Source organism: Arachis hypogaea, chromosome 1 (genome assembly GCF_003086295.3).
Source record: "Arachis hypogaea cultivar Tifrunner chromosome 1, arahy.Tifrunner.gnm2.J5K5, whole genome shotgun sequence".
Taxonomy (NCBI): Eukaryota; Viridiplantae; Streptophyta; class Magnoliopsida; order Fabales; family Fabaceae; genus Arachis; species Arachis hypogaea.
Window position 1 is genome coordinate 68715020 of NC_092036.1, and position 72089 is coordinate 68787108.

Here is a 72089-nt window from a genome sequence, read left to right on the forward strand (position 1 = left end):
TACTTCCCAGGTGAATGGAGAATCCGCTTTTGTGTGCCTCCTTTAAAATATCTTGCCTCAAAGTGCCAACATCCGGCACAATGATCCTACCCTTGAATCTCCATAACCCATCTTTTTCTCCTGACACTCTCCATTGTTTTCCTTGCTCAATAGCCGGTAACACCTTCCATAACGCTTCATCATTTTGATGAGCCTTTAGGAGATCGGACTTAAAATCACTTGAGATCTCTAATCGGCTCAAACACAAGGTTCCGGATACTTCTCGAGCACCAATTTTCAGACTCTCAAATCCCTTGAGCAACTTCTCCTCTTGAAGCATCATCCAAGCCGCATATAATGACTTCCGACTCAACGCATCTGCCACTATGTTCGCCTTTCCCGGATGGTAATGCAACTCAAAGTCGTAGTCCTTCAACAATTCCATATACCTTCTCTGCCTCATATTAAGCTCTTTCTGATCAAAGAGATATTTCAAACTCTTGTGATCGGAGAAGACTTGGAATTTAACCCCATAGAGATAATGCCTCCACACCTTCAAGGCAAACACAACTGCAGCGAGTTTCAAATCGTGCGTAGGGTAACTAACTTCATGAGGTCTCATCTATCGTGAGGCATACGCCACCACATTATGATGCTGCATCAGCACGCACCCTAGACCCTTCAATGAGGCATCACAATACACCTCAAATGGCTCATTCGGCTCAGGTAACACTAACACAGGAGCAGTGGTCAACTTTTTCTTCAATGTCTGAAAGCTCTTCTCGCACTCAGGAGTCCAAACAAACGGAGTGTCTTTGCGGGTTAACTTTGTCATTGGCAAAGCTATCTGTGAAAAGCCCTTGATAAACCTTCGGTAACAGCCAGCTAAACCCAGAAAACTCCTTATCTCTGTTACGGTGGTTGGTTGCTTCCAATCCATCACAGCCTCCACCTTAGTTGGATCTACGGCTATTCCCTTCTTACTCACCACATGGCCCAAAAACTTCACCTCACTCTTCCAAAACTCACACTTAGACAGTTTTGCATAGAGTTTCTTCTCCTTTAGAATCTGCAACACGGTCCTCAAGTGTTCCGCATGCTCTTCTTCAGTCTTGGAATAAATCAGTATGTCATCAATGAAGACAACAACGAATTTATCCAGAAACGGACGGAAAACTCTATTCATGTAATCCATGAATACCGCAGGAGCGTTCGTCAACCCAAAGGACATTACAGTGTACTCGTAATGACCATAACGAGTCCTAAAAGCGGTCTTAGGGATATCCTCACCCCTCACCCTTATCTGGTGATAACCGGATCGTAAATCGATCTTGGAGAAAACTCCAGCTCCTTGTAACTGATCCATGAGATCATCAATTCTCGGCAATGGGTACTTATTCTTTATTGTAACCTTGTTCAGCTGCCTGTAATCCACACAGAGCTGCATACTCCCATCTTTCTTCTTTACCAGTAACACTGGAGCACCCCATGGAGAGACACTTGGTCGTATAAAATTCTTTCCCAATGAATCCTCTAACTGAGACTTTAGCTCGTTCATCTCTAACGGTGACATCCTATAAGGAGCACTTGAGATTGGTCCCGCCCCGGGCACCAATTCAATAGCAAACTCAACCTCTCGGTTAGGTGGAAACTCATCAATATCATCGCGAAACACTTCCGGAAACTCACACACAACCAGAATCTGTTCCAACCTTTGATCATCACCCGAAACACCCGCGGTTAACAACATGATACCCTGACATTCGGTTCCAGAACAGTTCACCATCATCAAATTCAAGTAATAATTATTTACCACGACTGGCCCTTCTGTATAATTTAAAATTTTAAAAAGAAAAAATTTAATTTTTTAAAATTTTAAATTTTTCCAAAAATATTTTTAATTATTTTATTCATCGGATAATGCTACACCCAAACAGTTGACTTTTTTTGATGCACTTGTTCGCAAATTAAGAATAAACTAGTTTAAAAAATTTAAAATTTTCAATTTTTTAATTTTTTGGATATTTTTTGAATATTTTATTTTTCTACTTTAAGAAAAAAAATTATATTTTTTAGTTTAAAAATTAAAAGAATAAGAAATTTACAAATCTGTTGTATACTAGATTTTGCTGGACTTTATTTAATTTTTCTAATTTAAATAAAAAAATTAATCTTATAATTTAAAAATTTAAAAATAAAAGATTTATTTTTTTTAAATTTATAATTTTTCTAACAATATTTTTATTATTTTATTCACCGGATAATGCTACACCCATACAATTAACTTTTTTATGCACTTGTTCGTAAATTAAGAATAAATTAATTTAAAAAATTTAAAGCTTTCCTATTTTTTATTTTTTTGATATTTTTTGAATATCTTTTTCTACTATAAGAATAAAAATTATTTTTTTATTTTCAAAATTAAAAAAATTAGAAATTTACAGATTTGTTGTATACTAGATATTACTGGACTTTATTTTATTTTACAAATTTAAATTAAAAACTTTAATCTTATAATTTAAAAATTTAAAAATAAAAAATTTAGTTTTTTAAAATTTTCAATTTTTCTAAAAATATTTTTAATTATTTTATTCAATGGATAATGTTACAACCAAACAGTTGACTTTTTTTTATGCACATATTCGCAAATTAAGAATAAATTAGTTTAAAATTTTTAAAATTTTCATTTTTTTATTTTTTTGATATTTTTTGAATATTTTATTTTTCTACTATAAGAAAAAAAATTATTTTTTTTAGTTTAAAGATTAAAAAATAAGAAATTTACAGATCTATTGTATACTAGATAATGCTGGACTTTATATTATTTTACTAATTTAAATAAAAAAATTTCATCTAATAATTTAAAAATTTAGAAAGATAAATTTTAGTTTTTTAAAATTTATAATTTTTCTAAAAATATTTTTATTATTTTATTCACCGGATAATGCTACACCCATAAAGTTAACTTTTTTATGCACTTATTCGTAAATTAAGAATAAATTAATTTAAAAAATTTAAAACTTTCCTATTTTTTATTTTTTGGATATTTTTTTAATATTTTATTTTTCTTCTATAAGGAAAAAAATTCTTTTTTAGTTTAAAAATTAAAAAAAATAAATTTGTAGATCTGTTGTTTACTAGATATTGCTGGGCTTTATTTTATTTTTCCAATTTAAATAAAAAAATTAACCTTATAATTTAAAAATATGAAAATAAAAAATTTACTTTTTCAAAATTTTAAATTTTTCTAAAAATATTTTTTTATTTTTTATATTCACCGGATAATGCTACACCCAAACAGTTGACTTTTTTTTGATGGACTTGTTCGCAAATTAAGAATAAATTAGTTTAAACAAAATTTAAATTTTTAAATATTTTTTATTTTTTTGATTTTTTGAATATTTTATTTCTCTACCATAAGAAAAAATTATTTTTTTAGTTTAAAAATTAAAAAAAAATAAGAAATTTACAGATCTGTGTATACTAGATATTGCTGGACTTTATTTTATTTTTCTAATTTAAAAAAAAAATTAATCTTATAATTTAAAATTTCAAAAATAAAAAATTTATTTTTTTAAAATTTTAAATTTTTCTAAAAATATTTTTAATTATTTTGTTCATCGTATAATGCTAAACCCAAATAGTTGACTTTTTTTGATGCACTTGTTCGCAAAATAAGAATAAATTAGTTCAAAAAATTTAAAATTTAAAATTTTTCTATTTTTTGATATTTTTTGAATATTTTATTTTTCTACTTTAATAAAAAAATTATATTTTTTAGTTTAAAAATTAAAAGAATAAGAAATTTACAAATCTGTTGTATACTAGATTTTGCTGGACTTTATTTTATTTTTCTAATTTAAATAAAAAATTTAATCTTATAATTTAAAAATTTAAAAATAAAAGATTTAGTTTTTTAAAATTTATAATTTGTCTAAAAATATTTTTATTATTTTATTCACGGGATAATGCTACACCCAAAGAGTTAACTTTTTTAATGCACTTGTTCGTAAATTAAGAATAAATTAATTTAAAAAATTTAAAACTTTCCTATTTTTTATGTTTTCATATTTTTTTAATATTTTATTTTTCTACTATAAGAAAAAAATTATTTTCTTATTTTCAAAATTAAAAAAATTAGAAATTTACAGATCTATTCTATACTAGATATTACTGGACTTTATTTTATTTTACGAATTTAAATCAAAAATTTCATATTATAATTTAAATATTTAAAAATAAAAAATTTAGTTTTTTTAAATTTTAAATTTTTCTAAAAATATTTTTAATTATTTTATTCACCGGATAATGCTACAACCAAACAGTTGACTTTTTTTATGCACATATTCGCAAATTAAGAATAAATTAGTTTAAAATTTTTAAAATTTTCAATTTTTTATTTTTTTGATATTTTTTGATTATTTTATTTTTCTACTATAAGAAAAAAATTATTTTTTAGTTTAAAAATTTAAAAAATAAGAAATTTACAGATCTGTTGTATACTAGATATTGCTGGACTTTATTTTATTTTATTAATTTAAATAAAAAAATTTCATCTTATATTTTAAAATTTTAAAAAGAAAAATTTAGACTTTTAAAATTTTAAATTTTTCTAAAAATATTTTTAACTATTTTATTCATCGGATAATGCTACACCCAAATAGTTGACTTTTTTTGATGCACTTGTTAGCAAATTAAGAATAAATTTGTTCAAAAAATTTAAAATTTAAAAATTTTCTATTTTTTGCATATTTGCTGAATATCTTGTTTTTCTACTTTAAGAAAAAAAATTATATTTTTTAGTTTAAAAATTAAAAGATTAAGAAATTTACAAATCTGTTGTATACTACATTTTTCTGGACTTTATTTTATTTTTCTAATTTAAATAAATAAAATTTAACTTTTAATTTAAGAATTTAAAAAGAAAAAATTTAGTTTTTAAAAGCTTTAAATTTTTCTAAAAATATTTTTAATTATTTTATTCACCGGATAATGCTACACCCAAATAGTTGACTTTTTTTATGCACGTATTCACAAATTAAGAGTAAATTAGTTTAAAAAATTTAAAAATTTTCAATTGCTGTCATTTTTTAGAAATTTTCTGAATATTTTATTTTTCTACTATAAAAAATTATATTTTTTAGATTAAAAATTACAAAAATAAGAAATTTACAGATCTGTTGTATACTAGATATTGCTGAACTTTATTTTATTTTACTAATTTAAATAAAAAAATTTCATCTTATTTAAAAATTTAAAAAGAAAAAATTAAGTTTTTTAAAATTTTAAATTTTTCTAAAAATATTTTTAATTATTTTATTCCTCGGATAATGCTACACCCAAACAGTTGACTTTTTTTGATGCACTTGTTCGCAAATTAAGAGTAAATTAGTTTAAAAAATTTAAAAATTTTCAATTGTTGTCATTTTTTTGAAATTTTTTGAATATTTTATTTTTCTACTATAAGAAAAAAAAATATATTTTTTAATTTAAAAATTAAAAAAATAAGAAATTTACATAAAAAAATTTTCAATTGTTGTCATTTTTTTGAAATTTTTTGAATATTTTATTTTTTAATTATTTTTCTACTATAAGAAAAAAAATTATATTTTGAATATCTGTTGTATACTAGATATTACTGGACTTTATTTTATTTTACTAATTTAAATAAAAAAAATTCATTTTATAATTTAAAAATTTAAAAAGAAAAAATTAAGTTTTTTAAAATTTTAAATTTTTCTAAAAATATTTTTAATTATTTTATTCACCGGATAATGCTACACCCAAACAGTTGACTTTTTTTGACGCACTTGTTCGCAAATTAAGAGTAAATTAGTTTAAAAAATTTAAAAATTTTCGAATTTTTTATTATTTGGATATTTTTTGAATATTTTATTTTTCTACCATAAGAAAAAAATTATATTTTTAGTTTAAAAATAAAAAAATAAGAAATTTACAGAACTGTAGTATACTAGATATTGCTGGACTTTATTTTATTTTACTAATTCAAATAAAGAATTTCATCTTTTAATTAAAAAATTTAAAAAGAAAAAATTTAGTTTTTAAAAATTTTAAATTTTTGCAAAAATATTTTTTTTATTTTTTTATTCACCGGATAATGCTACACCCAAACAGTTAACTTTTTTATGCACATATTCACAAATTAGTTTAAAAATTTTAAAATTTTTCAATTCTTTTATTTTTTTAGATATTTTTTGATTTTTTTTCTACTTTAAGAAAAAGATTATATTTTTAGTTTAAAAATTAAAAAAATAAGAAATTTACAGATCTGTTGTATACTAGATTTTGCTAGACTTTATTTTATTTTTTAATTTAAATAAAAAATATAATCTTATAATTTGAAAATTTAAAAATAAAAAATTTAGCTTTTTAAAATTATAAATTTTTCTTACCATATTTTTTTTATTTTTTTATTCAACGGATAATGCTACACCCGGACAGTTGACTTTTTTTTGCTGCACTTGTTCACAAATTAAGAATAAATTAATTTAAAAAATTGAAAAATTTTATATTTTTATTTTATGGATATTGTTGAAATTTTTTATTTTTCTACTATTAGAAAAAAATATTTTTTTAGTTTAAAATTAAAAAAAAATAAATTTACAGATCTGTTGTATACTAGATATTGTTGGACTTTATTTTATTTTACTTATTTAAATAAAAAATTTCATCTTATAATTTAAAAAAAAATAGTTTTTTAAAACTTTAAATTTTTCTAAAAATATTTTTAATTATTTTATTCACCGGATAATGCTACACCCAAATAGTTGACTTTTTTTTATGCACATTGATAAACCCCATTTGTACGGTTTATCTTGTATTGATTTTAGGGGATTTTATGACCTTTTACCCACATTTATTCAATGAAATAGCATAGTTTTGTGATTGTCTCCTAATTTGTGCTTAGATGTGAAAACATGCTTTCTAGACCTTAAATTATCTAAATTCAATTCACCTTTGATTCCACTAGATGCCTTGATATGTTTGTTAGTGATTTCAGATTGAAAAGGCTAGGAATGGATCAAAGGAGTGAAGAGGAAAGCATGCAAAGTGAAGAAATCATGAAAAGTCAAAGAAGTTGAACTTGCCCATGGACGCGCGCGCACACCTGGCGCTCGCGCGCACCTGCGAATCACCCCATGGACGCGTACGCGTGCTGTGCACGTACGCGTCGGTGCCGTTTTATGATTTTTTAATGAAAATGTGGCCAACGAATTCTGAAGGGTTGTGGGGCCCAATTGCAACCAACTTTGGCGCCAAAGATGCTATTTAAAGCCAAGGATTGAATAGAAAAAGGGATTCCATTCATTACACACACACTAGGATTAGTTTAGAGGTAGTTTCTAGGGAGAGAAGCTCTCTCTTCTCTTTAGAATTAGGATTAGGATTAGGTTTAGTTCTTAGATCTAGGTTTTAATTTTTGCCTTCTTCTACTTCTATCTCTCAATTCTTTGTTGCTACATTCATCTTCTTCTACTCTTTTGTTGTAATTTCCTTTATGTTGTTCTTATATTTTGTTGTAGATCTAGTATTGTTCCTTCTACATTCTTCCAATTCAATAAGAGGTAATTCATAATAATTGTTCTTCTTTGCTTTTCTATTGTTGATCTCTTGCCTTTGTAGTTAGATCTCTCTTTAATTCTTGCAATTTATGTTGTTTACTTTTATTGCCTTTTATGTGTTTGTTGAAATGCCTCTTCTAGATATAGTATAGATTCTGTTCCTCTTGGCTTAGGTAGAGTAATTAGTGACACTTGAGTTATCTAATTCCTTTGTTGATTGATAATTGGAGAGATTGCTAATTGGTTTGGAGTGCACTAAAGCTAGTCTTTCCTTGGGAGTTGGCTAGGACTTGTGGCTCAAGTCAATTCATCCACTTGACTTTCCTTTATTTAGTAAGGGTTAACTAAGTGGTAGCAATGAACAATTCTCATCACAATTGAGAAGGATAACTAGGATAGGACCTCTAATTTTCATACCTTGCTAAGAGCCTTTTATAGTTGTTAGTTTATTTTCATTGCCATTTACTTTTCATGCTTTTTATCCAAAACCCCAAAACACATTTCTAACCAATAACAAGACACTTTATTGTAATTCCTAGGGAGAATGACCCGAGGTTTAAATACTTCGGTTTATAGATTTTAGGGGTTTGTACTTGTGACAAACAAATTTTTGTATGAGAGGATTAGTGATTGGTTTAGAGACTATACTTCAACGAGATTTCATTAGTGAAATTCTAAACCGTCAAAAATCTAATCATCAAAATGGCGCCGTTGCCGGGGATTGCAATGGTGTTATGTTATTGGTTATTGTATATATGTGAATATTGTGAATATGTTTGCTTTTTGCTTCTTTGTTAATTTTTAGTTTGTTCTCTTTAATTATTCCTATTTTTTGTTTTTTTGCCCTCTCTTGCGATCATGAATTCTCATTTTGGCTATGAGTGTGATTACAATTATGTTGTAGGTGATGAGAACTTCAATGAGAATGTGTATCAAGGATGGGACAATCAAAGGTGGGAGGAGCCATATGCATATGATCAATCTTCATGGCAACAACCTCCACCAATGCACTATGAAGAAGAGCCATTCTATGATGCATACCAATCCAATGGCTATGGTGACTCACCTTGTGACTTCCAAGAACCACCACCATATGCCTATGAACCATATCCTCAACATAACTCTCAACCATACTCACAAGCCCCTTCTTACCAACCACCTTCATATGACCCTAATCCATATCCATCCTACCAACAACCATATGAGCCATATGAACCACACATAGAGCCACCACCACTCCAACATCAACATTTTCAAGAGCCACCTCCTCCACATTATTACCAAGATGAACCACCTCCAATATATGAAAATTTTCAACCACAAGATGAATACCACTTTCCACCACAACCTCCCATGGAAGAATACTCATGTCCTTCAATCCAAGAGCCCTATGGTCCTACTCATGATATCCAAGAGGAACAAGAGTCAAGGGATCATCTCAAAGAAGCATTGGATCGATTTCAAGCAACCATGGAGTGTGTTGTGCAACAAGTGGAAAGAATGGAAAATATTGAACCACCATAACTCTACCAAGAAGAACCACCTTCCTATTATGAACCCTTCCCCCAAAATGATGAATCCTTCCATCCATCCCAATCTCTAATGGATGAAACCCTTGGTGTTCTTGTTCAAGGGAAAGAAGAGATGAAAAGGGATGTGCAAAATTTCATGGCCGCCTTGGATGCGATAACAAATCAATTAGCCTCCCAATGCTTGAACACTCAAGGAACTCCCATGGCTACATGTGGAGAATCAAATGAAGAACATCGCATGAAGGAGAGATTGGAAATTCTGGTGGGAAATGAGGGAAGTTGCTTTGTATTGGAACAATTGGAGGAAGCTTTAATTGTTGAAGACAAGGAAGAAGCGGTAGAAGACTTAGGAGATGCGGAGCCTCCATGGGAACATAGAGTTGAAGAAAACCCCTCCAAGATGATTGAAATTGATGCTAGGGAGGAAAGTGCACACCTTCCAAGGCATATTCCATATGAAGACTTGGAAGGGATAGAGAAAGAATTGAGTTCCCTTGGTGATGAAGATCAAGCATCAAGTCTTAGTGGTGAAGAACCCTTTGAGCATGAAGAACCTTCTCCGGTTGGATTTGAAAGTGTTGAGGAGGTAAATTTTTCTCACCCTCCCTATTATGATTTGAGTAAAGGAAAAGGTTTAGATAAAATTTTTGAACAAAGGATTGAGATTAAGAGATCTTGTGAAGAGGTGGAAATCCCTAGATATAGAAGAACGAGGGTTGGTTATGCTTTGTCAAGATCTTTGGAAGCATCTTTGCCTAGGTTGCCATATACACCTTCATTTGAGTGGGTGAAATTCATTTCTATTAGCTTTATTATCCCACTTGAATATGGTTTGCTTGAAACGGATGGTCAACTTAGGGAAGTTTGTGGGATGAAGCGTAAGCGGAAAAGGTTTTGTGGTGGGCGTTGCAAATCAAGGCTCATTATGGTTGATGCATCAAACATGAGATATAAAGGTTGGAGTAGTGCTCAAATAGATGGGTCTAGGAGGATTGTTGGCCACTTCATAGAGAATTCACCTTACTCACCACCCGGTTGGACTAATAATGATGATCAACTTCAAGACGGGTGTGAAAACAAAGTGTGGGATCCCGGATTACAAGAAGAGGATCAACTTTGGGAGCCCCAAGCTTGTGAAGAACTCCATCAACACTTGGCTCAATCCATGAGAAATCTTGGGGCACAATGGAGAACCAAGCATTGGTGGATGTTCCAAGATGAATTCAAGCACAAGCCACCTTGAGAGGAGCTCCCCATAAGTCCAACTTAAGGACAATAAACAAAAGTGCTAGGTGGGAGACACCCCACCATGGTAAAATCCTTTCATTTTCTCTTTTGTACATAGTGGTAGAATTAGTTTAATTTCTTGTTTTGATTGTTTTAATGAGTCTAATTGGTAGTTTAGTATGTTAAATAAGGTTTTATGGTATTTTGGTAGCTGTTTGGAGGTTTGGAATGCTTGGATTGGTGCAAAATCATAAAAATTTTGAAAAACAGAGCACCATCCACGCGCTCGCACATTGCGTGCTTACGCGTGCATCAAGCATTTTGGATCATCCACGCGAGCGCGCCATACACGCGTACGCGTGGATTGAGAAGTTCCACCTTCCATACCTTGACCCGAGAGTTAGGCCTGCACCGTGCGGAAATTGGGCCTGGGGCACAAATCTATTTGCGCGCTCGCGCACATGACGCGTATGTGCCACTTTCGAAATAAGCCATCGACGCGCTCGCGCACATGACGCGTACGCGTGGATTTCCTTCCTTCCATCCATTTCTTTTCTTCTCCTCTTTCCATTTCTTTCCTTCCCCTTTCTTCTTCCCTTCTTCAACCCCTCATCCAACACTTCTAAACACCATTGATAACCATTTATTTTAGTTAGTTATTAGTTAGTTAATTAATTAGTTAGTTAGTTGCTTAGTTAGTTTTCATTCTATTTTCTCTCTTTCATTGTAAGTGTTGGATTGATATTCTTGTTTACCATTAATCGCTGCTAAGTATTAAAAAGGGATGTTTTCTTAACATCATTATGTTTACAATCTTTGTTGGATTCTATGATTGAGGTTATATTTTGCTACTTGGTTTTGAGTTTTTCATGCTTACCTTTTTAGAATACCAAGTGATGAGAATTGCCTTCGAGCTTATAACTCTTTTGAATTGCATGTTGTAGCTAGCCATCATGTGATTTGAATCCTTTTCCTTGATTAGGCAACTTCTTGATGGATGTTATGCATTTACCTTAATGCATGGTATTTCATGATCATATGCATCCATAGGCTTTAACTTGAATGCTTTCATGCTTCTTTAATGCTTGTTTTACCTTACACGTTCACTTAAAGCATCTCAAGCATACTAGAATGAGTAAAGTGCATGCTTCTTTTGTGACATAGCTTTTATGCTAATGTGTGTTCTAAAAGGCGCCTAATTTAGAATTCACACACCTATTTGTCATCAATGTCACACTAATTCACTCACTCATTTCTGGTGATCTACCTCATTCCAACATTGTATGCTTCCTTGCTTTTGTTTCCTCATCTTATAGTGTTATATTTTTGTTTTTCATAAATGATGCACCACAAGCAATAACGGAAGCAAGACTAAGAACACGTAGCAATCCGGAGAGTCGCCGTACCCCCTTGCTCATCTTTGAGTGCACCGAGGACGGTGCAAACTTTTAAGTGTGGGGAGGTGTCCGACCGGTCGGCGATTTTGGGTGACAAATTTCTAATTCTAACACTTGTGCATTTCACTCTAGGATTTTAGGATTTTTACTTGCATTTTCTTATTCTTGCATATATATACACAATAAGCTTAGTCGAAATAATGAAATATTTCAAGATTTCTATCTATAGGGCACCAATTGATTTGAGTTAAAACTTTTCATAGAACTTGCTTGAATTAAATATATTGTGGATCATGTTTTTGAGCTAAGAACACAAGCAAGTGAGATTTGAGCCTAATGGTGTGGTTACATCTTATAACCACTTATTTTTCCTTCTTGTGTGCATTATTCTCTTCCTATGACTGTAATCTTTGATTTGTTTGATTCTTTATGTCCATTATTTTGTGTATTCATGCATTTATATGATTGAGCCCATCATTTTATTAGCTCACTTATCCAAATAACCAACCTTTTATCTTCCTTTGTTAGCCAAATTTGAGCCTACGATTAACCCACTTATTCTTAATTTAGCACATTACAAGCCTTAAAGCGAAAAACAATAAAAGTCCTTACTTGGATCTTTGATTAGTTTAGGCTAGTGTGTGTGAGTACCATTCAAGTGTGGGAACCTTGGGACATTGGGAGAATAAAAAGGTAGTTTTGTATTTTTATTGAATTTATTGGGAATTGGGTAATACTCATGTATTGATCAAATGTAAAACCTTATGCATTGATGCTCTTGTATATAGAAAAAAATGAGAAAAAAAAAGAAAAAGAAAAGAAAAATAATAGTGAAAAGAAAAGAAAAAAATAGAAAAAAGAAAGAAAAAGAAGAAAAATAATAAGAAGGGGACAAAATGCCCCAAAGCGAAGCTCAATAAAGTCAATGCATAAGTGTTGTGAAATGAAAAGGGATGCATGAGTATGTGAAAAAGTGAGGAATGGGTAGTTAGGTTAGAACTTAATTGTATAGGATGTCATAGGCTAGGTGGAAAGTCTAAGCTTATCAAAGATTCAAATTTTAAGCTCACTTGACTAAATATGCATCCTACCTTGACCCTAGCCCCATTACAACCTATGAAAAGACCTCATGATATATGTATGCATGCATGAAATATTTGTTGATTGTTAGAAGAAAAACAAATCTTAGAAAGCATGATTAGGAGAGAATTGAGAGAATCAACCCTAAACACTTGAGCGAATAGAGTGCAAACACGTCCGGTGAGGGTTCGATTTCTCAATTACATGCTTCCACCTACAATCATCATTCTTCATGCAAGTTTGTAAAAACATTTAATAACTCAATTCAATTGTGGAGTAGACTTGTTAGTCCTTAGCCCTTGAGCATATATGCTTCTTGGGAATTGATTTATTTTGACCAAGCAATTGCATTCATGTAGATAGTTGCATATAGGTAGATTGCATTTAGTTAGTTTCCATTGAATAAATGCCATGCCCTTTACTTGATTCTTGGTTTAAGCATGAGGACATGCTTGGTTTAAGTGTGGGGAGGTTGATAAACCCCATTTGTACGGTTTATCTTGTATTGATTTTAGGGAATTTTATGACCTTTTACCCACATTTATTCAATGAAATAGCATAGTTTTGTGATTGTCTCCTAATTTGTGCTTAGATGTGAAAACATGCTTTCTAGACCTTAAATTAGCTAAATTCAATTCACCTTTGATTCCACTAGATGCCTTGATATGTTTGTTAGTGATTTCAGATTGAAAAGGCTAGGAATGGATCAAAGGAGTGAAGAGGAAAGCATGCAAAGTGAAGAAATCATGAAAAGTCAAAGAAGTTGAACTTGCCCATGGACGCGCGCGTGCACCTGGCGCTCGCGCGCACCTGCGAATCACCCCATGGACGCGTACGCGTGCTGTGCGCGTACGCGTCGGTGCTATTTTATGATTTTTTAATGAAAACGTGGCCAACGAATTCTGAAGGTTGTGGGGCCCAATTGCAACCAACTTTGGCGCCAAAGATGCTATTTAAAGCCAAGGATTGAAGAGAAAAAGGGATTCCATTCATTACACACACACTAGGATTAGTTTAGAGGTAGTTTCTAGAGAGAGAAGCTCTCTCTTCTCTCTAGAATTAGGATTAGGATTAGGTTTAGTTCTTAGATCTAGGTTTTAATTTTTGCCTTCTTCTACTTCTATCTCTCAATTCTTTGTTGCTACATTCATCTTCTTCTACTCTTTTGTTGTAATTTCCTTTATGTTGTTCTTATATTTTGTTGTAGATCTAGTATTGTTCCTTCTACATTCTTCCAATTCAATAAGAGGTAATTCATAATAATTGTTCTTCTTTGCTTTTCTATTGTTGATCTCTTGCCTTTGTAGTTAGATCTCTCTTTAATTCTTGCAATTTATGTTGTTTACTTTTATTGCCTTTTATGTGTTTGTTGAAATGCCTCTTCTAGATATAGTATAGATTTTGTTCCTCTTGGCCTAGGTAGAGTAATTAGTGACACTTGAGTTATCTAATTCCTTTGTTGATTGATAATTGGAGAGATTGCTAATTGGTTTGGAGTGCACTAAAGCTAGTCTTTCCTTGGGAGTTGGCTGACTTGTGGCTCAAGTCAATTCATCCACTTGACTTTCCTTTATTTAGTAAGGGTTAACTAAGTGGTAGCAATGAACAATTCTCATCACAATTGAGAAGGATAACTAGGATAGGACCTCTAATTTTCATACCTTGCCAAGAGCCTTTTATAGTTGTTAGTTTATTTTCATTGCCATTTACTTTTCATGCTTCTTATCCAAAACCCCAAAACACATTTCTAACCAATAACAAGACACTTTATTGTAATTCTTAGGGAGAACGACCCAAGGTTTAAATACTTCGGTTTATAGATTTTAGGGGTTTGTACTTGTGACAAACAAATTTTTGTATGAGAGGATTAGTTATTGGTTTAGAGACTATACTTCAACGAGATTTCATTAGTGAAATTCTAAACCGTCAAAAATCTAATCATCACACATATTCACAAATTAAGAGTAAATTAGTTTAAAAAATTTAAAAATTTTCCATTGTTGTCATTTTTTGGAAATTTTTTGAATATTTATTTTTCTACTATAAAAAAAATTTATATTTTTTAGATTAAAAATTAAAAAAATAAGAAATTTATAGATCTGTTGTATACTAGATATTGTTGGACTTTATTTTATTTTACTAATTTAAATAAAAGAATTTCATCTTATAATTTAAAAATTTAAAAAGAAAAAATTTATTTTTAAAAATTTTAAATTTTTCTAAAAATATTTTTAATTATTTTATTCATCGGATAATGCTACACCCAAACAGTTGACTTTTTTTGATGCACTTGTTTGCAAATTAAGAATAAATTAGTTTAAAAAATTTAAAATTTTCAATTTTTTTATTTTTTGGATATTTTTTAAATATTTTATTTTTCTACGATAAGAAAAAATTTATTTTTTTAGTTTAAAAATAAAAAAATAAGAAATTTACATATCTGTTGTATACTAGATATTGCTAGACTTTATTTTATTTTTCTAATTTAAATAAAAAAATTTAATCTTATAATTTAAAAATTTAAAAATAAAAAATTTAGTGTTTTAAAATTTTAAATTTTTATAAAAATATTTTTAATTATTTTATTCACCGAATAATGCAACACCCAAACAGTTGACTTTTTTTATGCACTTGTTTGCAAATTAAGAATAGATTAGTTTAAAAAAATTAAAATTTTTCAATTTTTTTATTTTTTCGATTTTTTTAATATTTTATTTCTCTACCATAAGAAAAAAAATATTTTTTAGTTTAAAAATTAAAAAAAATGAGAAATTTACAGATCTGTTGTATACTAGATATTGCTGGACTTTATTTTATTTTACGAATTTAAAGAAAAAAATTTCATCTTATAATTTAAAATTTTAAAAATAAAAAATTTAGTTTTTTAAAATTTTAAATTTTTATAAAAATATTTTTAATTATTTTATTCATCGGATAATGCTACACCCAAACAGTTGACTTTTTTTATGCACTTGTTCGCAAATTAAGAATAAATTAGTTTAAAAAAATTAAAATTTTTCAATTTTTTTATTTTTTCGATTTTTTGAATATTTTATTTCTCTACCATAAGAAAAAAAATATTTTTTTAGTTTAAAAATTAAAAAAAAAATGAGAAATTTACAGATCTGTTGTATACTAGATATTGTTGGACTTTATTTTATTTTACGAATTTAAAGAAAAAAATTTCATCTTATAATTTAAAATTCTAAAAATAAAAAATTTAGTTTTTTAAAATTTTAAATTTTTCTAAAAATATTTTTAATTATTTTATTCACCGGAAAATGCTACAACCAAACAGTTGACTTTTTTTATGCACATATTCGCAAATTAAGAATAAATTAGTTTAAAAATTTTAAAATTTAAAATTTTTCTATTTTTTGGATATTTTTTTAATATTTTATCTTTCTACTTTAAGAAAAAAATTATATTTTTTAGTTTAAAAATTAAAGAATAAGAAATTTACAAATCTGTTGTATACTAGATTTTGCTGAACTTTATTTAATTTTTCTAATTTAAATAACAAAAATTTAATCTTATAATTTAAAAATTTAAAAATAAAAGATTAGTTTTTTAAAATTTATAATTTTTCCAAAAATATTTTTATTATTTTATTCACCGGATAATGCTACACCCATACAGTTAACTTTTTTATGCACTTGTTCGTAAATTAAGAATAAATTAAATTAAAAAATTTAAAACTTTCCTATTTTTTATTTTTTGGATATTTTTTAATATTTTATTTTTCTTCTATAGGAAAAAAATTCCTTTTTTAGTTTAAAAATTAAAAAAAATAAATTTGCAGATCTGTTGTTTACTAGATATTGCTGGGCTTTATTTTATTTTTCCAATTTAAATAAAAAAATTAAACTTATAATTTAAAAATATGAAAATAAAAAATTTAGTTTTTCAAAATTTTAAATTTTTCTAAAAATATTTTTTATTTTTTTATTCACCGGATAATGCTACACACAAACAGTTGACTTTTTTTTGATGGACTTGTTCGCAAATTAAGAATAAACTAGTTTAAAAAAATTTAAATTTTTAAATTTTTTTTATTTTTTCGATTTTTTGAATATTTTATTTCTCTACCTTAAGAAAAAAAATATTTTTTTAGTTTAAAAATTAAAAAAAATAAGAAATTTACAGATCTGTTATATACTAGATATTGCTGGACTTTATTTTATTTTACTAATTTAAATAAAAAAATTTAATCTTATAATTTAAAATTTTAAAAATAAAAAAATAGTTTTTTAAAATTTTAAATTTTTTCAAAAATATTTTTTATTTTTTTATTGACCGGATAATGCTACACCCAAACAATTGACATTTTTTGATGCAGTTGTTCGCAAATTAAGAGTAAATTAATTTGAAATTTTAAAATTTTTCAATTTTTTTATTTCTTGATATTTTTTTAATATTTTATTTTTCTACTATAAGAAAAAAATTATTTTTTATTTTCAAAATTAAAAAAAATTAGAAATTTATAGATCTATTGTATACTAGATATTACTGGACTTTATTTTATTTTACGAATTTAAATAAAAAAATTTCATATTATAATTTAAAAATTTAAAAATAAAAAATTTAGTTTTTTTAAATTTTAAATTTTTCTAAAAATATTTTTAATTATTTTATTCACCGGATAATGCTACAACCAAACAGTTGACTTTTTTTATGCACATATTCGCAAATTAAGAATAAATTAGTTTAAAAAATTTAAAATTTAAAATTTTCTATTTTTTGGATATTTTTTAATATTTTATTTTTCTACTTTAAGAAAAAAGTTATATTTTTTAGTTTAAAAATTAAAAGAATAAGAAATTTACAGATCTGTTGTATAATAGATATTGTTGGACTTTATTTTATTTTACTAATTTAAATAAAAAAATTTAATCTTATAATTTAAAATTTTAAAAATAAAAAATATAGTTTTTTAAAATTTTAAATTTTTTCAAAAATATTTTTTATTTTTTTATTGACCGGATAATGCTACACCCAAACAATTGACATTTTTTGATGCAGTTGTTCGCAAATTAAGAGTAAATTAATTTGAAAATTTGAAAATTTTTCAATTTTTTTATTTCTTGATATTTTTTTAATATTTTATTTTTCTACTATAAGAAAAAAATTATTTTAAAAGTAGAAAATTTAGTTTTTTAAAATTTTAAATTTTTCTAAAAATATTTTTAATTATTTTATTCACCGGATAATGCTACAACCAAACAGTTGACTTTTTTTATGCACATATTCGCAAATTAAGAATAAATTAGTTTAAAAAATTTAAAATTTAAAATTTTCTATTTTTTGGATATTTTTTAATATTTTATTTTTCTACTTTAAGAAAAAAGTTATATTTTTTAGTTTAAAAATTAAAAGAATAAGAAATTTACAGATCTGTTGTATAATAGATATTGTTGGACTTTATTTTATTTTACTAATTTAAATAAAAAAATTTAATCTTATAATTTAAATTTTAAAAATAAAAAATATAGTTTTTTAAAATTTTAATTTTTTTCAAAAATATTTTTTATTTTTTTATTGACCGGATAATGCTACACCCAAACAATTGACATTTTTTGATGCAGTTGTTCGCAAATTAAGAGTAAATTAATTTGAAAATTTGAAAATTTTTCAATTTTTTTATTTCTTGATATTTTTTTAATATTTTATTTTTCTACTATAAGAAAAAAATTATTTTTTATTTTCAAAATTAAAAAAAATTAGAAATTTATAGATCTATTGTATACTAGATATTACTGGACTTTATTTTATTTTACGAATTTAAATAAAAAAATTTCATATTATAATTTAAAAATTTAAAAATAAAAAATTTAGTTTTTTTAAATTTTAAATTTTTCTAAAAATATTTTTAATTATTTTATTCACCGGATAATGTTACAACCAAACAGTTGACTTTTTTATGCACATATTTGCAAATAAGAATATGAAATTTGCATATCTGTTGTTTCCTAGATATTGCTAGGCTTTATTTTATTTTTCTAATTTAAATAAAAATAATTAACCTTATAATATAAAATTCTGAAAATAAAAAATTTAGTTATTTTAAATTTTAAATTTTTCTAAAAATATTTTTTTATTTTTTTATTCACCGGATAATGTTACACCCAAACAATTGACTTTTTTTGATGGACTTGTTCGCAAATTAAGAATAAATTAGTTTAAAAAATTTAAAATTTTTCAATTTCTTTATTTTTTGGATTTTTGGAATATTTTATTTTTCTATTATAAGGAAAAAAATTATTTTTTTTGTTTAAAAACTAAAAAAGTAAGAAATTTACAGATCTGTTGTATACTAGATATTGCTGGACATTATTTTATTTTACTAATTTAAATAAAAGAATTTCATCTTATAATTTAAAAATTTAAAAATAAAAAATTAAGTTTTTAAAAATTTTAAATTTTTCTAATAATATTTTTAATTATTTTAATCATCGGATAATGCTACACCCAAACAATTGACTTTTTTTATGTACTTGTTCGCAAATTAAGAATAAATTAGTTTAAAAAATTTAAATTTTTCAATTTTTTTATTTTTTGTATATTTTTGAATATTTTATTTTTCTACTTTAAGAAAAAAATTATATTTTTTAGTTTAAAAATTAAAAGAATAAGAAATTTACATATCTGTTATATACTAGATTTTGCTGGAGTTTGTTTTATTTTTCTAATTTAAATAAAAAAAATTAATCTTATAATTTAAAAATTAAAAAAAAATGATTTAGTTTTTTAAAATTTATAATTTTTCTAAAAATATTTTTATTATTTTATTCATCGAATAATGCTACACCCAAACAGTTAACTTTTGTTATGCACTTGTTCGTAAATTAGGAATAAATTAATTTAAAAAATTTAAAACTTTCCTATTTTTTTATTATTTGGATATTGTTTGAATATTTTATTTTCTACTATAAGTAAAAAATTCTTTTTTTAGTTTAAAAATTAAAAAAAGATGAAATTTGCAGATCTGTTGTTTACTAGATATTACTAGGCTTTATTTTATTTTTCTAATTTAAATAAAAATAATTAACCTTATAATTTAAAATTCTGAAAATAAAAAATTTAGTTATTTTAAATTTTAAATTTTTCTAAAAAATTTTTTTATTTTTTTTATTCACCGGATAATGCTACACCCAAACAATTGACTTTTTTGATGGACTTGTTCGCAAATTAAGAATAAATTAGTTTAAAAAATTTAAAATTTTTCAATTTCTTTATTTTTTGGATTTTTTGAATATTTTTTTTTCTATTATAAGGAAAAAAATTATTTTTTTGTTTAAAAATTAAAAAAATAAGAAATTTACAAATCTGTTGTATACTAGATATTGCTGGACTTTATTTTATTTATTTTACTCATTTAAATAAAAGAATTTCAACTTATAATTTAAAAATTTAAAAATAAAAAATTTATTTTTTAAAAATTTTAAATTTTTCTAAAAATATTTTTAATTATTTTATTCATCGGATAATGCTACACCCAAACAGTTGACTTTTTTTATGCACTTGTTCGCAAATTAAGAATAAATTAGTTTAAAAAATTTAAAATTTTCAATTTTTTTTATTTTTTGGATATTTTTTGAATATTTTATTTTTCTACTTTAAGAAAAAAAATTATATTTTTTAGTTTAAAAATTAAAAGAATAAGAAATTTACATATCTGTTGTATACTAGATTTTGTTAGACTTTATTTTATTTTTCTAATTTAAATAAAAAAATTTAATCTTATAATTTAAAAATTAATAAAAAGATTTAGTTTTTTAAAATTTATAATTTTTCTAAAAATATTTTTATTATTTTATTCACCGAATAATGCTACACCCAAACAGTTAACTTTTTTTATGCACTTGTTTGTAAATTAAGAATAAATTAATTTAAGAAATTTAAAGCTTTCCTATTTTTTTATTTTTTGGATATTTTTTGAATATTTTATTTTTCTACTAAAAGGAAAAAATTATTTTTTTAGTTTAAAAATTAAAAAAAAAAAGAAATTTACAGATCTGTTGTGTACTAGATATTGTTAGACTTTATTTTATTTTTCAAATTTAAATAAAAAATTTAATCTTATAATTTAAAATTTTAAAAATAAAAAATTTAGTTTTTTTAAATTTTAAATTTATTTAAAAATATTTTTTATTTTTTTATTCACCGGATAATGCTACACCCAAACAGTTGACTTTTTTTTGATGCACTTGTTCGTAAATTAAGAATAAATTAATTTAAAATGTTTAAAACTTTCCTATTCTTTTTATTTTTTCGATATTAATTGAATATTTTATTTTTATTGTATAAGAAAAAAAATTTTTAGTTTAAAAATTAAAAAAATAAGAAATTTGCAGATCTGTGGTTTTCTAGATATTGCTGGGCTTTACTTTATTTTTCTAATTTAAATAAAAAAATTTACCTTATTATTTAAAAATTTGAAAATAAAAAATTTAGTTTTTTAAAATTTTAAATTTTTCTAAAAATATTTATTTATTTTTTTCACCGGATAATGCTACACCAAAATAGTTGACTTTTTTTGATAGACTTGTTCGCAAATTAAGAATAAATTAGTTTAAAAAATTTAAAAGTTTTCAATTTTTTATTTTTTGGATTTTTTGAATATTTTATTTTTCTACTTTAAGAAAAAATTTATTTTTTTTTAGTTTTAAAATTAAAAAATAAGAAATTTGCAGATCTGTTGTTTTCTAGATATTGCTGGGCTTTATTTTATTTTTCTAATTTAAATAAAAAATTAACCTTATTATTTAAAAATTTGAAAATAAAATATTTAGTTTTTTAAAATTTTAAATTTTTCTAAAAATATTTTTTTTATTTTTTTATTCACCGGATAATGCTACACCCAAATAGTTGACTTTTTTGATGGACTTGTTTGCAAATTAAGAATAAATTAGTTTAAAAAATTTAAAAGTTTTCCATTTTTTATTTTTTGGATTTTTTGAATATTTTATTTTTCTACTATATGAAAAAAATTATTTTTTAGTTTAAAAATTAAAAAAAAATAAGAAATTTACAGATCTGTTGTATACTAGATATTACTGGACTTTATTTTATTTTTCTAATTTAGATAAAAAATTTAATCTTATAATTTAAAATTTTAAAAATAAAAAATTTAGTTTTTTAAAATATTAAATTTTTCTAAAAATATTTTTTATTTTTTTATTCAGTGGGTAATGCTACACCCAAACCGTTGACATTTTTGATGTAGTTGTTCGCAAATTAATAGTAAATTAGTTTAAAAAATTTAAAATTTTTCATTTTTTATTTTTTGATATTTTTTGAATATTTTATTTTTATACGATAAGAAATAAAATTATTTTTTTAGTTTCAAAATTAAACAAATAAGAAATTTACATATCTGTTGTATACTAGATATTGATGGACTTTATTTTATTTTTCTAATTTAAATAAAAAAATTTAATCTTATAATTTAAAATTTTAAAAATAAAAAATTTAGTTTTTTAAAATTTTATATTTTTATAAAAATATTTTTTATTTTTCATTCACCGGATAATGCTACACCCAAACGGTTGACTTTTTTTATGCAGTTGTTCGCAAATTAAGAGTAAATTAGTTTAAAAATTTTAAAATTTTTCATTTTTATTTTGATATTTTTTGAATATTTTATTTTTCTACTATTAGAAAAAAAAATATTTTTTTAGTTTCAAAATTAAAAAAATAAGAAATTTACAAATTTGTTGTATACTAGATATTGCTGGACTTTATTTTATTTTACCAATTTAAATAAAAAAATTTCATCTTATAATTTAAAAATAACAAATTTAGTTTTTAAAAATTTTAAATTTTTCTAAAATTATTTTTAATTATTTTATTCACCAGATAATGCTACACCCAAACAGTTGACATTTTTTGATGCACTTGTTCGAAAAATTAAGAGTAAATTGGTTTAAAAAATTTAAAATTTTTCAATTTTTTTATTTTTTTGATATTTTTTGAATATTTTATTTTTCTACTATAAGAAATAAATTTTTCTTTTTAGTTTAAAAATTAAAAAACTAAGAAATTCGCAGATCTTTTGTTTACTAGATATTGCTGGACTTTATTTTATTTTTCTAATTTAAATAAAAAAAATTTAACCTTATAATTCAAAAATTTGAAAATAAAAAATTTAGTTTTTTAAAATTTTAAATTTTCTAAAAATATATATTTATTTTTTTATTCACCGGATAATGCTACACCCAAACAGTTGACTTTTTTTATGGACTTGTTCACAAATTAAGAATAAATTAGTTTAAAAATTTAAAATTTTTCAATGTTTTTATTTTTTGGATTTTTTGAATATTTTAGTTTTCCACTATAAGAAAAAAATTATTTTTTTAGTTTAAAAATAAAAAAATATGAACTTTACAGATCTGTTGTATACTAGATATTGCTGGACTTTATTTTATTTTTTTAATTTAGCTAAAAAAATTTAATCTTATAATTTAAAATTTTAAATTTTTCTAAAAATATTTTTTATTTTTTTATTCACTGGATAATGCTACACCCAAAAAGTTGACTATTTGATTCAGTTGTTCGCAAATTAAGAGTAAATTAGTTTAAAAAATTTAAAATTTTCCATTTTTTATTCTTTGGATATTTTTTGAATATTTTATTTTTCTATTATAAGAAAGAAATTATTTTTTTAGTGTCAAAATTAAAAAAATAAGTAATTTACAGATCTGTTGTATATTAGATATTGCTGGACTTTATTTTATTTTACGAATTTAAATAAAAAATTTTCATCTTATAATTTAAAAATAAAAAATTTTAGTTTTTTTTTATTTTAAATTTTTCTAAAAATATTTTTATTATTTTATTCACCAAATAATGCTACACCTGTAACACCCTACTATACAGAGTCTTATGCTTAAGTCATAATTCAGAGATGGCAAGGTATTACGACCTCTAAAATAAAAATTTAGTACGTATAGTAGTATGAATGATTGATTATAACTAGGAGCCTTTGTAGAAAAAGGGGTAAACAAAAAATCGCAACTCAAAAGCGCAACACTCCGATCGATAACGTAACGAGCAAGGATAAACCAACGCGAGATTATATATATACAAAGGAGTGTCAAAAACAGGAATATCAAGACTCAAGATCCGGCTGCGAAGATAACCGGTCCGAGCATAGCAATATATACATATGATAAAAATAAGGAAAACCCCAAAGGAAACCCAAAGGGACACAAATACATAAAACCTATTCTCCAACATTCTCCCATAAGAGGAGTCATCACAGTTTGTATTATTTAATGGAGATAAAAGTATCTAAGAAAAACATATAAACCAAAACATAGCCCCGAGAACAAAGGATCTTCGCAAATCTAGAAGTCTCCAGCATGCCTCAGCGGGAAACCTCACGTCCTGCATCTGAAAACCACAAAATCCGCATGGGTGAGAACCAGAGGTCTCCAGCATGGTAACAGCTTCCACATATATAATACATAATAATAGAGGAAAGCCGAAGGCAATCCTAGAACTTCCTCCAGATAATTCAAAGCTTATAAACAGGCTAAACCATAAAGGGCATCTGACTAAAGATTCTTCAGTCTAACTAATACTTTCCTTTCCAATTCCTTCAGACCTCCCAACCACCAGCAGGAGTATAATATAGCAAACACAGTTATATCAAGCGAGAAATATACAATTAGGAACAAGTAAGGCATTTAGACAATTAGCAAGTAATATGCAGTCAAATAGGCAATCTCAAACAATTCATATAGTATGCATATGATGAATGCCTGTCCCTAGTGGCTGATGATATCATCTTGTCGGTTATAGAGCCAACCCGACAAGTCCTGGTCACTAACCATTGGACTGTCCCTCTGTTACGCATCCCCAACTCGAGTTATACTCGTTATAAACTTGATCATAATCATGATCTATATCCATCACCCTCACTGGTGAATATTTACGGGGGCGAGCTCATCCGGATCTTTCACAGTGCCCGACCACACTTACGACATAGGGTCAACAGAGTATCAAGTCTCAACCTGGAGCACGTGGTGGCTAGCCACTGCTACTACCCAGGGAAACTTGTATCTCAAATAGTGGAAGTGCAAATCACAATTATCAATAATTCAGCATAAGCATGCATGAATTCTCATCCATGGATCAACATCCATATCAGCCATCCGGCTCACGGTTCAGTCCAGAACCAGCCAATATTCATATCATACACAGCCATTCCGGCTCACGGTTAAATCCATAACCAGCCGCTTCATTAACAATTACAGCCTTTCGGCCCATGACATAACAAGCACTTCCACCACCATCCTCCGCATCTCACATAATCATGCTTGATCCTCATTGATCATTCATTTTCCCCTTGCTTCACTCGCAAGTTACCACATTCACTAGCCCTTTTCTAATAGCTAGGCATATCACAATGATTTAAGACATAAATGGTGAGATCAGAGGCTTAGAAGTATGAGATTTGGCTTTTAAAACTCAAAAATCAACTTTGGGATGAAAACAGGGCCACGCGTACGCGCACTCCACGCGCACGCGTGGATGGCCTCAAAAACTTCATCGACGCGCAAGCGTCATGCACGCTAACACGTGGATTAAAAATTTGCCAATCGACGCGTACGCGTCAACCACGCGTACGCGTGGGTGTTCTCGTGCCCCAGGCACAACACTAGCACAGTTCTGGCATAACTCTCTGGAAAATGGCTGGGCATTGGGTGCGGCACCATCGGCGCGCCCGCGCACATCACGCGCACGTGTGGATGGCATTTTTTGGAAGAATGGCGCGCACGCGCCAAGTGCGCCCACGCGCAAGGGGTCATTCTGCTAAAAATTTTCTAAGTTAAAAGCTGCATAATTCACCAATTTAAACCCCAGTCTTCCAACGGACATAACTTTCTCATTTTAAATCATTTTTCACCCGTTCTTCGAACGGCATGGACATCCCGGATCCAATTTCATTTCTAAATAGATTTGGCACAAAATAGAGATTCGTAGTCCAAGTTATGTCCCACCAAAGTATGCCCAAAAACTATGTTTTTCATAAAAACCACAAAGTGCCATTTTCAAAACAAGTCATTTCCAACTCTTTTCAAAATCAATCAAACATGCCATTTTCATCCCTTTTCTTTGAAATCAATCAAAATATATCAATTTCAACATCAAGCCTCCTCAACTCACACATTGACACTTTACCACAATTTACAAAATCACTATCTCATCATTTTAACTCGCTTCACCCAAGTGGCTCAAATTCAAACATATTGACATATCATATACTCTTCCTCATGCCAATTCTCAACAACACCAATTCCAATAAATCATCATTGTACACAATCAATATCATACTCACCATCAACATGGTTCAACCCACAATTCAACCATAACCAATCATCAAGCATATATCACAACATGCATATTTCTCATACATCATACCACCAAGGCATCAATAATCATCATCACATATATGACCACATCATATATCTCAATCATTCAACAACATCAACAATTCAATGCCTATCTTAGGGCCTCTAGCCTACGTATTTCCTACCACATTACATATTAGATACGGGAAACCGAAACCATACCTTAGCCGATTTCCCAAGCTCAACCGGAGCACTTCCAAATCACTTATCCACAAGCTCTAAAGGCTTCAACACCTCCAAGAACAGATTTTTCACCACCAATCCCTTTTTCAAGGTTTTTAAAAATCACCAATCAAGCTCCAATATTCACATATACACAACCTAAGCCACAATCATCATACCCATACACAACATCTCAATACCCAAACATCATAGAACAACAAATTACACTAGGGTTGAGAATCTTACCACACCTAAGGTCCAAGGAGACAAGATTAACCTTCTCCTTCAAGAGAGTTGGGTCCTATAACATCAAAGAGCCCAAAATCTCAACATTTTTGCTCATAAAACTCGTAAACAAGGCTGGAATTTCGAAGAGCAAAACGTGGCTTACCTCAAGATTAATTGCATGGGTTTTGTAGAGCTCTCCACGGTGAACGCGTGGCCGCAAACAGAGCGGCAATCGGAGCTCTAGATCAAAAGTTATGGTGGTTTGAAGATCAAGTGAGAGAAAGAACTTGAGAGAGTGTTCTTCCCTCCATGGCCTCCATTTTCAGCATGTGAGTGTGTTTAGTGAGGAGAGAGAATGCTGAAAACTAGGGTTTTGGTCTAGTTATATTGGGCCCAGGGCCCACTTTGGGTCCGGTTGGCCCGGTTGGCCCGGTTTGGCCCGTTCGGTCCAATCTTGGTCTGATTTCTATAAAATTGGTACCGAAATTCTCATCTCAGTCTCCTCTATCACATTTAGCCATAAAAATCACATTTTGGGCTTTCTAGAATAAATTCTCATTTATGGTTAATTAGCCGTTAATTAACCGGATTTTACATTCTACCCACCTAATTGGGAATTTTGCCCACAAAATTCAAATGCAAATACCTGAGAATAAATGCGGATAATCCGTTCGCATCTCCGACTCAAGTTCCCAAGTGTGTTCCTCAACACCGCCTCGACTCCACGTCACTTTGACTAATGAAACCTCTTTTCCGCGCAACCGTTTGATACTAGTATCATCGATTCTGACCGGAGCCACTGGAAGCGTCAAATCTTTCCTTAACTGAACCGATTCAGGTTCCAACACATGGCTAGCATCAGGAGTGTACTTCCGAAGCTGCGACACGTGAAACACGTCGTGCAGATTCGAAAGATGAGGTGGTAGAGCCATCTGATACGCCACCGGCCCAATCCTCTCCTGGATCTGAAATGGACCAATGTATCGAGGATTCAACTTCTTTGTCTTAATCGCCCTACCTACTCCTGTGGTCGGAGTAACCTTAAGGAAAACATGTTCTCCTTCCTCAAATTCTAAGGGCTTTCACCTCTGATCGGTGTAACTCTTTTGATGACTCTGCGCCGTAAGCATCCTATCACGGATTTTCTTGACTTGTTCAGTAGTCTCAGCTATCATTTCCGGCCCTAACAAGCTTTTCTCTCCAGCTTCCTACCAACATAGTGGAGATTGACATTTCCTCCCATACAAGGCCTCATACGGAGCCATTCCGATGCTCGCATGATAACTATTATTGTATGCAAACTCCACTAATGGCATATACCGATCCCAACTCACCGGTTGGTCCAAAACACAAGCTCTCAACATATCCTCTAGTGTTTGGATCGTCCTCTCAGATTGACCATCTGTTCGAGGATGGTAAGCCGTGCTCAAGCTTAACCGGGTTCCAAAAGCTTTCTAAAATGCACCCCAAAACCTTGAAGTGAAACAAGGATCTCTATCAGAGATTATAGTAGCAGGTACACCATGAAGTCTCACAATCTCCTTTATGTATAATCGTGCTAACTCCTCAAGGGTGTAAGTCATCCGAATGGGTAAAAAGTGAGCTGACTTCGTCAGTCGGTCCACAATCACCCAGATAGCATCAAAACCAGCCCTAGTCCTTGGCAATCCAAACACAAAGTCCATTGCAATACTTTCCCACTTCCATTGTGGAATCTCTAAAGGTTGCAACATCCCGGAAGGTCTTTGATGTTCAATTTTTACCTTTTGACAAGTTAAGCACTTTGAAACATATTCCGCCACATCATTCTTCATACCCGGCCACCAGAACATTGCCTTTAAATCATGGTATATCTTAGTATTTCCCGGGTGAATGGAGAATCCGCTTTTGTGTGCCTCCTTTAAAATATCTTGCCTCAAAGTGCCAATATTCGGCACAATGATCCTACCCTTGAATCTCCATAACCCATCTTTTTCTTCCGACACTCTCCATTGTTTTCCTTGCTCAATAGCCGGTAACACCTTCCATAACGCTTCATCATTTTGATGAGCCTTTAGGAGTTCGGACTTAAAATCACTTGAGATCTCTAATCGGCTCAAACACAAAGTTCCGGATACTTCTCGAGCACCAATTTTCATACTCTCGAATCCCTTGAGCAACTTCTCTTCTTGAAGCATCATCCAAGCCGCATATAATGACTTCCGACTTAACGCATCCGCTACTACGTTTGCCTTTCCCGGATGGTAATGCAACTCAAAGTCGTAGTCTTTCAACAATTCCATCCACCTTCTCTGCCTCATATTAAGCTCTTTCTGATCAAAGAGGTACTCCAAGCTCTTATGATCAGAGAAAACTTGGAACTTAATCCCATAGAGGTAATGCCTCCACACCTTCAAGGCAAACACAACCGCAGCGAGTTCCAAATCGTGCGTAGGGTAACTAACTTCATGAGGTCTCATTTGTCGTGAGGCATACACCACCACATTATGATGCTGCATCAGCACGCACCCTAGACCCTTCAATGAGGCATCACAATACACCTCAAATGGCCCGTTCGGCTCAGGTAACACTAACACAGGTGCAGTGGTCAACTTTTTCTTCAATGTCTGAAAGCTCTCCTCGCACTCAGGAGTCCAAACAAACGGAGTGTCTTTGCGGGTTAACTTTGTCATTGGCAAAGCTCTCTGTGAAAAGCCCTTGATAAACCTTCGGTAATAGCCAGCTAAACCCAGAAAACTCCTTATCTCTGTTACGGTGGTTGGTTGCTTCCAATTTATCACAGCCTCCACCTTAGTTGGATCTACGGCTATTCCCTTCTTACTCACCACATGACCCAAAAACTTCACCTCACTCTTCCAAAACTCACACTTAGACAGTTTTGCATAGAGTTTCTTCTCCTTTAGAATCTGCAACACGGTCCTCAAGTGTTCCGCATGCTCTTCTTCAGTCTTGGAATAAATCAGTATGTCATCAATGAAGACAACAACGAATTTATCCAGAAACGGACGGAAAACTCTATTCATGTAATCCATGAATACCGCAGGAGCGTTCGTCAACCCAAAAGACATTACAGTGTACTCGTAATGACCATAACGAGTCCTGAAAGCGGTCTTAGGGATATCCTCACCCCTCACCCTTATCTGGTGATATCCGGATCACAAATCGATCTTGGAGAAAACTCCAGCTCCTTGTAACTGATCCATGAGATCATCAATTCTCGGCAATGGGTACTTATTCTTTATTGTAACCTTGTTCAGCTGCCTGTAATCCACACAGAGCCGCATACTCCCATCCTTCTTCTTCACCAGTAACACTAGAGCACCCCACGGAGAGACACTTGGTCGTATAAAATTCTTTCCCAACAAATCCTCCAACTGAGACTTTAGCTCGTTCATCTCTAACGGTGACATCCTATAAGGAGCACTTAAGATTGGTCCCGCCCCGGGTACCAACTCAATAGCAAACTCAACCTCTCGGTTAGGTGGAAACTCATCAATATCATCGGGAAACACTTCCAGAAACTCACACACAACCGGAATTTGTTCCAACCTTTGATCATCACCCGAAACGCCCGCGGTTAACAGCATGATACCCTGACATTCGATTCCAGAACAGTTCACCATCATCGAATTCAAGTAATAATTATTCACCACTACCGGCCCTTCTGTATCTTCCGGCATAAAGTACACCAACTTTGTAGAACAATCAAGCAGGACATGGTTCTTAGATAACCAGTCCAATCCCAAGATAAGATCAAGACCGATCATCGGTAAGCAGACTAAATTATGAACAAAATCACGCTGCTTGAACCTAAAGGAAACTTCCGGGCATCCTAGCCTAGTTACCGTGGCTTCATGGGTAGCATTGTACACTCTTAGATCATAACCTAAAGTTACAATCTTCAATCCTAACTCATGAGCTTTCTCAAATGCAATGAATGAATGTGATGCTCCCGAATCAAATAAAGCATTTAAAGTTTGACCAGCCATTTCACAGTTACCTCGAATAAGTGTCTCAGATCCCTCAGCTCCTACAGCTGAAGTGGTGAACACCCGACCAGTCTGTTGTGCTTTCCCAGCACCTTGTTTCTGCTTCTCCGGGCAGCTTGCGACTTTATGCCCCGCTTTTCCACAATTGTAGCACAAACCCCATCCGGCCTTGCATGGTGCTCCCGGATGGTGACTTCCACACCTAGTACAAGCTTTATCATTCTGAGGCTGCTTCCCATACTTCTTCCCTTGGAAATTGTTGTTATTGTTGGGCCTCCTGAAAGAGCTCCCCCTCTTGAAAGACGGGCCCCTAGGTGCAAAGCTCTTCCCTCGGTTCTGTGGGAATGAACCTTTGTGAATCCCTTTCTCGGCGGTTGCCCTCTTCACACACTCTTCAGCAACTCTACACTTGTTCACCAATTCAGAGAAAGTCTTAATCTCCATTGGTCCCACTGAACTGAAAATATCACTCCGGAGTCCTCCTTCATACTTAACACACTTCCATTCCTCATATTCCACTGGAGTCCCTTGGCACATACGAGAGAACCTGAACAGCTCCTCAAACTTGTCAGTATACTCTGATATGGACATGGCACCCTGCTTCAGTTGCAGCAACTCAAGTTCCTTAGCCGTCCTAGCAGAAGTCGGAAAGTACTTCTTATAGAACTCCTCTTGGAAGACATTCCAAGTGATATAGTCATCACCCTGCTGCAGAAGACGCCGGATACCTTGCCACCAATGCGACGCTTCACCTGTGAGCATATAGGTAGAAAACTCGACACGCTGCCCTTCAGGTACCACTTGTGCTTGCAGTGCTCGCTCTATAGCCTGAAACCATGTATCAGCCTCAGTCGGACTAGTAGTTCCCTTGAACTTAGGCGGATTAACCTTCAAAAAGTTTGCCAGCGTCATCGGGCCCTGAACTCCACCGCCATCATTACCATGGTTGTTCATCTGTTGACCAAGAGCCTCAGCAGTGGCTTGCATAGCAGCAGCCATGTTCTCCAACGCAGTCATAAAGTTCACCGGGTCATTAGGGTTATTCTCCGACGCACGAACATTCGTACGACCTATCACACTACCTCTACCGCGTCCACGAGGCGCCATCTGGTTCCTATACATACCAAACAATCGATATTAAGTTGATCAGTCTCAATATCAGAAGTCTAGTACTTCAAAGTCCCAAATGCATGCTCATGAACGTTTATGCCAATTATATCAAGCAGATATACTAATAGCACATAACACACACACAGAGAATGCACAGAAGCATAGTCAGTCCATCCCTCAGGCTCTACAGGAATGAACTGCTCTGATACCATAATGTAACACCCTACCATACAGAGTCTTATGCTTAAGTCATAATTCAGAAATGGCAAGGTATTACGACCTCTAAAATAAAAATTTAGTACGTATAGTAGTATGAATAATTGATTATAACTAGGAGCCTTTGTAGAAAAAGGGGTAAACAAAAAATCACAACTCAAAAGCGCAACACTCCGATCGATAACGTAATGAGCAAGGATAAACCAATGCGAGATTATATATATACAAAGGAGTGTCAAAAACAGGAATATCAAGACTCAAGATCCGGCTGCGAAGATAACCGATCCGAGCATAGCAATATATACATATGATAAAAATAAGGAAAACCCCAAAGGAAACCCAAAGGGACTGATGATTGGATTTTTGACGGTTTAGAATTTCACTAATGAAATCTCGTTGTAAAGTATAGTTTCTAAACCAAACAATAATCCTTTCATACAAATATTTGTTTGTCACAAGTACAAACCCCTAAAATCTATAAACCAAAGTATTTAAACCTCGGGTCGTTCTCCCTAGGAATTACAATAAAGTGCTTTGTGATTGGTTAGAAATGTGTTTTGGGGTTTTGGATAAGAAGCGTGAAAGTAAATGGTAATGAAAGTAAACTAACAACTATAAAAGACTCTTGGCAAGGTATGAAAATTAGAAGTTCTATCCTAGTTATCCTCCTCAATTGTGATGAGAATTGTCCATTGCTACCACTTAGTCAACCCTTACTAAAGAAAGGAAAGTCAAGTGGATGAATTGACTTGAGCCACAAGTCCAAGCCAACTCCCAAGGAAAGACTAGCTTTAGTGCACTCCAAACCAATTAGCAATCTTTCCAATTACCAATCAACAAAGGAATTAGATAACTCAAGTGTCACTAATTACTCTACCTAGGCCAAGAGGAACAAAATCTACACTATATCTAGAAGAGGCATTTCAACAAACACATAAATGGCAATAAAAGTAAACAACATAAATTGCAAGAATTAAAGAGAGATCTAACTAGAAAGGCAAGAGATCAACAATAGAAAAGCAAAGAAGAAAAATTATTATGAATTAACTCTTATTGAATTGAAAGAAAATGGAAGGAACAATAGTAGATCTACAACAAAGCATAAGAACAACATAAAGGAAATTACAACAAAGGAATGGAAGGAGATGAATGTAACAACAAAGAATTGAAAGGTAGAAGTAGAAGAAAGCAAGGATTAAAACCTAGATCTAAGAACTAATCCTAGTCCTAATCCTAATTCTAGAGAGAAGTGAGAGCTTCTCTCTCTAAAACTAATCCTAATTATGCCCTATGCTAGATTGATTGATTTGCTAATGCCTTCCCCTTAATCCTTCATCCTTTTATTCCTCTCTCTTAGCAATTGGCGCCAAAAATGGGTTCAGAACCCTCTCAAATCGCCAGGCACGTGTTGCATTTAATGAAGTCATGTGCCACCATCGGCGCGTGTGCGTACGGTACGCGTGCGCGTCCCTGGTCGATTCTGCAATGTGCGCGCGAGCGCCTTGTGCGCGTGCGCGTGCATGGCCTAGATCAATTCTTTGGCTTTTTGTGCTTCTCTCCATTTGCATGCTTTCTTCCTTGCTTCTTTGATCCATGCCTAGCCTATTTCAATCCTGGAATTACTAGCAAACACATCAAGGCATCTTATGGAATCAAGGAGAAATTAGAATTCATCAAAATAAGGCTTAAAAAGCATGTTTTTACATTTAAGCGCAAATATGGAAGAGATAACAAAACCATGCTAATTCATAGACTAAATGTGACAAAAGGTTATCAAAACACTCTAAATTCAATACAAAATAAACCGTCAAATTGGGGTTTGTCAACCTCCCCACACTTAAGCCTTAGCATGTCCTCATGCTAAATTAGGAAGGAACTAAGGGTGATGACATTTATTGAATGCAACTAAACTATATGAATCCTATCTAAATGCAATTATCTAAGCAAATGGAAATGCTTAGTTCAAATAAATCAATTCCCAAGAACATGTGTAAGCACAATAGTTAGTCAATAGGAATTAAGTCCAAACCACAATTGTATTGAATTATCAAAAAGAGTTCAAACTTGCAAGGATATAGATAATATGGGTGAATACATGTAGTTGAACTTTTGAACCCTCACCGGATGTGTATCCGCTCTATTTACTCAAGTGTTTAAGGGGTTAATTCACTCAATTCTCTTCTAATCATGTTTTCCAAAATTTGATTTTCTTCTAACAATCAACATATATTTCATGCATGCATACAAGTATCATGAGGTCTTTTATTTGGTTGTAATGGGGCTAGGGTCAAGGTGTGATGCATATTTGGTTAAGTGAGCTTGCAATTTGAATCTTTGATAAGCTTAGACTTCCCACCTAATCTATGACATCCTATATAATTAAGTTCTAACCTAACTACCCATTTTTCACTTTTTCACATACTCATGTATCCCTTTTCATTTCACAACACTCATGCATTGATTTTATTGAGCTTCACTTTGGGGCATTTTGTCCCCTTTTTATTATTTTTCTTCTTTTTTTTTCTTTCTTTTTTCTATTTTTTTCATATTATTTTTCTTTTCTCTTTTTTTTTTTTGTTTTTCTCATTTGTTTTTTTTTCTTTCTATATACAAGAACCTCAATGCATAAGGTTTTACATTTGATCAATACATGAGTATGTACCCAATTCCCAATATTTCCAATAATAATACAAAACTACCCTTTTATTCACCCAATGTCCCAAGATTCCCACACTTGAATGATACTCACACACACTAGCCTAAGCTAATCAAAGATCCAAATAAGGACTTTCATTGTTTTCCGCTTTAAGGCTTATAATGTGCTAAATTAAAGAACAAGTGGGTTAAGTGTAGGCTCAAAATCGGCTAACAAAGGATAGTAAAAGGTAAGGCTATTTAGGTAAGTAGACTAATGAAATAATGGCCTCAATCATATAAATACATAAATACAAGAAATAAATGGGAATATAGAATCAAGCAAATCAAGGATTGCAATCATAGAAAGAGAGTAATTTCACACAAGAAGGAAGATAAGTGGTTATAAAGTGCAACCACGTCAATAGGCTCAAGTCTCACAAGCTGGTGTTCGTAGTTCAATACATGCTTCACAAGGTATGAAATTCAAGCAAGTTTCACCAAAAATTTTCTTTCAATCAATTGGGTCAATGCCCTATATTTAAACTTCTTGGAAAATTTCAATATTTGACTAAGCATTGTTGTGATTGAAAAATCCAAAAATTTTCTTAGTTCACCCTTTCTCCTTTTTTTCACGTAAAACCAATATATTATGCAAAAAGGTTGACTAAGTATTTGCAATTCAAAGTATGATTTCTAATCACAACCACAACTAAAAATAAAGATAAACAAAAATGTATAAAGAAAAATCCAACTGAAAGTACGGAATCTATCATCCAAATCATCTAAAAATATCCAAAAGCATCAAAATATCTAAAATCCAAAATAAGCAATAAAAGTATCCAAAGCAAACTAGAAATGCATCAAAATATATACAAAGATGTGCAAAATAAGATAACTAGGCCGAGAAGTTCACCGGTTCCCAAATAATGCTACCGGTGCCCTCCCCACACTTAAAACCAAGCATCGTCCTCGATGCTAAACCGGAGGATCAGTGGGAGGGACAACGATAGGCTCTGGCTCTGGCTGTGGCTGTGGGACCGGCTCCTCATGAGTCTGTGATGGCTCTGTAGTGTCAGGGGCATCCTGCTGAACTGGTGCCTCCGCATCCTCCTCCTGATGATCCTGCTCATCGGAGGCCGGAGAGTCGGGAAGCGGAGGTAGCGCAGCACCCAAGGAAATAAGTGCCTGGTCCATCCGGTTTAAACGGCGTCTGACATGGCGTCTCTCGCGCTCTAAGAACCGGAAAAGACGCTGGACCAGGAGATAGGTCGGCTCAGGTGCTGCTGGTGGATCTGTAGATGATGAAGGAGCTGCGGCTGTAGAGGATGATGGGGCAGCTGTAGGGGCTGATGGTGAAGGTGTCCCCACGACAGCTCTAGCCCGAGAGCGGCGTCTAGCAGGTGGTCTCTCATGCACCCAACCACCCCAGGGGATAGTAACCTCCCTGTCGTCAGCATCAGGGGGTGGTGGTCGCATATCATCGTCCAGCCATGGGACCTCAGCTAGGGCCGCCATACTCGTGACCAATGTAGGAAACGGAAGTAGGCCACGAATATGCGCCCGCCACATGCACTGTCTGATAAGTTTAGGGAAAGAGACATCCTTCCCCTCCATGACACACCCAATCAGTAGAAGCATCTCCATAGGGATCTCAGAGAAGTGGGTGGTAGGTAAGACATAGCATGCGAATATCATCTGCCAAGTCTTGGCCTCACGAGTCAGATGAGTAAAGAGCATCCCTTTTGGCTTAGTATTGTTTGCATCCATAACCCATGTGGCATCTGGTAACCCAATGACGCTCCTGAGTGCCTCATAATCAAAAGTCATGCTGTGTATGGCCAACTCGGCCTGCTGATGGGCACACAGCTCATCAGGGACATGCCGGCACTGTAATGCCTCCGCAATAGCAGTCTTAGTGATCATGACCTCTCTACCCCTTACCTGAACCGAATCCAAAGTCGGACGGAAGAAGTTGCAGTAAAATTCCTTGACCCAAGAAATATTGATATCCCCCAAATCCCGGTCAACAAAGTCGATACCCAACTCAAGGATCCGACCGGTAACGGAACGTCTCACATCATTAGGTAGGAGCAATTTCTTCTCAGTATTCAGCTTTGTTGTTCGATATTTGGAAAATCGAAGCTCACAGTAGAGATTAGGGAACTTGGTTGGGTCGGTAGAGGGTAACTGCTGATCTTCTTTGTCCTTATCATTTAATGGGTTCTTAGCATAATGCTTGTAGATGGAGGGAATAGAAGGTGTAGAGAGTTTTCTTTTCTTGGAGGCAGTGGCTATGGCTTTGCCCTTATCTGACATCCTAAAAAATATGATTGAATATAAGCGAGAAAACACTTAGCATGTAACAAAGAAGGCATGTTCAGGATACAGTTGGTAATAACAAACATGATGTTGCAAAGAATATGCAAAAGTGAAAAAGTAAACCAAGAATGCAAGCTTCATTAAAGTCAACAACTCATCTTCAAAAGGCAATAAATCATCATATTTTTGAAAGTTAGATGACTAAAGATGATTAAAGGTGAGTGGAAGTTAGATGGTTAAAGAAATTAGTGAGTTAGAAAAGTGGAGTAGTAATATGATGATATGTATACGCAATTTAAAAGAGAAGTTGTGGTTCATTGTCCACAAAGATTGTGCAAATTTGGGAAGTCAAAAGGAAATGGAAATTTGCCCAAAACTGAAATAAAGACCAAAATGAAACTAATTTCCTTGAAAATCGGGCAGCATTCCGGCTTAAAATTGGACGTTCCTGGATAGCAAATTAGCACAAAAAACAACATCAATTACGCACAGCAGCAAACGGATATTATTTAGCAACACATATCGCAGGAAATAACAACCCAAAACCAACATACAATACCCAAGAAGGCCAGCAGCGAATATGCACATACGGAGCAATTATCAGGCCTAGAATCCTCTATCCAGCCCTAGCTGCGTAACCGCAATTATTTCTATCTATCCTAACATACAAAGTTCGAATTCTAACTAACTACGAGCAACTAACAGTAAGTAATAGAAACGGAAAATTAAAACAAGCAGAGTTGGCGCAAGAACCTGGGAGCAGGGGAACTAATAATGGAAGGGAAAATGGGGGAGCAATAGGACCAGGAGCTGCGCCGCCGTGAACTGCGGCGGTTGTGGCAGAAGAGTGGCGGTGGTGGGGGCGGCTACGGTGGTTGTTACGGACAACTGTGAAGGAGAGAGGCGGAGAGACGGAGAAAGAGAGTGGATGAAAGAGAGGATGGCGAGTGGGTGGAGGAAGAGAGTCGCCGGCGGTGATGGTGGAACCGCGGCGGAGTAGAGGCGGTTGCTGTGAACTAGATGGGTGAGAGGGAGAGAGATAGGGATTAAATGGTGGTGAGAGAGAGGGATTAAGGAAGGTATGGTCGTCCGGTGGTGGCCGGCGCTGCTGCGGTGACGGCGGTTCGGGCGGAGAAGAAGAGAGGAAACGGTAATGGAGGTTGGGGGGAAGAAGTGCGCGACTGCGCAGTGTGCGTCGCGCATTAGGGTTATCCCGCTTTTTGAATCGGCGCGCACGTGCACCTTGTGCGTTCGCGTCCATGGAGGAAACTTGGGAACTACGCGTGCGCGTACAACGTGCTTAAGCGTGGATGAGTCAAACCAAGAAAGGACGCGTGCGCGTACAGTGCGCGCACGCGTGCATGGAGTTGGGCTAGAGGCTTAGAATTGGCCCAACTCAGGCCTAACTCTCTGGAGAATGGCCTGGAAGTCGCGCTACCAGACCGGCGCGCACGCGGCAAGTGCGCGTCTGCGCGAGTTGAGTTGGGCCAGGGGCTTAAGAATGGCTCAGAGCTGGCCCAACTCTCTGGGGATTGGCTCAACAAGTTGCAGCAGCAAATCGGTGCGGACGCGACCGGTGCGCGTCCGCGCGAACTTCCATGTCTAATAGTCGGCGCGCACGCAGGTAGTGCACGTCCGCGTGGGTTAGGTTGGGCTCAGGGCATAATGTTTGCCCAAGAGAGGCCCAACTCTCGGGTATGTGGGCGATGTTGCATCCGCACAGGGATGCGTGCGCGTACTTTGTGCGCACGCGTCCACCCCCTCTCTTCCTTTTCTTTTTTTTTTTTTTAGAAAAATTTTTGCTGGGTGCTCCCCATACTGTTCACAACTCTTATTCACTCAACCATCATACAATTCACAAAAATACAATTTTGATATTATTCATCTAATACTAAACACAACATGCATGTGACTAAGCTAACAATTAAGTTGTACAAACAAATTTGTATGAAACATCTACCTACAATGGTAACTCAAATCACTTATTAAGTAAATTTAAAAGAGAGTGGAAAGAGTTTACCATGGTGGGGTGTCTCCCACCTAGCACTTTTAGTTTAAGTCCTTAAGTTGGACATTTTGAGGATGCTTGTTGTCATGGTGGCTTATGTTTGTACTCATCCTTGAATCTCCAAGGATCCATGCTTCTCAATTGGTTGACAGAATTTCCAACCATTTTCATTAAGTTTGGGCAAAGTTCCACCCAAGATATGAGTCCCCATAGTTGGTCTTCACATAGCAAACCGGGATCCCATATCTTATCTTCACATCCGTCCGTTGGTTTAGTTTCATGATTTTGTCGGATGGGCGGTTGACATAAATGTGGTGGACACACAAAATTCTCTTTACTCCACCAATGCTTCCTTCTAGACCCATACAAAGTGATTCTTGTCCCAACATCATCCCTACACCTTGGGGCCTTGACCTTGATAAGCTTAACACCTACTTTCTAACCACTACACAACTCCTTTTTACTTGTAATTCCACAAAGAGTTCTAAGTTGACCATCATTTTCAATCAAACCATATTCAAGTGGGAAATTAAAGCTTAGAGATAAAGATTTTACCCACTTAAATGTTGTGTTGGATGGTAACTTGGGAAGGGAAGCTTCCCCACACTTAGACAATGCAAGGTCCACCTCCTTGTGCTCTTCTTTAGTTGTTTCCACCTCTTCACAAGCTTCTTCAATTTCAACCTTTTCCCCTTTTTCACTTGGCTTGGTGTTGTCTTTAAGAACTTCATCTTGCCCAATGGAAGGTGATTCAATTTTGGATAGGAATTCATTGACGAATGAATCCATCTCTTGATCAACCTCTTCATATTCTTCAATTTCAATATACACCATGCCGACTTTTTCCTCTTGGTAGCTCTCTTTTGATTCACTCTCTTCTTCATTGTTTACCAAGGGTATGGGAGGTTGTGCACACTCTTCTATAATTTCAACTCCATATCCAATGGGAGAGGATTCCATTGTAGAGAGAAATTCATCCATGATTGAATCCATCTCTTGATAAGCCTCTTTCAAGTCTCCAACGATGATATGCTTTGGAGGTTACGCACCCTCCTCAACATCAATATCAAGCTTCTTGGAAGAGTTCTCCATCATGCTGCATTCCCATGGACTTTCAACATCTCCTAAATCTTCAACCACCCCTTCCTTTTCTTCAATGATCATAGGCTTCTCCAATTGTTCCAACACAAAATTCGACTCCTCCTTTTCCACCGGAGTTTCCAATTTCTCCTTCATGCTTTGCTCTTCAATTGACTTTTCACATGTGGTCCCGGAAGCACCTTGAGTGTTCAAGCATTGGTAGGCTAAGGTAGACACTACCTTGGTCAAGTTGGTCACAAACTCAAGTGTATCCCGCTTCATGGCCTCTTGTCCTTGAAGTAACAAAGTGAGAGAATCGTCTATTGGGGCTTGCGGTGGGTAGGAAGGTTCATCATTTTGGAGAGAGGGTTCATAATAGGAAGGTGGTTCTTCTTGGTAAGGTTGTGGAGATTGTGTGTATTGAGGTGGTTCTTGGGAGTAATCTTGATAGGGTTGTGGTGGTTCTAAGGGTTCTTGCTCATAATGGTCATAAAAATATGGAATGGACAGTTGGTTGTATGATGGGTATGGGTCATAGGAAGGTGCTTGGTATGGAAAGGCTTGTGAGAATGGTTGAGGTTCATGTTGAGGATGAGATTCGTAGGCATATGATGGTGATTGTTGAGTGTCACAAAAAGCGTCATCATAGCCGTTAAATTGACATGCATTAGGATGGGAATTATACCTATAGGTATCTGGAGGTTGTTGCCAATAGGAGTGATCAATTTCTTGAGGCTCCCCCCATCTTTGATGGTTCCATCCATGGTACATGTTGCCATTAAAGTCCACATTTCCTACAACACAATTAGAACCAAACTCATAGCCGAAGTGAGAATTCATAGTGAAAGAACAAAATAAAACTAACAAAAATTAAGAAACAAACAAAAGACAAACCTATTCACAATATTCACATATGTACAATAACCAATAACACAACACCATTGCAAATCCCCGGCAACGGCGCCATTTTGATGATTGGATTTTTGACGGTTTAGAATTTCACTAATGAAATCTCGTTGTAAAGTATAGTTTCTAAACCAAACAATAATCCTTTCATACAAATATTTGTTTGTCACAAGTACAAACCCCTAAAATCTATAAACCAAAGTATTTAAACCTCGGGTTGTTCTCCCTAGGAATTACAATAAAGTGCCTTGTTATTGGTTAGAAATGTGTTTTGGGGTTTTGGATAAGAAGCGAGAAAGTAAATGGTAATGAAAGTAAACTAACAACTATAAAAGACTCTTGGCAAGGTATGAAAATTAGAAGTTCTATCCTAGTTATCCTCCTCAATTGTGATGATAATTGTCCATTGCTACCACTTAGTCAACCCTTACTAAAGAAAGGAAAGTCAAGTGGATGAATTGACTTGAGCCACAAGTCCTAGCCAACTCCCAAGGAAAGACTAGCTTTAGTGCACTCCAAACCAATTAGCAATCTCTCCAATTACCAATCAACAAAGGAATTAGATAACTCAAGTGTCACTAATTACTCTACCTAGGCCAAGAGGAACAAAATCTACACTATATCTAGAAGAGGCATTTCAACAAACACATAAAAGGCAATAAAAGTAAACAACATAAATTGCAAGAATTAAAGAGAGATCTAACTACAAAGGCAAGAGATCAACAATAGAAAAGCAAAGAAGAACAATTATTATGAATTACCTCTTATTGAATTGAAAGAAAATGGAAGGAACAATAGTAGATCTACAACAAAGCATAAGAACAACATAAAGGAAATTACAACAAAGGAATGGAAGGAGATGAATGTAACAACAAAGAATTGAAAGGTAGAAGTAGAAGAAAGCAAGGATTAAAACCTAGATCTAAGAACTAATCCTAGTCCTAATCCTAATTCTAGAGAGAAGTGAGAGCTTCTCTCTCTAAAACTAATCCTAATTATGCCCTATGCTAGATTGATTGATTTGCTAATGCCTTCCCCTTAATCCTTCATCCTTTTATTCCTCTCTCTTAGCAATTGGCGCCAAAAATGGGTTCAGAACCCTCTCAAATTGCCAGGCACATGTTGCATTTAATGAAGTCATGTGCCACCATCGGCGCGTGCACGTACGGTACGCGTGCGCGTCCCTGGTCGATTCTGCAATGTGCGCGCGAGCGCCTTGTGCGCGTGCGCCTGCATGGCCTAGATCAATTCTTTGGCTTTTTGTGCTTCTCTCCATTTGCATGCTTTCTTCCTTGCTTCTTTAATCCATGCCTAGCCTATTTCAATCCTGGAATTACTAGCAAACACATCAAGGCATCTTATGGAATCAAGGAGAAATTAGAATTCATCAAAATAAGGCTTAAAAAGCATGTTTTTACATTTAAGCGCAAATATGGAAGAGATAACAAAACCATGCTAATTCATAGACTAAATGTGACAAAAGGTTATCAAAACACTCTAAATTCAATACAAAATAAACCGTCAAATTGGGGTTTGTCAGGGACACAAATACATAAAACCTATTCTCCAACATTCTCCCATTAGAGGAGTCATCACAGTTTGTATTATTTAATGGAGATAAAAGTATCTAAGAAAAACATATAAACCAAAACATAGCCCCGAGAACAAAGGATCTTCGCAAATCTAGAAGTCTCCAGCATGCCTCAACGGGAAACCTCACGTCCTGCATCTGAAAACCACAAAATCCGCATGGGTGAGAACCAGAGGTCCCCAGCATGGTAACAGCTTCCACATATATAATACATAATAATAGAGGAAAGCCGAAGGCAATCCTAGAACTTCCTCCAGATAATTCAAAGCTTATAAACAGGCTAAACCATAAAGGGCATCTGACTAAAGATTCTTCAGTCTAACTAATACTTCCCTTTCCAATTCCTTCAGACCTCCCAACCACCAGCAGGAGTATAATGTAGCAAACACAGTTATATCAAGCGAGAAATATACAATTAGGAACAAGTAAGGCATTTAGACAATTAGCAAGTAATATGCAGTCAAATAGGCAATCTCAAACAATTCATATAGTATGTGGTGCACGAATTTGCAATCCGTACAACTAACCAGCAAGTGCACTGGGTCGTCCAAGTAATACCTTACGTGAGTAAGGGTCGATCCCACGGAGATTATTGGTTTGAAGCAAGCTATGTTTATTTTATTATTCTTAGTTAGGATATCAATAAAAATTATCAGTTGGGATTATTAGAAAAAATAAAAGAGTGTGAAATAATTACTTGTTATGTAGTAATGGAGAATATGTTGGAGTTTTGGAGATGCTTTGTCTGATTTATTCCTGTAATGTAATATTCCATCCATGGAAAAGTGCAAAGTTCCCTCCATGGCAAGCTGTATGTAGGGTGTCACCGTTGTCAATGGCTACTTCCCATCCTCTCAGTGAAAATGGTCCAAATGCTCTGTCACAGCATGGCTAATCATCTATCGGTCCTCAATCAGGTTGGAATAGAATCTAATGATTCTTTTGCATCTGTCACTAACGCCCAGCCTTCAGGAGTTTGAAGCTCATCACAGTCATTCAATCCCAGAATCCTACTCGGAATACCACGGACAAGGTTTAGACTTTCCGGATTCTCATGAATGCCTCCATCAATCTAGCTTATACCACGAAGATTCTGATTAAAGAATCTTAGAGAAGCTCATTCAATCTGATGTAGAATGGAGGTGGTTGTCAGACACACATTCATGGATTGAGGAAGGTGATGAGTGTCACGGATCATCACCTTCTTCATAATTAAGCGCGAATGAACATCTTAGATAGGAACACACACGTTTGAATGGAGAAATAGAAACAATTGCATTAATTCATCGAGACGCTGCAGAGCTCCTCACCCCCAACAATGGAGTTTAGAGACTCATGCCGTCAAAGTGTATAAAATTCAGATCTGAAAATGTCATGAGGTACAAAGTAAATCTCTAAAAGTTGTTTAAATAGTAAACTAGTAACATAGGTTTACAGAAAATGAGTAAACTATGATAGATGATGCAGAAATCCACTTCTGGGGCCCACTTGGTGTGTGCTGGGGCTGAGATTTAAGCTTCTCACGTGCCTGGGGCTGTTTTGGGCATTCAACGCCAGGTTGTAACCTGTTTCTGGCGTTAAACTCCAACTTGTAACCTGTTTCTGGCGCTGGACGCCAGACAGCAGCATGATACTGGCGTTGAACGCCAGTTTACATCATCTATCTTCGCGCAAAGTATGGACTATTATATATTGTGGAAAGCCCTGGATGTCTACTTTCCAACGCCGTTGAGAGCGCGCCAATTGGACTCCTGTAGCTCCAGAAATTCCATTTCGAGTGCAGGGAGGTCAGGATCCAACAGCATCAGCAGTCCTTTTTCAGCCTAACTCAGATTTTTGCTCAGCTTCCTCAATTTCAGCCAGAAAATACCTGAAATCACAGAAAAACACACAAACTCATAGTAAAGTCCAGAAATATGATTTTTTCCTAAAAACTAATTATATTCTACTAAAAACCAATTAAAACATACTAAAATCTACATGAATTTACCCCCAAAAAGCGTATAAAATATCCGCTCATCACAACACCAAACTTAAACTGTTGCTTGTCCTCAAGCAACTAGATAAATAAAATAGGATGAAAAGAAATTAAGAAGTAATAATATCTAAGAGTTTTAAATGGAGCTCAGATTCTTATTAGATGAGCGGGGTTTGTAGCTTTTTGTTTCTGAACAGTTTTGGCATCTCCCTTTATCCTTTGAAATTCAGAATGATTGGCATCCATAGGAACTCAGAATTCAGATAGTATTATTGATTCTCCTAGTGTAGTATGTTGATTCTTGAACACAGTTACCTTATGAGTCTTGGCCGTGGCCCTAAGCACTTTGTTTTCCAGTATTACCACCGGATACATAAATGCCACAGACACATGACTGGGTGAACCTTTTTAGATCGTGACTTAGCTTTGCTAGAGTCCCCAGTTAGAGGTGTCCAGAGCTCTTAAGCACACTCTTTTGCTTTGGATCACGACTTTAGCCACTCAGTCTCAAGCTTTTCACTTGGACCTGCATGCCACAAGCACATGGTTAGGGACAACTTGATTTAGCCGCTTAGGCCTGGAACTACTTCCTTAGGCCCTCCTATCCATTGATGCTCAAAGCCTTGGATCCTTTTCTTAATCCAATGATTTCTTGTAAATATTTTTTTTTTTGCTTCAAGAATCAAATTCATGATTTTTTAGATCATCAATAGTATTTTTCGTGTTCCTCATTCTTTCAGGAGCCAATATTCATAAAATTCAAGATAAAAAATATGCACTGTTCAAGCATTCATTCAGAGAACAAAAAGTATTGCCACCACATATAGTTAATTATAATTTTTGTTATTAAGAACTCGAAAAATAAATTACTTCTTTATTCTAATTATCTACTATTTTATTGATGTCTGATGATGATGAGAAAAATAAATTATAACTTAATTGGGAATAAAACCAGAATAGATATACTAATTACTACTACTACTACTACTACCACTATATATATCTCCTAAGGTAAATTTCTATAATAACATTATCACAGAGTTAAAGATAATTTTAGAACTCAACAACCTATGTTCTGAGAAGTAGATGTTCCTCTGATCTGTGGGTGCTTGGTCCTTCAAGGATTAATTTCTGGCGCTTCAGCTCCCTTAAATCACGCCCTTGCTCTTCTTGTTCCTTAAGCAGTTTGCAAAGCATGCTACTTTGATTGTTCTGTTCTTCCTTTATTTGGTTCATAGCTTCTTGCAATTCGGAAATAGATGCCTCAAGATGTTCCCAATATTCGAATTGAGGGAGTTCTGGGAGGACTTCCTGTGCTCTCCTCTTGATTGGATCATCCTGCAGCTGTTGTCTGTCCATTGATATTCTAGTGATTGGCCTCTCAACTGAGATATACTCTGTTATTCCCATCTTCACTCTGGCATCTTTGCAGAGCATAGAAATTAAGCTTGGATAGGCCAATCTGGCATCCTTGGAATTCCTGTTTGCTATTTTGTATAATTCACACGAGATCAGTTGATGGACTTCTACTTCTTTTCCCAACATGATGCAGTGAATCATCACTGCTCTTTTAATAGTAACTTCAGAACAGTTGCTGGTGGGCAATATAGAACGCCCAATGAAATCCAGCCAGCCTCTGGCTACTGGTTTGAGATCTTCTCTTTTGAGTTGATTTGGGATGCCAGTTGTGCTGGTGGTCCACCTGGCTTCAGGGATGCATATATCCTCTAGAATCTTGTCCAAGCCTTTATTTACCCTCATCATTCTCCTATTAAAGGAGTCTGGGTCATCTTTCAGTTGAGGAAGCTTAAAGATCTCCCTGATTTTGTCAGGATGGGTATGAACAATCTTTCCTCTGACTAAGGTCCGATGGTCATAGAGGGCAGCTCCAATTATTCTTTGCCTGTCTGTCTGCCATAGATTAGTATAGAACTCCTGTACCATGTTCCTTCCCACTTTCGTTTCAGGATTAGCTAGGATTTCCCAGTTCCTGTTTCGAATTTGTTCTTAGATCTCCGGATATTCATCTTCTTTCAGATCGAACTTGACTTCTGGGATCACTGATCTTAGACTCATTATTTTGTAGTAATGGTCTGAATGTTCTTTAGTTAAGAACTTCCCTTGATTCCAAAGTGGCTTTGGAGTATTCTCTTTCTTGCCTCTTAGGTTGGGTTATTTCCCTTTAGGGGCCATGATCAAAGTGGGTATGTTTTTGTGATCACGGATAAGCACACCAAACTTAGAGGTTTGCTTGTCCTCAAGCAAAAGAAAAGAGAGAAGAGGAATAGGAGGAGAGCAAGTGTGGAATGGTGGATGAGGAGAGGGGTGCCGAAAGTGGATATAAAGGGAGGGGGTGGGTTTTCGAAAGTAAGAAAGAGATATAAGATAAAAGATATGATTTATAAAAGATAAATATGACAAGAAAAGGATATAATTTAAAAAGATATGAATGATATTTAAAAATAAATTTGAAGTTTATAATTTGAAAAAGATTTTAAAAGATAATTAAGTTTGAAAAGAAATTTGAAAAAGAGTTGGATTGGATTGGAAATCATTTGTCTTTATGGATGAAGATGCATGTAAAATCTTTGAAAAAGGGATTTCAGAAATTAGGGATTTTAGAAATTAGGATTAAAATTTTTGGAATTGAAGGATGATATTTGGAAACATGTTTATGCAAGAAATCATGAATTGAAACATAAAAATTAGAAAATTTTTGAAGAAAAAAGAATTTTACCTCCTCCCCACCATCCTGGCGTTAAACGCCCAACTGCTGCATGTTTTGGGCGTTTAACGCCCAATTGTTGCTTCTCCTGGGTGTTTAATGCCCAGCTGTTGCTTCTTTCTGGCGTTGAATGCCAGGAAGTCTTTTGTCATTGGGCGTTCTTCTAAACGCCCAGGACGCTATCAATCTGGCGTTAAACGCCCAGAAGGTGCTTCTTTCTGGCGTTCAACGCCCAGAAGATGCTCCTTTCTGGCGTTTAACGCCCAGATGGCTGCCCTTACTGGCGTTGAACGCCCAGTGGGTGCTTCTTTTGGGCGTTCAACGCCCAAAATGTTTCTTACTGGCTTTTTCACGCCAGTGAGCTTCCAAATTTCTCTGTAACTCTGTGAATTCAATCAATTGCTATTTCACCTTTTGAAGATACTCTGACATATACCTGTAAAAATCAATTAATTAGAAAAAACGAATAAAATTAAATTTTGTGAATGGCTGGGTTGCCTCCCAGCAAGCGCTTCTTTAATGTCGTTAGCTGGACTATTACTAAGCTTTAATTAAGTCTTAGTTTTGAGCATTCTTGCTCAAAATTGCCTTCAAGATAATGTTTAACTCTCTGTCCATTAACAATGAACTTTTTGTTAGAGTCATTATCCTGAAGCTCTACGTATCCATATGGTGATACACTTGTAATTACATATGGACCTCTCCACCGGGATTTTAATTTCCCGGGGAATAATTTGAGCCTGGAATTAAATAGCAGAACTTTCTGCCCCGGCTCAAAGACTCTGGATGACAATTTCTTATCATGCCATCTTTTTGCTTTCTCTTTGTAAATTTTTGCATTCTCGAAAATATTGAGTCTAAATTCCTCTAGCTCATTTAACTGAAGCAATCGTTTTTCTCCAGCTAACTTGGCATCAAGGTTCAGGAATCTGGTTGCCCAGTAGGTCTTATGTTCCAGTTCCACTGGCAAGTGACATGCCTTTCCGTACACAAGCTGGTATGGAGAGGTCCCTATAGGGGTCTTGAATGCTGTTCTGTATGCCCACAGAGCATCATCTAAGCTTCTTGCCCAATCCTTTCTACGATTAATTACAGTCCGTTCCAGGATTCTTTTAAGTTCTCTGTTAGAGACTTCAGCTTGCCCATTTGTCTGTGGATGATATGGAGTGGCTACCCTATGGCTAACTCCATAACGAACCAAAGCAGAGTAAAGCTGTTTATTGCAGAAATGAGTGCCCCCATCACTAATTAATAGTCTAGGGGTACCAAATCTGCTGAAGATGTGTTTCTGGAGGAATTTTAACACTGGTTTAGTGTCATTAGTGGGTGTTGCAATAGCCTCCACCCATTTGGATACATAATCCACTGCCACCAGAATATAAGTGTTTGAGTATGATGGTGGGAAAGGTCCCATGAAGTCAATACCCCATACATCAAACAACTCAATCTCCAAGATCCCTTGTTGAGGCATGGCATAACTGTGAGGCAGATTGCCAGATCTTTGGCAACTATCACAATTAAGTACAAACACTCGGGAATCTTTATAGAGAGTAGGCCAGTAGAAGCCACATTGGAGGACTCTTGTGGCAGTTCGCTCACTTCCAAAATGTCCTCCATACTGTGATCCATGGCAGTGCCATAGGATCTTCTGCGCTTCTTCCTTAGGCACACATCTACGGATTACTCCGTCTGCACATCTCTTAAAGAGATATGGTTCATCCCAAAGATAGTACTTCGCATCTGTGATCAATTTCTTTGATTGCTGCCTACTGTACTCTTTGGGTATGAACCTTACTGCCTTGTAGTTTGCGATATCTGCAAACCATGGCACTTCCTGGATGGCAAAGAGTTGCTCATCCGGAAAGGTTTCAGAGATCTCAGTAAGAGGGAGGGACTCCCCTTCTACTGGTTCTATTCGGGACAGGTGATCTGCTACCTGATTCTCTATCCCTTTTCTGTCTCTTATTTCTATATCAAACTCTTGCAGAAGCAACACCCATCTTATAAGTCCGGGTTTTGAATCCTGCTTTGTGAGTAGATATTTAAGAGTAGCATGATCAGTGTACACAATCACTTTTGATCCTACTAAATAGGATCTGAATTTGTCAATGGCGTAAACCACTGCAAGTAGCTCTTTTTTTCTGTGGTTGTGTAATTTTTCTGTGCGTCATTTAGAACACGGCTGGCATAGTAAATGACGTGCAGAAGCTTGTCATGCCTTTGTCCCAATACTGCGCCAATGGCATGGTCACTGGCATCACACATTAGTTCAAATGGCAATGTCCAGTTTGGTGCAGAGATGATTGGTGCTGTGACCAATTTAGCTTTCAGAGTCTCAAATGCCTGCAGACACTCCTTATTAAAGACAAATGGCGTGTCAGCAGCTAGCAGGTTGCTCAGAGGTTTGGCAATTTTTGAAAAATTCTTTATGAACCTCCTATAGAATCCTGCATGCCCCAGAAAGCTTCTGATTGCCTTAACATTGGCAGGTGGTGGTAATTTTTCAATTACCTCTACCTTAGCTTGATCCACCTCTATTCCCTTGTTCAAAATTTTCTGCCCAAGGACAATTCCTTCAGTTACCATAAAGTGACATTTTTCCTAGTTTAAAACCAGGTTAGTCTCTTGGCATCTTTTCAGAACAAGTTCTAAATGGTTAAGGCAGGAGCTGAATGAGTCTCCAAATACTAAAAAGTCATCCATGAAGACTTCCAGAAACTTCTCTACCATATCAGAAAAGATAGAGAGCATGCACCTTTGAAAGGTTGTAGGTGCATTGCACAAGCCAAATGGCATCCTTCTGTATGCAAATACTCCAGATGGACATGTGAATGCCGTTTTCTCTTGATCCTGGGGATCTACTACAATTTGATTATAACCTGAATATCCATCCAGGAAGCAGTAGTATTCATGACCTGCTAGTCTTTCTAGCATCTGGTCTATGAATGGTAAAGGAAAATGATCCTTTCTGGTGGTTGTATTGAGCCTTCTATAATCAATACACATACGCCACCCTGTAACTGTTCTTGTAGGAACCAGTTCATTTTTTTCATTGTGAACCACTGTCATGCCACCTTTCTTAGGGACAACTTGGACAGGGCTCACCCAGGGGCTGTCAGAAATAGGATAAATAATCCCAGCCTCTAGTAATTTAGTGACCTCCTTCTGCACCACTTCCTTCATGGTTGGATTCAGCCGCCTTTGTGGTTGAACCACTGGCTTGGCGTCACCCTCCAATAGGATCTTGTGCATGCATCTGGCTGGGCTAATGCCCTTAAGATCACTGATGGACCACCCAAGAGCTGTCTTGTGTGCCCTTAGCACTTGAATTAGTGCTTCCTCTTCCTGTGGCTCTAGGGTAGAGCTTATGATTACAGGAAAGGTATCACCTTCTCCCAGAAATGCATATTTCAGGGATGGTGGTAATGGTTTGAGCTCGGGTTTGGGAGGTTTCTCCTCTTCCTGAGGGATTTTCAGAGGTTCTATTATTCTCTCTGATTCCTCCAAATCAAGCTGAACATCTTTAAAGATGTCCTCTAGCTCTGATTCGAGACTCTCAGCCATATTGACCTCTCTTACCAGAGAGTCAATGATATCAACACTCATGCAGTCATTTGGGGTGTCTGGATGTTGCATGGCTTTGACAACATTCAACTTGAACTCCTCCTCATTGACTCTCAGGGTCACTTCCCCTTTTTGGACGTCAATGAGGGTTCGGCCAGTTGCTAGGAAAGGTCTTCCTAGAATGAGAGTTGCACTCTTGTGCTCCTCCATTTCCAGCACCACAAAGTCAGTGGGAGATGAACGGATTTTTGACGGTTTAGAATTTCACAAATGAAATCTCGTTGAAGTATAGTCTCTAAACCAAACAATAATCCTCTCATACAAAAATTTGTTTGTCACAAGTACAAACCCCTAAAATCTATAAACCGAAGTATTTAAACCTCGGGTCGTTCTCCCTAGGATTTACAATAAAGTGTCTTGTTATTGGTTGTGAGTTATATTTGGGGTTTTTAAGATTTTAGACAAGAAATATAAATGGCAAAGAAAATAAACTAACAACTAGCAAAGCTCTTGGCAAGATATGAGAACTAGAAGTCCTATCCTAGTTATCCTCCTCAATTGTGATGGCAAATTGTCCATTGCTCCCACTTAGTCAACCTCTAACCATGGAGGAAAGTCAAGTGGATGAATCAATTTGATTCCTCAAGTCCTAATCAACTCCTAAAGGAAAGACTAGCTTTAGAGGCATTCAAATCAATTAGCAACTTCTAATTATCAATCAACAAAGGAATTAGATAACTCAAGAGTCACTAATTACTCTACCTAGGCCAAGAGGAACAAAACCTGCACTAAAACCCAACCAAGCATTTCATCAAACACTTGGAAGGTACAAAAGAAAAGCAAAGCAATTTGACAACAAGAAGAGAATCTAACAACAATTATTGAAAGAAGTTAACAACAACAATCAAAAGAAACACAATTATTATGAATTACCTTGAATTGAATTGAAAGAAAGTAGAAGGAACAATACTAGATCTACAACAAAATATAAGAACAACATAAAAGAAATTACACCAAAAGAGTAGGAGACTACAAGGAATTGAGAAGATAGAAGTAGAAGAAGATGAATCTAAATCTAGATCTAAGAACTAAACCTAATCCTAATCCTAATTCTAGAGAGAAGTGAGAGCTTCTCTCTCTAGAAACTAGTTCTAAAACTAAACTATGACTAATGGTAACTAACATGTGTTTCCCTCTTCACTCCTTGGGTTAAATAGCATTAGAAATGAGTTGGATTGGGCCCACAAGGCTTCTAAAATCGCTGGCCACGTTTTGCTTCAAGTGGACTAGGTGGCAGCAACGGCGCGTGCGCGTACTATGCGCGTGCGCGCCACCACACTTGTAGCAACTATGGCAAATCTTATATCGTTTCGAAGCCCCAGATGTTAGCTTTCTAACCCAACTGGAACCGCATCATTTGAACCTCTGTAGCTCAAGTTATGGTCGTTTAAGTGCGAAGAGGTCGGCTTGACAGCTTTCCGGTTCTTTCATTTCTTCATGAGTTCTCCAACTTTTCATGCTTCTTTCTTCATTCCCTTGATCCAATCTTTGCCTCCTAAACCTTAAATCACTTAACAAACATATCAAGGCATCTAATGGAATCAAGGTGAATTAAATTTATTCATTTTAAGACCTAAAAAGCATGTTTTCACTCTTAAGCACAATTAAAGGAGAAGTTATAAAACCATGCTATTTCATTGAATAAATGTGGGTAAAAGGTTATAAAATCCCCAAAAATCAATACAAGATAAACCGTCAAAATGGAATTTGTCAACCTCCCCACACTTAAACCAAGCATGTCCTCATGCTTAAACCAAGAGAAAGCAAAGGGATCAACATTTATTCAATGTAAATAAACTATATGCAACCTAAACTATATGCAACTATCTACATGAATGCAATTGCTTGGTCAAAATAAATTAATTCCCAAGAAGCATATATAAGCACAAGGGCAAAAGGTATTAACAACCATGCCAAACCACAATTGAATTGAGCTATTAAATATTTTTACAAACTTGCATGAAAGGAGATGATCATTGGTGGAAACATGTAATTGAGCATCAAACCCTCACCGGTAGTGTTTGCACTCTATTCGCTCAAGTGTTTAGGGTCGATTCTCTCAATTCTCTCCTAATCATGCTTTCTAAGATTTGTTTTTCTTCTAACAATCAACAAATATTTCATGCATGCATACATATATCATGAGGTCTTTTCATAGGTTGTAATGGGGCTAGGGTCAAGGTAGGATGCATATTTGGTTAAGTGAGCTTGGAATTTGAATCTTTGATAAGCTTAAACTTCCCACCTAGCCTATGACATCCTATACAATTAAGTTCTAATCTAACTACCCATTCCTCACTTTTTCACATACTCATGTATTCCTTTTTATTTCACAACACATATGCATTGAGTTTATTGGACTACACTTTGCTTTGGGGTATTTTGTCCCCTTTTTATTTCTTTCTTTTTCTTCTTTTTCTTTCTTTTTCTATTTTTTTCTTTTTTTCTTTTTCATATTATTTTTCTTTTCTTTTTCTTTTGTTTTTCTCATTTTTTTTTCTTTCTATATACAAGAATCTCAATGCATAAGGTTTTATATTTGATCAATACATGAGTATGTACCCAATTTCCAATATTTTCAATAATAATACAAAACTACCCTTTTATTCACCCAATGTCCCAAGGTTCCCATACTTGAATGATACTCACACACACTAGCCTAAGCTAATCAAAGATCCAAATTAAGGACATTTATTGTTTTGCGCTTTAAGGCTTGTAATGTGCTAAATTAAGAACAAAGTGGGTTAATCATAGGCTCAAATTTGGCTAACAAAGGAAGATAAAAGGTAAAGCCATTTGGGTAAGTGAGCTAATGAAATGATGGCCTCAATCATATAAATGCATGTATACACAAAATAATGGACATAAAGAATCAAACAAATCAAAGATTACATTCATAAAAAGAGAATAATACACACAAGAAGGAAAATAAGTGGTTATAGGATGTAACCACACCATTAGGCTCAAATCTCACTTGCTTGTGTTCTTAGCTCAAAAATTCATGTTCCACAAGATATATAATTCAAGCAAGTTTAATGAAAAGTTTTCACTCAAATCAATTGAGGTGCCCTATAGATAGAAATCTTGAAAATTTTCATTATTTTGACTAAGCTTATTTTGTATACATATGCAAAAATTAAGAGAATGCAAGTAAAAATCCTAAAATCCTAGAATGAAATGCAAAAGTGTTGGAATTAGAAACTTGTCACCCAAAATCACCGAACGGTCGGACGACCTCCCCACACTTAAAAGTTTGCACCGTCCTCGGTGCACTCAAAGAAGAGCAAGGTGGACGGGTTGCAACAATTGATGAGCTCCTTCAAAAGGTTGTGCGGGTGACTTGTTTGTTGCCCCATTTAACAGCTTTTCCTTCCTCCCTCCTTGGTGGCCAACCTAAAAGGAAAGAAAAGGAGAGAAAATTAAGCCTATAACAAAGATATCAAGGCAATTAGAACATAGGCAGGGGCTAATGCCAACTAAGAGTATGATTCCCTACTACATGTTAGCTAAGCATGTGAGTGAGAAAACAATGTGAGCTAAGGCATATCATTAAGCTCGATGCAAGAGTAAAGTTAAAGCATGAAGAGTGTATTGAGCATCAAGTTCAAATGAGAAGAAGTGGGTCATGAAGGACAATATGAGGTCATATCAATGCACAAGGACACAAGAGTCATACAAGATGAAGCATTGATTTAAAAGTTTCATCACCCAACAATATCAAACAAGTCAAGAAGCACCAGAATAATGTAAGAAAGTCTCAACAATTGAGTAGGAAGATGCAACACCATTATTAAAATGACTTTAAAAAAAAACAAAAACATGCTACAAAAACTAAATGAAAATGGGAAGAGTAGAAGTATGCGAATGTGATAAGCAAAAGAAAATGGAAGGGGAGAAAAAAAACTCCTTTTTTTTTTTACCGACGCGTGCGCGTCATGCATGTTTACGCGTCGATGGGTATATTGGTCGAAGGATGCGTACGTGCCAGGTGCGCGCACGCGTGCATCGAGTTAGGCTGGAGGCATCGTGTCGGCCCAAGTCTGGCACAACTCTCGGGTAAAGGTACCGGGGGTGCAGATTGTGCAATCGACGCGCGCGCGCACAGTGTGCGTGCGCGTGCATGCTAATTTAAGATCATGTGCGCGTACGCGCCAGGTGCGCTCACGCGTGCATAGACTTGTGCCTTAGGCCCAATGTTCGCACAGTGCAAGTCTAACTCTCGGGTTTTTGGCTGGAGGTGAAATTTTGCATCCACGCGTACGCGTACATTGTGCGTCCGCGTGGATGGTCGAAAAAGCTCAGGTGCGCGTACGCGTTAGGTGTGCGCACGCGTGGATGGTGTTCAGTTTTTCAAAAAAATTTTTTTTAAAGTTCTTGCACCAATCCAAGCCTTTCAATCCTCCAAACAGCTACCAAAACACCCTAAAACCTTATTTATCATATTATACTTCTAACTAAACTCAATAAAACAATAAAAACAAGAAATTAAACTAATTCTACCAATATTTACAAAAGATAAAAATGAAAATGAGAATCTACCTACAATGGCAACTCAATTCACTTATTAACAAAACTAAAAGAGTATGGAAAGAGTTTACCATGGTGGGGTGTCTCCCACCTAGCACTTTTAGTTTAAGTCCTTAAGTTGGACTTATGGGGAGCTCTTCTCAAGGTGGCTTGTGCTTGTACTCATCTTGGAACTTCCACCAATGCTTGAATCTCCAATAAGCTCCATTCTTCAATTTCAATATCTTCAAGTTTTGATGGAGTTCTCCACAAACCATGAGCTCCCAAATTTGATTTTCATTGTGCGATCCGGGATCCCATACTTTGTTTTGACACCCGTCCTTAGATTGATCGTCATTATTCCATCCGGGTGGTATGGCCTTGGAATTCTCAAAGAAACCTCCAAACAACTTCCTAGACCTATGCCATTTGGTTTCACACCAACCATTGCTCTTGAATTTTGAGCTTACAACCGTCATGAGCTTAGAATGATGTTTCCAACCACTACACAACTCTCTTATACTTTTGACTCCACAAAGAGCTCTAAGTTGACCATCATTTTCAATTAAACCATATTCAAGTGAGAAATTAAAGCTTAGGGATAAGAATTTTACCCACTTGAATTTTGTTTTGGATGGTGACTTGGGAAGGGAGACCTCCCCACACTTAGACAATGCAAGGTCTACTTCTTTAGGCTCTTCTTTAGTTATTTCCACCTCTTCACAAGCTTCTTCAATTTCAACCTCATCCCCTTTGTTACGTGGCTTGGTGTTGTCTTCAAGAGCTTCATCTTGTTTAATGGGAGGTGATTCAACTTTGGATAGGAATTCATTGATGAATGAGTTCATCTCTTGATCAACCTCTTCATATTCTTCAATTTCAATATATACCATGCCATTTTCGTTATCCTTGGGAGGTTGTGCACACTCTTTTATAGTTTCAACTTCATGTCCAATGGGAGAGGATTCCATTGTAGAGAGGAATTCATCCATGATTGAATCCATCTCTTGATAAGCTTCTCCCAAGTCTTCAACTATGACATGCCTTGGAGGTTGCGCACCCTCCTCAACATCAATATCAAGCTTCTTGGGAAAGTGCTCCATGATGCTACATTCCCATGGACTTTCAACATATCCTAAATCTTCAACCACTTCTTCCCTTTCTTCAATGATCATAGGCTCCTCCAATTGTTCCAACACAAAATTCGACTCCTCCTTCTCCCCCGGATTTTCCAATTTCTCCTTCATGCTTTGCTCTTCTTTTGACTTTTCACATGTGGTCACGGAAGTACCTTGAGTATTCAAACATTGGCGGGCTAAAGTGTGCACCACCTTGGTCAAATTGGTCACAAACTCGAGTGTATCCCGCTTCATGGCTTCTTGTCCTTGAAGTAACAAAGTGAGAGAATCGTCTATTGGGGCTTGGGGTGAATAGGAAGGTTCATTATTTTGGAGAGAGGGTTCATAATAGGAAGGTGGTTCTTCTTGGTAAGGTTGTAGAGATTGTGTGTATTGAGGTGGTTCTTGGGAGTAATCTTGATAGGGTTGTGGTGGTTCTAAGGGTTCTTGCTCATAATGGTCATAAGAGTATGGTATGGGGGTTTGGTCATATGATGGATATGGATCATAGGGCGGTGTTTGGTAATGAAAGGCTTGTGAGAATGATTGAGGTTCATGTTGAGGATGAGATTCATAGGCATATGATGGTGGTTGTTGAGTGTCACAAAAAGATTCATCATAGCCGTTAAATTGGCATGCATTAGGATGGAAATTATACCTATAAGTATCCGGAGGTTGTTGCCAATAGGAGTGATCAATTCCTTGAGGCTCCTCCCATCTTTGTTGGTTCCATCCATAATGAGTGTCATTATTGAAGTGCACATTTCCTACAACATAATTAGAACCAAACTCATAGCCAAAATGAGAATTCATAGTGGAAAAACAAATTAAAACTAACAAAATCAAGTAAACAAGCAAAAGACAAGCTATTTACAATATTCACATATGTACAATAACCAATAACATAACACCATTGCAAATCCCCGGCAACGGCGCCATTTTGATGAACGGATTTTTGACGGTTTAGAATTTCACAAATGAAATCTCGTTGAAGTATAGTCTCTAAACCAAACAATAATCCTCTCATACAAAAATTTGTTTGTCACAAGTACAAACCCCTAAAATCTATAAACCGAAGTATTTAAACCTCGGGTCGTTCTCCCTAGGATTTACAATAAAGTGTCTTGTTATTGGTTGTGAGTTATATTTGGGGTTTTTAAGATTTTAGACAAGAAATATAAATGGCAAAGAAAATAAACTAACAACTAGCAAAGCTCTTGGCAAGATATGAGAACTAGAAGTCCTATCCTAGTTATCCTCCTCAATTGTGATGGCAAATTGTCCATTGCTCCCACTTAGTCAACCTCTAACCATGGAGGAAAGTCAAGTGGATGAATCAATTTGATTCCTCAAGTCCTAATCAACTCCTAAAGGAAAGACTAGCTTTAGAGGCATTCAAATCAATTAGCAACTTCTAATTATCAATCAACAAAGGAATTAGATAACTCAAGAGTCACTAATTACTCTACCTAGGCCAAGAGGAACAAAACCTGCACTAAAACCCAACCAAGCATTTCATCAAACACTTGGAAGGTACAAAAGAAAAGCAAAGCAATTTGACAACAAGAAGAGAATCTAACAACAATTATTGAAAGAAGTTAACAACAACAATCAAAAGAAACACAATTATTATGAATTACCTTGAATTGAATTGAAAGAAAGTAGAAGGAACAATACTAGATCTACAACAAAATATAAGAACAACATAAAAGAAATTACACCAAAAGAGTAGGAGACTACAAGGAATTGAGAAGATAGAAGTAGAAGAAGATGAATCTAAATCTAGATCTAAGAACTAAACCTAATCCTAATCCTAATTCTAGAGAGAAGTGAGAGCTTCTCTCTCTAGAAACTAGTTCTAAAACTAAACTATGACTAATGGTAACTAACATGTGTTTCCCTCTTCACTCCTTGGGTTAAATAGCATCAAAAATGAGTTGGATTGGGCCCACAAGGCTTCTAAAATCGCTGGCCACGTTTTGCTTCAAGTGGACTAGGTGGCAGCAACGGCGCGTGCGCGTACTATGCGCGTGCGCGCCACCAAACTTATAGCAACTATGGCAAATCTTATATCGTTTTGAATCCCCGGATGTTAGCTTTCTAACCCAACTGGAACCGCATCATTTGGACCTCTGTAGCTCAAGTTATGGTCGTTTAAGTGCAAAGAGGTCGGCTTGACAGCTTTCCAGTTCTTTCATTTCTTCATGAGTTCTCCAACTTTTCATGCTTCTTTCTTCATTCCCTTGATCCAATCTTTGCCTCCTAAACCTTAAATCACTTAACAAACATATCAAGGCATCTAATGGAATCAAGGTGAATTAAATTTATTCATTTTAAGACCTAAAAAGCATGTTTTCACTCTTAAGCACAATTAAAGGAGAAGTTATAAAACCATGCTATTTCATTGAATAAATGTGGGTAAAAGGTTATAAAATCCCCAAAAATCAATACAAGATAAACCGTCAAAATGGGGTTTGTCAATGGGAAAGGCAAATGGCCCAACCTTGACAATCATGTCTTCAATCACGCCTGATGGGTATTTAATTGAGCCATCAGCAAGTTGAAGACATATCTGGGTTGGTTTGACTTCTTCAATCAAACCAAGCTTTGTGATAATAGATGCAGGTATTAGGTTGATACTTGCCCCAAGATCACATAGAGCTTGCTTGGTACAATTACCCTCTAATGTGCATGGTATCATAAAGCTCCCGGGATCTTTAAGCTTCTCAGGTAAGCTTTTCAGAATGACTGCACTGCATTCTTCAGTGAGGTAAACTTTTTCAGTTTCCCTCCAATCCTTCTTATGACTTAAGATCTCTTTCATGAACTTAGCATAAGAGGGTATTTGCTCAAGTGCTTCTGCAAACGAAATCTTTATTTCAAGAGTCCTGAGATAGTCTGCAAAACGGGCAAATTGTTTATCATGTTCCGCTTAGCGGAGTTTTTGAGGATAAGGCATTTTGGCTTTGTATTCCTCAACCTTAGTTGCTGCAGGTTTATTGCCTACAGATGTGGATTGGGAAGCCTTTTTAGAAGGGTTGTTATCAGCACTTGTATGTGACTGATCCCCCACTGGCGTTTGAATGCCAGGGGTGGGAGCTGGAGTGGCATTAGACGCCAACTCCTTATCTGTTACTGGCGTCTGAACGCCAGAACTGTGCTCCCTTTGGGCGTTCAACGCCGGATTCATGCTTGTTTATGGCGTTGAACGCCAGGAATGAGCATGGTCTGGGCGTTCAGCGCCAGCATTATTCCTCTCTGGGCTCTGATTGTCCTCAGAGGGATTTTGAGTGGCCATTTGTTCATTTCTTGGCTTCCTGCTGCTTTGAAGTGAGGTATTTAATGTTTTCCCACTTCTTAATTGAACTGCTTGGCATTCTTCTGCTATTTGTTTTGACAGTTGCTTTTCTATTTGCTTTAACTGTACTTCCATATTCTTGTTAGCTATTCTTGTTTCCTGTAGTATTTCCTTGAATTCGGCTAGCTGCTAGGTTAGAAAGTCTAATTGCTGATTGAATTCATTAGCCTGATCCACAGGATTGAGTTCAGCAGTTATTGTTTTAGCTTCTTCTTTCATGGAAGATTCACTGCTTAGGTACATATGTTGATTTCTGGCAACTGTATCAATAAGCTCTTGAGCTTCTTCAATTGTTTTTCTCATATGTATAGATCCACCAGCTGAGTGGTCTAGAGAAATCTGAGCTTTTTCTGTAAGCCCATAGTAGAAGATGTCTAATTGCACCCACTCTGAAAACATTTCAGATGGGCATTTTCTTAGCATCTCTCTGTATCTCTCCCAGGCATCATAAAGGGATTCATTATCTCCTTGTTTGAAGCCTTGGATGCTTAGCCTTAGCTGTGTCATCCGTTTTGGAGGGAAATAGTGATTCAGGAATTTTTCTGACAGCTGTTTCCATGTTTTTATGCTGTTCTTAGGTTGGTTATTTAACCACCTCTTAGCTTGATCTTTTACAGCAAATGGAAATAGTAGTAATCTGTAGACATCCTGATCTATTTCCTTATCATGTACTGTGTCAGCAATTTGCAAAAATTGTGCCAGAAACTCTGTAAGTTCTTCCTGTGGAAGACCGGAATATTGGCAGCTTTGCTGCACCATGATAATGAGCTGAGGATTCAACTCAAAGCTACTAACTCCAATGGAGGGTATACAGATACTACTCCCATATGAAGCAGTAGTGGGGTTAGCATATGACCCCAGAGTCCTCCTGGACTGTTCATTTCCACTTAGTTCCATGATGGAATAAAGGAGATGGTATGTATGTTGATATTATTTATTTTATAAAAATAAAATAAAAATGGAATAAATAAAAACGGAATAAAATAAAAAAAATTGAAAATATTTTGTGAAGATTTTCGAAAAATTTTGAAATTGAAATCTGAAATTTTTATATAAAAATTTCGAAATTATTGTTTAAAATTAGTTAAAAAAGATATTTTTTTTTTGAATTTTGAATTTTATGATGAAAGAGAAAAACACATAAAAGACACAAGACTTAAAATTTTTAGAACTAATGCTCTTTATTTTCGAAAATTTTGGAGGGAAAACACCAAGGAACACCAAACTTAAAAATTTTAAGATCAAAACACAAGAAAGACTCAAGAACACCTTGAAGATTCACAAGAACACCAAGAACAAAAGAAAGAACACCAAACTTAAAATTTTTAGAAAACCAAGGTAAATTTTCGAAAATTAAAGAAAGATCAACAAGAAAGCACCAAACTTAAAGTTTGGCACAAGATTAAATTAAGAAAAATTAATTTTTTTAAAAAAAAAAGATTTTAAAAAGAAGATGCCCAATTGCCAAGAACATAAGCCAACATTATAACCAACTGAGCTAAAAATGTAATGTATTTTAAAGATGTATTATTTTTATGGATAAAAGTATAATTTTTGAAAGTTGATATTTTGAAAAAGCACAAGAAAAACAGGAAAAGACACAAAACAAGAAAAACTCAAGATCAAACAAGAAAAATAAACAAGAACAACTTGAAGATCAATGAAGAACAAAGAACACAAGTTCGAAAATTTAGAAAAAAATATAAAATATGCAATTAACACCAAACTTAGAACAAGACACTAAACTCATGAAAAAAAATTAAAAATTGATAAAGAAAAATAATATTTTTGAAAAATTTTAAAAAGGGATAATAAAAAATGCAATTCTAGTGAAAAAAAAAGATAAATTCTTCCTAATCTAAGCAACAAAATAAACCTTTAGTTGTTCAAACTCGAATAATCCCCGGCAACGGCGCCAAAAACTTGGTGCACGAATTTGCAATCCGTACAACTAACCAGCAAGTGCACTGGGTCGTCCAAGTAATACCTTACGTGAGTAAGGGTCAATCCCACGGAGATTATTGGTTTGAAGCAAGCTATGTTTATTTTATTATTCTTAGTTAGGATATCAATAAAAATTATCAGTTGGGATTATTAGAAAAAAATTAAAGAGTGTGAAATAATTACTTGTTATGTAGTAATGGAGAATATGTTGGAGTTTTGGAGATGCTTTGTCTGATTTATTCCTGTAATGTAATATTCCATCCATGGAAAAGTGCAAAGTTCCCTCCATGGCAAGCTGTATGTAGGGTGTCACCGTTGTCAATGGCTACTTCCCATCCTCTCAGTGAAAATGGTCCAAATGCTCTGTCACAGCACGGCTAATCATCTGTCGGTCCTCAATCAGGTTGGAATAGAATCCAATGATTCTTTTGCGTCTGTCACTAACGCCCAGCCTTCAGGAGTTTGAAGCTCGTCACAGTCATTCAATCCCGGAATCCTACTCGGAATACCACGGACAAGGTTTAGACTTTCCGGATTCTCATGAATGCCGCCATCAATCTAGCTTATACCACGAAGATTCTGATTAAAGAATCTTAGAGAAGCTCATTCAATCTGATGTAGAACGGAGGTGGTTGTCAGACACACGTTCATGGATTGAGGAAGGTGATGAGTGTCATGGATCATCACCTTCTTCATAATTAAGCGCGAATGAACATCTTAGATAGGAACACACACATTTAAATCGAGAAATAGAAACAATTGCATTAATTCATCGAGACGCTGCAGAGCTCCTCACCCCGAACAATGGAGTTTAGAGATTCATGCCGTCAAAGTGTATAAAATTCAGATCTGAAAATGTCATGAGGTACAAAGTAAATCTCTAAAAGTTGTTTAAATAGTAAACTAGTAACCTAGGTTTACAGAAAATGAGTAAACTATGATAGATGATGCAGAAATCCACTTCTGGGGCCCACTTGGTGTGTGCTGGGGCTGAGATTTAAGCTTCTCACGTGCCTGGGGCTGTTTTGGGCATTCAACGCCAGGTTGTAACCTGTTTCTGGCGTTGAACTCCAACTTGTAACCTGTTTTTGGCGCTAGACGCCAGACAGCAGCATGATACTGGCGTTGAAGGCCAGTTTACGTCGTCTATCTTCGTGCAAAGTATGGACTATTATATATTGCTGGAAAGCCCTGGATGTCTAATTTCCAACGCCATTGAGAGCGCGCCAATTGGACTTCTGTAGCTCCAGAAATTCCATTTCGAGTGCAGGGAGGTCAGGATCCAACAGCATCAGCAGTCCTTTTTCAGCCTAACTCAGATTTTTGCTCAGCTTCCTCAATTTCAGCCAGAAAATACCTGAAATCACAGAAAAACACACAAACTCATAGTAAAGTCTAGAAATATGATTTTTGCCTAAAAACTAATTATATTCTACTAAAAACCAATTAAAACATACTAAAATCTACATGAACTTACCCCCAAAAAGCGTATAAAATATCCGCTCATCAGTATGCATATGATGAATGCCTGTCCCTAGTGGCCGATGATATCATCTTGTCAGTTTTAGAGCCAACCCGACAAGTCCTGGTCGCTAACCATTAAACTGTCCCTCTGTCACGCATCCCCAACTCGAGTTATACTCGTTATAAACTTGATCATAATCATGATCTATATCCATCACCCTCACTGGTGAATATTTACGGGGGCGAGCTCATCCGGGTCTTTCACAGTGCCCGGCCACACTTACGACATAGGGTCAACAGAGTATCAAGTCTCAACCTGGAGCATGTGGTGGCTAGCCACTGCTACTACCCAGGGAAACTCGTATCTCAGATAGTGGAAGTGCAAATCACAATTATCAATAATTCAGCATAAGCATGCATGAATTCTCATCCATGGATCAACATCCATATCAGCCATCTGGCTCACGGTTCAGTCCAGAACCAGCCAATATTCATATCATACATAGCCATTCCGGCTCACGGTTAAATCCATAACTAGCCACCCGGCTCACAGTTAAATCCATAACCAGCCGCTTCATTAACAATTACAGCCTTTCGGCCCATGGCATAACAAGCACTTCCACCACCATCCTCCGCATCTCACATAATCATGCTTGATCCTCATTAATCATTCATTTTCCCCTTGCTTCACTCGCAAGTTACCACATTCACAAGCCCTTTTCTAATAGCTAGGCATATCACAATGATTTAAGACATAAATGGTGAGATCGGAGGCTTAGAAGTAGGAGATTTGGCTTTTAAAACTCAAAAATCAACTTTGGGATGAAAACAGGGCCACGCGTATGCGCACTCCACGCGCACGCGTGGATGGCCTCAAAAACTTCATCGACGCGCAAGCGTCATGCATGCTAACGAGTGGATTAAAAATTTGCCAATCGACGCGTATGCGTCAACCACGCGTACGCGTGGGTGTTCTCGTGCCCCAGGCACAACATTAGCACAGTTCTGGCATAACTCTCTGGAAAATGGCTGGGCATTGGGTGCAGCACCATCGGCGCGCCCGCGCATATCACGCGCACGCGTGGATGGCATTTTCTGGAAGAATGGCGCGCACGCGCCAAGTGCGCCCACGCGCAAGGGGTCATTCTGCTAAAAATTTTCTAAGTTAAAAGCTGCAGAATTCACCAATTTAAACCCCAATCTTCCAACGGACATAACTTTCTCATTTTAAATCATTTTTCACCCGTTCTTCGAACGGCATGGACATCCCGGATCCAATTTCATTTCTAAATAGATTTGGCACAAAATAGAGATTCGTAGTCCAAGTTATGTCCCACCAAAGTATGCCCAAAAACTATGTTTTTCATAAAAACCACAAAGTGCCATTTTCAAAACAAGCCATTTCCAACTCTTTTCAAAATCAATCAAACATGCCATTTTCATCCCTTTTCTTTGAAATCAATCAAAATATATCAATTTCAATATCAAGCCTCCTCAACTCACACATTGACACTTTACCACAATTTACAAAATCACTATCTCATCATTTTAACCCACTTCACCCAAGTGGCTCAAACTCAAACATATTGACATATCATATACTCTTCCTCATGCCAATTCTCAACAACACCAATTCCAATAAATCATCATTGTACACAATCAATATCATACTTACCATCAACATGGTTCAACCCACAATTCAACCATAACCAATCATCAAGCATATATCACAACATGCATATTTCTCATACATCATACCACCAAGGCATCAATAATCATCATCACATATATGACCACATCATATATCTCAATCATTCAACAACATCAACAATTCAATGCCTATCTTAGGGCCTCTAGCCTAAGTATTTCCTACCACATTACATATTAGATACGGGAAACCGAAACCATACCTTAGCCGATTTCCCAAGCTCAACCGGAGCACTTCCAAATCACTTATCCACAAGCTCTAAAGGCTTCAACACCTCCAAGAACAGATTTTTCACCACCAATCCCTTTTTCAAGCTTTTTAAAATCATCAATCAAGCTCCAATATTCACATATACACAACCTAAGCCACAATCATCATACCCATACACAACATCTCAACACCCAAACATCATAGAACAACAAATTACACTAGGGTTGAGAATCTTACCACACCCAAGGTCCAAGGAGACAAGATTAACCTTCTCCTTCAAGAGAGTTGGGTCCTATAACATCAAAGAGCCCAAAATCTCAACATTTTTGCTCATAAAATTCGAAAACAAGGCTGGAATTTCGAAGAGAAAAACGTGGCTTACCTAAAGATTAATTGTATGGGTTTTTTAGAGCTCTCCACGGTGAACGCGTGGCCGCAAACGGAGCGGCAATCGGAGCTCTAGATCAAAAGTTATGGTGGTTTGAAGATCAAGTGAGAGAAAGAACTTGAGAGAGTGTTCTTCCCTCCATGGCCTCCATTTTCAGCATGTGAGTGTGTTTAGTGAGGAGAGAGAATGCTGAAAACTAGGGTTTTGGTCTAGTTATGTTGGGCCAAGGGCCCACTTTGGGTCCGGTTGGCCCGGTTTGGCCCATTCGGTCCAATCTTGGTCCGATTTCTATAAAATTGGTACCGAAATTTTCGTCTCAGTCTCCTCTATCACATTTAGCCATAAAAATCACATTTTGGGCTTTCTAGAAAAAATTCTCATTTATGGGTTAATTAGCCGTTAATTAACCGGATTTTACAACACCTAAATAGTTGACTTTTTTATGCACTTGTTCGCAAATTAAGAATAAATTAATTTAAAAAATTTAAAACTTTCCTATTTTTTTATTTTTTGGATATTTATTGAATATTTTATTTTTTTACTACAAGAAAAAAATTCTTTTTTTAGTTTAAAAATTAAAAAAAAAATTTGCAGATCTGTTGTTTACGTTATATTTCTGGGCTTTATTTTATTTTTCTAATTTAAATAAAAAAAATTAACCTTATAATTTAAAAATTTGAAAATAAAATATTTAGTTGTTTTTTTAAATTTTAAATTTTTCTAAAAATATTTTTTTTTATTCACCGGATAATGTTACACCCAAACAGTTGACTTCTTTGATGGACTTGTTCGCAAATTAAGAATAAATTTGTTTCAAAAATTTAAAATTTTTCAATTTTCTTATTTTTTGGATATTTTTTGAATATTTTATTTTTCTACTTTAAGAAAAAAATTATATTTTCTAGTTTAAAAATTAAAAAAATAAGAAATTTACAAATCTGTTGTATACTAGATTTTGATGAACTTTATTTTATTTTTCTAATTTAAATAAAAAAATTTAATCATATAATTTAAAAATTAAAAAATAAAATATTTAGTTTTTAAAATTTTAAATTTTTCGAACAATATTTTTTATTTTATTTTATTTTTTTATTTTCAAAATATTTATTTATTTTTTATTCACCGGATAATGCTACACCCAAACAGTTGACGTTTTTGATGGACTTGTTCACAAATTAAGAATAAATTAGTTTAAAAAATTTAAAATTTTTCAATATTTTTATTTTTTGGATATTTTTTGAATATTTTATTTTTCTACTATAAGAAAAAAATTATTTTTTTAGTTTTAAAGTTAAAAAATAAGAACTTTACAGATCTGTTGTATACTAGATATTGCTAGACTTTATTTTATTTTACGAATTTAAATAAAACAATTTCAACTTATAATTTAAAAATTTAAAAAAAAAATTAGTTTTTTAAAATTTTAAATTTTTCTAAAAATAGTTTTAATTATTTTATTCATCGGATAATGCTATACCCAAATAGTTGACTTTTTTTATGCACATGTTTGCAAATTAAGAATAACTTAGTTTAAAAAATTTAAAATTTTTCAATTTTTTTATTTTTTGGATATTTTTTTGAATATTTTATTTTTCTACTTTAAGAAAAAAAATTATATTTTCTTGTTTAAAAATTAAAAAAATAAGAAATTTACAGATCTGTTGTATACTAAATTTTGCTGGACTTTATTTTATTTTTCTAATTTAAATAAAAATATTTCATCTTATAATTTAAAAATTTAAAAATAAAAAATTTAGCTTTTTAAAATTTTAAATTTTTCTAAAAATATTTTTAATTATTTTATTCATCGGATAATGCTATTTGCCAAACAGTTGACTTTTTTTATGCACATGTTCGCAAATTAAGAATAAATTAGTTTAAAAAATTTAAAATTTTTCAATTTTTTATTTTTTGGATATTTTTTGAATATTTTATTTTTCTACTTTAAGAAAAAAATTATATTTTCAAGTTTAAAAATTAAAAAAATAAGAAATTTATAGATCTGTTGTATACTATATTTTTCTAGACTTTATTTTATTTTTCTAATTTAAATAAAAAAATTTAATCTTATAATTTAAAAATTTAAAAATAAAAAATTTAGTTTTTTAAAATTTTAAATTTTTCTAACAATATTTTTTATTTTTTTATTCAACGGATAATGCTACACCCGGACAGTTGACTTTTTTTGTTGCACTTGTTCGCAAATTAAGAATAAATTAGTTTAAAAAATTTAATATTTTTCTCCTTTTTTATTTTTTGATATTTTTTAATATTTTATTTTTCTACTATAAGAAAAATATTACGTTTTTTAGTTTAAAAATTAAAAAAATAAGAAATTCGCACATCTTTTGTTTACTAGATATTGTTGGACTTTACTTTGTTTTTCTAATTTAAATAAAAATATTTAACCTTATAATTTAAAAATTTGAAAATAAAAAATTTAGTTTTTTAAAATTTTTTCAAAAAATATTATTTATTTTTTATTCATCGGATAATGCTACAGCCAAACAGTTGACTTTTTATGGACTTGTTCGCAAATAAGAATAAATTAGCTTAAAAAATTTAAAATTTTTCAATTTTTTATTTTTGTATTTATTGAATAATTTATTTTTCTACTATAAGAAAAAAATATTTTTTTAGTTTAAAAATTTAAAAAATAAGAAATTTACAGATCTGTTGTATACTAGATATTGCTGGACTTTATTTTATTTTTCTAATTTAAATAAAAAAATTTAATCTTACAATTTAAAATTTTATAAATAAACAATTTAGTTCTCTGAAATTTTAAATTTTTCTAAAAATATTTTTTATTTTTTTATTCACCGGATAATGCTACACCCAAACAGTTGACTTTTTTTTATGCAGTTGTTCGCAAATTAAGAGTAAATAAGTTTAAAAAATTTAAAATTTTTCATTTTTTATTTTTTGATATTTTTTTAATATTTTATTTTTCTACAATAAGAAAAAAAATTATTTTTTTAGTCTCAAAATTAAAAAAATAATAAGTTTACAAATCTGTTGTATACTAGATATTACTGGACTTTATTTTATTTTACGAATTTAAATAAAAAATTTCACCTTATAATTTAAAAATAAAAAATTTAGTTTTTAAAATTTTAAATTTTTCTAAAAATATTTTTTATTATTTTATTCAACGGATAATGCTACACCCAAACAGTTGACATTTTTTGATGCACTTGTTCGCAAATTAAGAGTAAATTAGTTAAAAAAATTTAAAATTTTTCAATTTTTTATTTTTTTGATATTTTTTGAATATTTTATTTTTCTACTATAAGAAATAAAATTATCTTTTTAGTTTAAAAATTAAAAAACTAAGAAATTTGCAGATCTTTTATTTACTAGATATTGCTGGACTTTACTCTATTTTTCTAATTTAAATAAAAAATTTAATCTTATAATTTAAAAATTTAAAAATAAAAAATTTAGTTTTTTAAAATTTTAAATTTTTCTAAAAATATTTTTAATTTTTTTATTCACCAGATAATGTTACACCCAAACAGTTGACTTTTTTATGCACATGTTCACAAATTAAGAATAAATTAGTTTAAAAAATTTAAAATTTTTCAATTTTTTTATTTTTTGGATATTTTTTGAATATTTTATTTTTCTTCTTTAAGAAAAAAATATATTTTCTAGTTTAAAAATAAAAAAAGAAATTTACAGATTTGTTGTATGCTAGATGTTGCTGCACTTTATTTTATTTTTCTAATTTAAATAAAAAAATTTAATCATATAATTTAAAAATATAAAAATAAAATATTTATTTTTTTTAAATTTTAAATTTTTCTAACAATATTTTATATTTTTTTATTCAACGGAAGATGCTACACCTAGACAGTTGACTTTTTTTTGCTGCACTTGTTCACAAATTAAAAATAAACTATTGTTAAACCCGTGCGATGCACGGGCTTATATTTAAATTTGATAAGTTAAATTAAAAATAATATTTTATAATTATATATTTTTTAAATTTAGTATAACACTATCATCATCGTTATATAATAAACGTGTTAAATATGTTGTTTTATCTTTATTCAAAGTAAAATATGAATAGAAGAGTTCGAAGTTTATAATATTCTTGAACCATAAGGAGGGAGATAAAAAAATAAGAACATATATAACTGTAATAATAGCATGTTAATTTTACCCTAAATTTTATATCAAAAAGCTAATAAAAATTTATTGACAACCTAGTATCTTACTAACTTCATTACAAAATCATTGGATGTTGTGCTCCTTGTTACACATTTCATTTCAAATTTGAAAAAAGAGTTATAGATAAATTAGTTATATTTATAGTAAAGATTTGTACAAAAGTGTAAATCATAACATGCTATTAAAATGAAAATAATATTATTCTTACCTAAATATTATTAAAAACCTCTTTGAACATGACATTTGTTGTTGATGACTTTGGATTTTCGTCTTCGTTTAGAATTAAAACCCTGAGGCCACTGCGACTCTTAACTCTTGACAAAGCAACATAAAGTTGTCCATGGGTGAACACTGATTTTGGCAAATAAAGCCGTACATGTGATAATGATTGACCCTGACTCATGTTAATGGTCATTACAAAGCATACTGTTAATGAAAATTGTCTCCGTTGGAACTTAAATGGCAATCATGAATCTGAAGGGATCAAGTTCATTCTTGGAATGTACACTTTATCTCCAATATTTCTACCGGTCACTACCGTCGCTCCAATTACGTTGCTGCCAAGTTTGTTAACTATTAATCTTGTCCCGTTGCATAAACCTGAAGTCTGGTCTATGTTTCGCAGTAGCATTACAGCGACTCCTGGCTTCAAAGTCAACTTGTGATTGAGTAGTCCCGAACATTTGATGTCATTTAGAAACTCTGGTGTGAACCACTCTTATTTTACATCTTCATTCTCATCAGCTTGACATGTTGTGTCAGAGCTCAAATACTCCTTTTCCATCCCTAGAAAAATTGTCAAGACAAAATCGTTTACCTTCTTGACACTCTTAAGTGTGGGTGCAAGAATTGCTCTACTCTGAAAATACCTGTAATCTGACATGTTTTGCAACAAATTTGGATATGAAAAGTCTACCAAATGAGAGAGAGGATCATCAGTAGTTGTAATCAATAGATCATCTGAAATTTCAACTTCTGATTCATCACCAACAACAGAGCCAATATTTCCATTTCCAACATCAAGTATCTAATTAGTAAATATCTTCATTTCACCTTCGTCTTGATCCGAAGAAGACATTAGAAGCCTCATATTCGTATGCAGTTTCAGAACCTTACAAAATGACAACAGATGGGATGAGTTAATAGCGGATGCTAATATATCGTGTCTACTTCCTTTCGGAATCACCAAAAGTATCTGTCTGAAATCACCTCCTAGAACAACAATCTTACCACCAAATGGTTGATGTGTCTTATGTTGATCGGTAACTGACATAAGATTCCTGAGCGTCCGATCAAGTGCTTCAAAACGGCAGTTGTACCTTCCCTCGCATACAACATATTGAGAACTCAAAATTGGATCCTGTTTTGGACTTCTCTGATCTCTCCTCATACCACATCATGGCGTCGCAATGCCGACAAAAAATTCTGGGTCACCAATATCTATCACATCTAATAATCACCAAGATAATAAATTGTTTTAGTTATATCTGCAACAAATACTTTATATAAAAATATACCTTTCTTTCACCATGTTAAGTATAAAAATAATATTTATAAAAGATTACCGAAGAATGCAATTTATAGAATAAAAATATGAGATCATATAATACAATTTCATTGTGCCAACCTTAAGATTTAAGTTTTACAATAAATCAATGTTCAAATACAAAAATTATAATATATAACCATATCTTAGTTTGAATTTTAAAACTTGAACACTAAACGATAATTTTTTGTTTATAAAAAGCATAACAATAGTAAATAATAAAGTGCTGATATTGCTACTTCTTAAATTACCTGTATTCTCAGCAACATCGAATATGGCTGGGTATTAAATTTGCACAGAATCATCTAAAATAGTCGTATTTTCAGTAATATCCTCAACTTCTTGAAAATTTTTTGAAAGATTTGTAGTCAATTCCTTCAAAAATGTTTCTCTTTGTATCAGGTGTCTTTTTTTTCAGCTATGCACACTTCTTCTAATTCTTTAGTATCTAAATTTGAATTAAATGTACTTGCTCCTGTAATCATTAGAGATAATACATCAAGTACTTTATATTATAAAAAAAGAAAAATGAATATATGTTAAATGTTTGAATCAGCTAAATTATGAATATATTTATGAAGGTAGTATTAAAGATAAAAGAAGTAAAATTTTAACTTTGTGATAATTACAATCTATCATGCTTGTCTTACCATGTCTCTTTTGAAGTAGCATAGTCTTCCTATTCAGTCTTACATCCCTTTGCAATCTAATTCGATTTGTGTACTCCAATGAATCTATAATAATTATTTAGCATATACCAATGATTGTTTTTAATAGACCAATTAAAAAGTTAAATGTTTGATCTTTAAGTAATAAAAACGTATTAACATAGTAATTGGTAGATATTATTTAATGTTTGTTGAAGATGTTGTTGACTTGTCT